At 53.4% G+C, this 60948-nt stretch overlaps 3 protein-coding genes across 3 annotated transcripts; all 3 read left to right on the top strand.

Annotated features, from left to right (window-relative positions):
• The first annotated feature begins 18267 nt into the window (after positions 1-18267).
• On the top strand, positions 18268-21226 carry C1QA (complement C1q A chain). Its single transcript, XM_077775652.1, has 3 exons — positions 18268-18348; positions 19206-19375; positions 20417-21226. The coding sequence occupies exons 2-3, from the start codon at positions 19213-19215 to the stop codon at positions 20989-20991; spliced, it is 738 nt and encodes a 245-aa protein (XP_077631778.1). The 5' UTR covers positions 18268-18348; positions 19206-19212; the 3' UTR covers positions 20992-21226.
• A 3280-nt stretch (positions 21227-24506) lies between these two features.
• C1QC (complement C1q C chain) lies at positions 24507-28978 on the top strand. The gene is made up of 3 exons (XM_077775664.1): positions 24507-24627; positions 24926-25107; positions 28136-28978. The coding sequence occupies exons 2-3, from the start codon at positions 24927-24929 to the stop codon at positions 28690-28692; spliced, it is 738 nt and encodes a 245-aa protein (XP_077631790.1). The 5' UTR covers positions 24507-24627; position 24926; the 3' UTR covers positions 28693-28978.
• A 4264-nt stretch (positions 28979-33242) lies between these two features.
• Positions 33243-38272, top strand: C1QB (complement C1q B chain). The gene is made up of 3 exons (XM_077775681.1): positions 33243-33345; positions 36186-36383; positions 37569-38272. The coding sequence occupies exons 2-3, from the start codon at positions 36209-36211 to the stop codon at positions 38141-38143; spliced, it is 750 nt and encodes a 249-aa protein (XP_077631807.1). The 5' UTR covers positions 33243-33345; positions 36186-36208; the 3' UTR covers positions 38144-38272.
• Positions 38273-60948: the final 22676 nt, after the last annotated feature.

Raw genomic sequence — 60948 nt, 5'->3', positions numbered from 1 at the left:
GTTAGCTATTCTTTTATAGGCTAGCCTGGCTGCCCATCTGTCTTTCAGTTTGTGTGTTTTCCTCTGTCTAGGCAGTTAGTGTGTCCCATCTTCCTGTCTGTCTGTCTGTAGCCACCTTGTTATCCCCACCCCCATTTATTTGTCTCCATGTGTGGAGCTGGGTTCAGTCATCACCAAAAGCCACCTCGCTTGGCCACAAACCAGGGCTGGCTGTCCCCAGCAAAGCAGAGCAGGCAGGTCGGCATGCCAGGACCCCCCTCCAGCCCTCCAGACCCCGTTTGACCCACCCCCAGCCCCCATGGCACAGCCTCTCCCTTCCCTCAGCCCCACCTTCTTCTCTCCAGCCCTGGAGTGTTAACAGGAAGATTTATTGAAAGGTATTTGGGGAAGACTAGGTTCATATTAATGGGGAAAATAAGGTTTTATGATTCCATTTCAGTTTTATTCCTCTACTGATTTTCTCCATTATCATTGAGCATCAATTGAGAATGGCTGTTCTCCGCAGTATTTATGGTAATGCAGGTTAATGTCTGAGTTCGAGGAGCTCAATTAGCAAATTCATGGACAAGGGGGTCCGTTTGCGTTTCTCTTGTGAGCCCGATGATTCATTAGCCACAGGAAGATGCTGGCTTTCATGTCCACATACAAAACACCAGCCGCTGTTTTCCCAGGCGTGTGGTGCCTGGCTCAGAGCTGGTGTTCAGGGAGCAAGTGGGCCTTTGTTCCCTGTACCCATCATAGTCCTTGGCACAGAGTAGGCCCTCAATATTTGTTTGGCACTCAGCCCAGACCACATGACAGTCATCTCTAAACATTAAATGAATCAATTAATCACACTGTCCCCAGCGCCAGGCATAGAGCGTAGAACAAAAGAGGTGCTTAATATTTGCTAAAGAAATTGATACATCCCTGATCTGTGCCTATCATGGCATTGCCACATGGTAAATGCTGGATGAATGTTTGTTGACTGACCAACTGATCGATAGTGAATGAATGAATGAATGTCACTGGTCTTTTCCAGCAGCATGGCTGCCTAGATTCCCAGAATCCCACCCCGAGAGTAACTAGAAGAAACAGGATTTCTGGGAGGGGGGTCCTAGAATGGAGGGTCTAGGGCTGGAGGAGACGTGTGAATGTCTTGTCCCTTCCCTAGGGCCAGACTTCAGAAAGTGGACCAGCCATGACCAGGTTCATAGCTTCAGGGTTCACAGGGCTGGGACGCTCAGGCTGAGCAGAAGTGTTGCAGGTGGCACTGCCCACCCTTGGCTAGTTGCCCAGCCCTGATTCGCAGGCTGGGGAAGGTACACAGGGAGAAACCTGGTTCCCCTAGTGCCTTCCCAAGACTGCTTTTGCTGGCGACTCATCTCTTGGTGATGCAGGGCTGGGTGATTAGTCTCATTTTTGCAAACATGGACACTAAAGCCCAGAGATGGCAAGTGCTTTTTCCAAAGTCACTCAGCAAGTTAGTGGCTGAGTCAGAATTTGAGCACAGGTCTTCTATGTTCTTTCCTCTGCTTCCTGCTGCTCCCAGGCCCCACCCCTTGTCCTCTCTGTGCCCCTGATTTTCCACACCCTCCCCTTCTAGAATGTCAACTCAGTGAGGGCAGGGATCCTTTCCGTGTTCACTGCTATCTCCCTCGTGCCTGGCACTGGGCAAGCGAAGTATACAGTAAGTGTGCAATAAAGCCTTACTGATAATGAGTGAGTGGTGAGCCCCACACCCACCTGTGAGGGCAAGAGCATAACAACATTCACAGTACCTCCCACTTACGGTGTTCCTACTACATGTGTGAGACGCTGGCATTGCTCCAGCCTTCCGATAGTCCTGTGGGGAGAGTGTGAATCCTGTCCTCGTTCTCAGAGAACCTGAGTTTAGAGCGGTGATTCAGCTCATGCCAAGTCGCACGGCTGGTGAGTGGTGGAGTCAGGGCCAGGATTCCAGCCTGGTGCATTCTGTATCTGAGCCCTGAGCCCACAGCCACTGGCCACCTGCCCTCTGCGCCCCTTGCCTGAAGCTGAGCCCACCCAGCTGCCCACTCACCAGCTCCAGTTGAGGCCGGCCCCTGGAATGACGGCTCCCCAGCCCCAGGCAACCTTTGGGGTGGCCTCCTGGGGCTGGAGCCAGAGCTGTGACAGGGAGACCAAGAAAGGGCAGGCCCAGGGGGAGCGAGGCGAGGCCCCGGGCTGCTCCCTGCCCACACCGCCCGCCTGGGGTCTCATCAGTGTCAGCAGACGCCTCTCCATGAGATGAGGTTGACATTTTCTGCACAGCCTGCCATGGGCTGCCTGTCTCTCTCAGGAAGGGGGACCTGGGGGGAGGGGGTGTGTCGTGAAAAAGGCAGGCACGACAGCCAGGCCCGGGAGACCGGCCCAGTGTGCCCTCCTTCTCCACGTGCTTAATGAAGAAAACAGATGCCGTTCCCACCCCACACTGAAGGCTCACAAGAGTCCCTGCCAGCATTTAGGGGCGTGCATGTGCCAGGCAGCGTGCTGAGCACTTCACGTACGTCCTATCCTTTGCCCCCACAGCTGTACTTAAAGGAGGCATGAAGAATAGCCCCATTTTACAGTCAGGGAAACTGAGACTCAGAGACGTGAAATCAATTGCCTAAGGTCACACAAACAGAGCAGCGGCTACAAGACCAAGTTCTGTTTGACTCCAAGCTCTCGCCCTTAAACTCCACTCTCAAGAGCCTCTGTTGAAAAATGTAAGTCACATAAACATGGCCTCTGGTCTCTGGAAACCTTCTCCTGCAGCTTAATGAGATTGGGGAGTTAGAAGACACAGATTCAATCCTGCTTCTACCACGGACTCCCTCGCTGTGTGACCTTGGGCAAGCCACTTAACCCCTCTGATCCCCAGCTGTGACATCCTTAAAATGGAGATCTGTACGCCCACATCTGAGGGATCACCCTGCTCGCCTGATCCCCAGAGGCCCCGCCACCTGTCCCTCTGACTTCCCGGGCTGAGGAAGACTTTTATACTGAGAAGGAGGAGGTGGCTTGTGGCCGTTTAGTTTCAGGGAAAGCAAACAGCACAGCCTGTGAGAAGGTTCCAAATCGTGGAGTGGGTCAGAACCAGTCAAACCCTCATTAGGGATCTGAGGACCAGAGAGAAGTGACTTGCCCAAGGTCACATCATGCATTAGCATCCAGGAAAGGATTCCCAGGCCAGCACTTTCCCCCCTAACCAACCCCCCCCAGCTGCCACTGCAGTAAAAATGTTCAAAGAAATTTAAAAGCTTTACCTTTGGCCCTTAATTTTTTCTTTTTCAAAATCTTTATTCCTTTATCTTTGAAGAGAATAAAACATTGGGGTTCTTGAAAACTCTTTTTTTTTTCATCCTTTTAAACAAAAAATAAGCAAACTCAGTCTAGAAGACCCTGAAGACAAACGGCATGTGGCTTCCTCTGTCCCCCCTTCCCCCCGAGACTGGGCGGCTGTCTCTCAGAGTCCCTGGCGGCTGGCACCGTCATGGAAAGGCCCGGCAGTGGGACTTTCTGGACCAGCTNGGCAGCCAAGGTAGGAGCACGGAGGTGGCCTCCCCTGACGACCAGCCATGAAGGGGAGGCACCGAGAAACAGCCAACGGAAGGACAGGCACCACCTCTCCCCACCAGCGAGGAAGCTTCTACAGTATTTGTCAAGCCCGGAGTTCAGGGGGTGGATGCGCCCGCTTGGGGGGCCGGGGGAGAAGAGAGCTCGGCCGGCGTCCGGGACAGGGGGGCTGACCCCTCCCAGGGCCAAGCTTCGCCTGCAGAGCTGTGGGTCTCAGGCAGAGGTGGGCAGCTGGGAGCCCCACGGGACCCGGGGACCCGGCCCCCATGGCACGCCTCCCCTCCCCCCACCCCGCGTGTGCCAGGCCCCGCCACAGGAAGCCTTGAGGCCCCACGGCTCCAATCGCACTTTGCAGAGGAGGGGAAGCTGGATTCACGGACACCATTGAGGCAGCAGGAAGCCCTGCTGGAAAGGCGGGGCGAGGGGGCACAGGTGCGCGCGCGCGCGCGCGCATGTATGTGAGTGTGCGTGCGTGTGCGCACACGCTTTCACACGCCCGTCTTTAGTGCCACCTCTTTTATATCACACCTTGCTAGTATTGTCCTATTGCTCATCACACCCCTGGTCCCCTTTCCCCCCTCACTTCCCTCCCATCCATCCCAGCCCATCAGTCCCAGACCACGCAACCTCAAACAAGGGACCCCGGCTCTCCAAGCCTCAGCTTCCCGTCTGTGAAATGGGACACCTCGCTCCGCCTTGGCGGGGCCGTGGAGAGTAGTGAAGCGCGGAGCTCGTGCTGGCACACACCAGCCCCTGGTGTCCGCGGGCCCTTCCCTTCCACCCTCCACCCTCTCCTCTCCTCCTCTCTCCTTGGTCCCCTCCTAAAGCCTCTCTGTGCCTCTGTTTCCCCATCTGTAAAACAAGGATAACGCTACCTATCTCTGGGGCTTGTGGGGAAGGTTAGGAAAGATGCAGCAGCAGGGCTGCATCCCTATCATCCTAATGTCTTGACACTGGCACATAAACGTGAGCTGTTGTTACTGAGCGGGAGGGGGCGTCGGGGTGTGTGTGTGTGTGTGTGTGTGTGTGTGTAAGGGTTTGCACTGATCTTCAGTGTACTGCAAAACAGCTTATTATATACACCCATGAAAACACCACTCAAAATAAAAATGTAGAGCATTCCCAGAATCCCAGAATGTTCCGTCTCCCAGTCAATACCTCCCCCTACCACCAGAGGTAAGCACTCTTCTGAATCAAGCCTGAGTTTTAGTCCAGAAAAGCTGCGGGGTTAGGCTGCACACAGGAGAATGGATTGGACAGGCACAGGTGAGGTGGGGGCGGGGCGGGGCGGGGGAGAAGGGACCAGGGAGCAGGTATCCTAGCAGGGATATAGCTGAGACTGCATTCGAGGTGGGGTGGTAGGAAAATGCTGGCTGTCAGAGAAGACCCCTAAACCAGGGGTCTCAGGGGACCCCTTCTCCAGGAGCCTCCTGCTGCCTGAGGGAGAGAGAGGAGCGTGCACAGAGGCTTGTAGACACGTGCATCTGGGGATTCTGGGCGGGGCTGGCCCAGCAGAGCTAGAAACGTGGGCAGCTGCTGCCCCTGGGCCTTTGATGTGACAGAGATGGAGACACACACACACCCGACAATTAATTAATTGTGACTTTCACCGTGCTGCGGCCGCTTCCTATTGATCTCCGCCCGTCTGGAGTGAGAGAGACAATTAGGAGGGAGCACAGTGGCGGCAGCTAATTACCCGCAGAATGAAAACCGTGCCTTTCAATTTATTAAACTTTTATCACAAAAATAACCGAGCCGCCCCCTCCTGCTGAGAAGCAAAGCAGGGGTGCTCTGGAGTGGCACCCCCAGTTAGCCTTTCACAGATATTGAAAATGCTAGGAAGTTGTGACCACCTCGTTGCCAAAGGAGACTCCGTGCACACATGGGCTCTGGGAAGCAGCTGGGAGAGACGGGCTGTCGTGTCCCCAAAACCAGCCCCAGGCCTGCGGCCTGGGTTCTGAGCAAAGTCAGACAGCAGGCCACACGAAATCCAGCAGAGGCCTCCAAGGAACCTCGAGGCTTAGCTGAGGCTTGGGAATGTCCCGATCAAGTTGCAAAGGCTTTGGGAGCCGCCCAGTCCCACCTCTCCGGAGACAGAGGCAGCCTGGTGTGTAAGTGCCAAGGTTCAAACCTTGCAGCCCCTGGCTCAAACCTCAGCCAGGCCTCCTGGGATTTTCACTGCCCTACACTATTCAGCGTCTGCGCAGGAGACACTGCCACTCCCATTTTACAGATACAGAAACCGAAGCTCCGAGAGGCAGAGAGCTTGCTCAAGGCCATACAGCTGTATGTGCTAAAGCTCAGCTCGAAGCTCTGCTTGCTTAGTCTTTTAGTACGTGGTCTGGGGCAAGTGACATCATCTCCCAGAGCCCCCGTTTTCTTGTCTGTAAATTGGGATTGATTACGTCTATTGTGCAGAAAAGTTGTGAATGTTTAGATATTAGAAAAACAAACAAAACAGGGCACCTAGATGGCTCAGTCAGTTAAGCGTCCAACTCTGAATATCAGCTCGTGGTTCATGAGTTTGAACCCTGAGTCTGAGCGTGGAGCCTGCCAGGAATCTCTGTCTCTTTCTCTCTCTGCTCCTCCCCAGCACACTCCCTCTCTCCCAAAATAAATAAATAAGCTTGAAAAAAAAAAAAAAAAAGAATAGGGGCGCCTGGGTGTCTCAGTCAGTTGAGTGTCCAACTTTGGCTCAGGTCATGATCTCACAGTCCGTGGGTTCAAGCCCCACGTTGAGCTCTGTGCTGACAGCTCAGAGCCTTGAGCCTGTCTTCGGGTTCCGTCTTTCCCTCCCTCTCTGTCCCTCCCCTGCTCTGGAGGGGACTGTCTCTCTCTCTCTTTCTCTCTCTCTCTCAAAATAAATAAAACATTTTAAAAAAGAATAAAGGAAAAACAGATGAACAAAAACCCCACCTGCCCTGCAGCATGGCCGGCTGCCACTGCCATCAACAGCAGGGACACTGAGGTCAAGTGTCCTGGGCTAACTCCAGGCCTGCACGTGGGCTGTAGAGAGAGCAGAGGATTGCCAGCCAGCCCTCTTCCTGCTCCACAAACATCTCTAAGTTCAGACTCGGCTCTGCCTTTGGCTGCCCTCTGTGGGGGGCCCTGAGCAAGTTCCACGCTGGCCAGACTCTGATGCCCTTAGATCTGCCTGGCTTTGGGACGCTCCTTGATGAGCGTCCTCCCATGGAGCCCCAGGAGGCAGGTGGGGTAGTGCATGTTAGAGACGAAGATGCCAATACCACGAGAAGGCGAGGAGGAGGCCGGGCAAGCATACACAGAGCCAGGTGGGAAGCTGGGCTCCCAGCTCCCAAGCCAGGGCCCTCTTTGGCCACAGTTGCTGCCCTGGCCTGGCCCTAACATCAGACCCCATGCCCAGGCTGACCCCAGAGGCCAACCCTCGAGCTTTGCTTCCTCTCCTCCCCACCAGGTCAGGCCAGCCTCTGGAGAGCCCCCTGCAGCCTCTAGGAGGCATGGGAAAGAAGCGAGGGGTACTTATCCCACCAGCCCCTTGCCTAGTATGTGCCAACTCCCCCCAGGGTGTCCCAGCAACAGCCTGTCTGCCCGGAGCCATGGGGCTGGAGAAACCAAGCAGGGGCCTCCAAGAGGGCTCCTCAGGAGCCCCTTTGCAGGAGAGGCAATGGCTGAGCCAGGGACTGCTTGCCCTGTCCCCCTCACTCATGCCTGCACCTCAAGTGCCCCACTAATACCCCTGACAGCCTTGCCATGCAGACAGCAGGAATCACACCCTCCATGTGGTAGAGGAGCCTGGGAGTCCCCCAGGGACGAAGCCGCTCTCTCAAGGCAACTGGGTACCTGCTGACTTTGAAAGCAAGCTCCTTCTGCAGGCTCGGCCTTCCCATTAATTTGGCCACGGTTCCCCGAGCAAGCACTACGTATTTCTTGAATAAATAATATCGGGTATTTTGTAAGCACTTGCTATGTGCTTGGCACCAGTCTGAAGACATTACCATATTGATTCCATTCCTCCTCACCACCATCACGCAAAGGGGCCTCTGTTATTGTCCCCATTTTATAGATGGAGTTACTGAGGTGCAGGAGAGTGAGGAATAAAGTAACTTACCTGGTATCACTCAGCTAGGGAGGTGAAGGGGATAGGATTTGAACCCTGGTGTCTAGGTGCTTCTCTGGCAAGTGAGTGGGGGTGAGGAAGTGAGAGGGAAGAAATGGTCGGGGAGGCACCATTTACATGCCACATATTGCGTGGGGAGGGAGGTGGGGGTACCTGACCGGCCCTACCCTCCAGGATTCACAATCTGCTGGGGTTTCTATGTGGCTCAAGGAATTCAATGTTCATTATGACCCTTCCTGAACTGTCATGGGGTCCAGTCACAAGGACCCTCCTCCCCAGGCATCTCAAACAAAATAAGAGATTTCTTACCTGGGGATCCTAGACTATGCCAGAGAAAAAGGGGAGTCTGTGTCCCCTGCCCCCCCACCCCTGCTCTCCCCCACTTCTTCTCTGGGGGAGGACATAGCTAACAGGCTCTCTTGATGGGAACCTGGTTATGCCTGGGCCCCATTTTCAATCATGCCTTGTGGACCAGCTCCTGAAGTGGAACGTGGGCTCAGATCCCCGTAAATAAAGCAAGATGAGGCCACTGGAGCTCTCGCCCACCGTTTCCCCCCTGCTCACCCCCTTTACTCTGGCCTTCTGCGCTGGGCCAGCTCCCAGGGGGCTCCCACCTGTACCTCTCCAGGGCGCGTTCAGTTCTAAGCCCCACTCAGGAAAGGAGTACTTAACTCTTGGCTCTTCCACCGTTTCTAGCTTGAAAAGGCGGGTGTGGCAAGACCCAGGAAGCCACCTTGCTCCTAATTTGTCACATTGGTGCAATATTCTTCGGTCACCTAAGCTGGACACAATGTGGGGGGACTCTCATTTTAGCTTTTCTTCAAGGGGAAATCATCTGAACAATATTTAAAGGAAACTACTAATTCTGGAAGGGAGGCTGTAGGTGAGATCCGCATAGATCAGCTGTAGATAACAACAATCTAAGTTTTCAAGTAATCAGAGACTCTAGCAAGGGATAGATGGGGGGTCAGGTACTATAGGCGCAGGAGAGGGCAACGGAGGGCAGAGAATGCTTCCTGGAGGGGTGGTTAATTCCAGATGAGCCTTGGGGAATGGGTGGATTTGGACCGTGGAGACGGTGTAGAAGGGCAGGCCAGGCAGAGAGGAGCTGTGACAGCAAAAGCGTGGAGCTGACCAGACAGCGAGAGTGTGGTGGGCTGGGTGGGGTCTGGTTCCTGGGTCACTGGGAACTGTGGACCCTGGCTAAGTCCCTGAGGTGGTGGATGTAGTGGAGTCTCCCTCTAATAGACACATCCACATTCGTGGCAGCATTATTCAACAGCCTAAAGGCAGAAGCAACCCAAGTGCCCATCAGTGAATGAAGGGATAGGTAAAATATGTAACATACACACAAAGGAATATTATTCACCTTTAAAAAGGAAGGAAATTCTGTCACCTGCTACAGCATGGAGGACACTTGAGGACATTCAGTGAGATAAGCCTGACAAAAAAGGACAAATATTGTATGGTTTCGCTTACATGAGGTCCCTAGAGTAGAATGATTCATAGAGACAGGAAGTAGAATAGTGGTTCCCAGGGATTGGTGGAGGGAGGAATGGGGTTAGTGTTTAATAAGGACAGAGTCTCAGTTCAGGAGGGAGGGAGTAGTGAGGCTCCAGGTCTGAGGATACAAATTCCAACCCCAGACGGGTTCTGGTTAAAGGCAGCCCCAGCATCCACTCCATGCTCAGGCGGTTCTTAGCTGTGGGTTTTAGACAAGTCACTGCCCTCTCCGAGCCTCCTTTTTCCCATCTGTAAAGCAGAGATAATCCTAGTTATTTCTATTCTTTTGCAGGATTGTTGCAAGGGCTAAATGAGGTCGTAATAACAGATGTTTATTGAGCAATTGCTATATGCCAGGCACTGAGTAAAGCACTCTAGGTGTATTAACTTGTTTGATTCTCATGACAACTGTATGTGATGTACTTCCATTGTCCCCATTTTACAGATGAGAAAAACAAGGCTTTAGGAGGGAAAATGCCTGCTTAGCATTTTACGATGGGAAATGGAAGAACGAAGACTCAGACTTCAGTCATGATGAGATCCTATAAATACCCAGGAGGGGAGTCACTGCCGCCACCTTCTTCCTCCAACCCCTCTTCCTCCTCCAAAGAGTTTCCCAAGATTCCTGCACTGGAGTGACTCTTTTCTTACCCATCAGGAGCTCCCCCCTCTGGTTTCTAGGTGCTCTGGCACCCCATGACCTGCTCACTTTGGGATTATTCATGTATCCCTCCCCCAACAGAACAGAAGCTCTCCAAAGGTGGGTCTGGGTATTTTTCATTGTACAATCCCGGGTGCCCAGCCTGGATGGCACAGAACTGATGAAAGTCTGGGCAGTGGTGTGGGCTCAGGCCACGGGCAGGACCCTGGACAGCTCAGCAGAGATCAGCCACCTGAAGCATTGTATGAGGGTGTTGTTATGACCATGACAGTACTGAAAACTAAGAGGAGGACAATGACTAAGACTATGAAGTCAGCAACAATTTCTTTTTCTTTTAAATGTTTTTATTTGTTTCTGAGAGAGAGAGAGAGAGCGAGAGAGAGAGAGCGCACGCGTGAGCAGCGGAGGGTCAGAGAGAAAGGGAGACACAGAATCCGAAGCAGGCTCCAGTTTCTGAGCTGGCTGTTAGCACAGAGCCAGATTCAGGGCTTGAACCCACGAACTGTGAGATCATGACCTGAGCCAAAGTCGACGCCCAACCGACTGAGCCACCCAGGTACCCCAGTCAACTTCAATGTCATGCTATTCTACGTTGGATCTATCAGTCAGGATAAGTAAGTTATGCTGTAGTGACAACACACACCTCAGTGGCTTGATACCACCAAAGCTTACTCATCACTCCTGCAAAGCCTGTGGTGGCTCAGATGACTCTCCAGGACAGGTGTCCTCCTTGAAGGCACTCAGCAAGCCAGGACACTTGGGTCCTGTGGCTCCACCTCCAACATGAGGCCTCTACAACAGCAGCAGGGCAGGAGTGGGTTGGAGGCTTTGTACCATGGATGTCCCTCTGCTCGATGCCATTGCACAGAACTAGCCCAGACCCTACTTAGCCACCAGGATGGGCTGGGGAAGTACGATTCACCTGTGTCTCCAGATGTGCAAGAGCTCCTAATATCTCTCCACGAGTGACAAACATTTCAGACATCACACCTATGACGATTCCTGAGCACACACAATCCTGGGAGAGTCAGTAGAGAAGAAGACACCAAGGCCTTGGGCCCTGGAGTCAGATCTGGGTTCAAATCCCAATCCCACTGCCAAATGAGTGACGTCCTGGCTCCATAAGTAGTGAGCTCCCCATCACAAAAGGTATACGAGCAGAAAATGGATGACCCCTTGGGTCATCAACATCATCATTGTACGTTAATGTGTGGATCTTCCAGAAGACACCTACATTTTATTTACTTCTAAATTATGTTTTATTGAGGTAAAATTTACATACATTGAAATGCATATAACTTAAATGTACCATTTGATGAATTTTGACGAAACTATACATCCATGTAACTGACACTTTGGTTAGGATATAAACTATTTCTATGGCCCAGAAATTGTCCTCACGCCCCCATCCCTGCAATGTTAAAGCGCAATGCTTAGTGCCAAGAGATGATGGACCTTCAGCAGGACCTAGACAAACAGGAAGTGAGCGAGGTGCCTGGGGCACAGCATTTTAAGCAGGTGCTCACTCTTGGGGTCGATTCTGCCCTTGCATGATCCTGAGAGAGAATGCCTCCAGAAATTTTGCTTTTGGGGAGCTTCACTCTCTTATCCTAGGCCAGTGCAGAATTTCAGGCAAGACAGGAGACATACGTGCCTGAGAGAAAGAGGGCCATTCCTGAAGCCTTTCAGATCATATATCATAAGGCCAACCATATCCCCAAAAGGCTGACCAGGTAAGGATGAGCCCCCAGGGGGACTGAGCCTTGGCTTGGCAGCACATGGCCACAGGGATGCTATGGGCATATCTTGATGCTTTCTGAAAACAGTTCCTATTCACTGAACACCTACTAAGCACCAATCATGTTAGGCACTTCATGCATTGTCCAGTTGTCAGTACAAGCCTAAAAAGTATGTATTTTTATCCCCATCTTTCAACAAGGAAACTGAGGCTCAGGAATGTGGGAGTTGACCAAGTCACATAGGTGAGGACCAGCGGGACCCAGACTGAAAGCCAGTCCCCTCTGAGCCTAGCCCCTCACCCCAGTGCTCCAGACACAGGGGATACAGGCATACTGGGGAAGCATGAAGGTGCACCCCCACTCCTACTCTGACCCCTTTAGCCCCCCTAAACCTGAGGGATGAGGTCCCCAGCAGCTGGGGCCACTGTTCCCAGAGCCTCTTGCCTCGGCAGCCAGGGCTTGAGGCTCTGGCAGCCTTTCCCAGGAGCCCAGCGAGGTTGGTTTGCATACTACGCGTGTCATTTGCATACTACTTAGGAAAAGCCTTCGCTTTTCCCACCTGCAGCAAACTCCAGGCTGATTAGTTCTCCCCACATTGGAGAGTTAATTACTCTCCCGCGTAGACTGGGTGTTTATTTGTAATCAGCAGAGGGCTGGAAGGGGGGGTGGGGAACAGGGCAGAAGCAGCTGTCATTAGCCTAAATTCCAGAGCAGCTCCGCAGGTGGATAAATGAGTGTGAGCTGGAGCACCCTAGACCTGAACCTGATCCTGGCTCTGTGCGGAGGCTTGCCATGTGACCCTGGGCATGCCCCAGCTCAGGGGAAGGAGAAGGGGTGATTGATGGTTGGACCTGATCTCAGGAGGGTATGGGACACAGTGAGTGAGCTGCTGGAGAGACAGAGTCGGGCCTCAGAACATCATAATGAAGAAAGCAGTGCCCAGAACCCAGGAGCCTGGGGAGGGAAGGGACTGAAACAGGACAGTGCCCATCCCAGACACCTTCCAGGACCATCCTCGGGTGGGGGTTGTGCGCAGAGTCCTGGCCCCAGGGACTGGAACAGTAGACACGTTCTGCTGTGTGACATGGGGAACCCACTGCCCTCTCTGAGCCTCGGTCTTCCCATGAGTGGGGCTAATGACCTGGTGGAGAATTCTATGAGCCAGGCAGGGGTTGTGAGAAACCTAAATCTCTACTCAAATGTCAGAAATGTTTCTGGATTCCCAGGTTGGAAATGTCTCATCTCCAGGGGAGATTTAGTGACCTTCCCTCCCTCCTACTCCAACCCAATATATCTGGACTTCAATATATCTCCCACTTCATTGAGGTCTTCTAGACCCTTCAGCCCCTGATCTCTACTTGTCAGATACAGGGAAGTCATGTCCAAAGGTGGACCCGGCCAATGTGTCAAGGTTGGAAAGATCGTCAGTTGCAGTCAGAGCTCCAGAAAGGTGCTGACCTGCCTGCCTGGGGTCACCCTGGCTACCTGTGATCATTGCAGAAGCCAGAGTTCTGGAGCAGAAGGGAGGGGTGCAGCCCAGGTGATGGTGTCCTCAACCTGGTCCCCCAGATGACTCTGACCCAAGGGAACCACTGCTTTGGTTCAACTCCTTCTTCGTTTTTACAGATGGAAAGACTGAGGCCCAGAAGGGTGATTTCTCCAATGACGCTCAGCAGAGCTGGAAATAGAACCCAAGTCCCCTGGCTCCAGCCCATAGTGGCCTCTCCTGATGAAAGTCTGGGGCAGAGACAGATAGCCCAGAGGACAGCCTGCCATGGCAACGACACAGGGGTCATGGTGAAGAAATGCAGCTGGGGTCCTTGGCTAGCCCACAACAGCAGTAACGGGGACCCTAGGTAGGGACAAAGGCTCATGTTCACCTCATGGGAGGCAGAGAGGAGCCATTCCCTTGGTCCACACTTGTTTCCCAAGATGGGCTTCCTAGTGCTCGCTTCGGCAGCACATATACCAAGATTGGCTTCCTAGTGATTCCGGGAGGTACAGGACCACGGCCACCAGGCTGTGGCCCTCGGTAGGCTGCCAGAGAAAGTATAGTTCAAATAGTTTTTAGTACAGTGTGTCCCATGCATACTGATGGTTATCTGAATTCAAATTTAACTGAACATCTGGTAGTTTTATTTGTTAAAATCTGACAACCTTAGACTCATGAGCAAGTCACCTCACCTCTCTGAGCCTCAGTTTCTTTACCTTTGAAATGAATTGAAATGCTACTCTGTTAGGATACTGTGTAAATTAAGTGGGGTGATATATGCAAACTGCCCAACCCAGGGGAGGTAAATTTGTGACACCAGCAAATCTTGCCTTCAGAGCGCCCCTACCCAATCCCCCTCCACACTCCTCTCCCTTTCAGAGTCTCTGCTGTAGAGCCCTGGTCCCTAGGGTGCCGGCAGAACGTCTTCAGAAAGGTTTCTGATGTGGTAGAAATAACTCTCCACCTGCTGGCTGTGTGACCTTATGAGAGAGAACACTTACCCTCTCTGAGCCATGGTCGCCTCATCTATAAAAGAGGCTGGTCCTAGTACTAGGTGTCTGGAGTTGGGACGATGAAATGAGGCAGCGTACTAAGTACTGGCAGCAAGCTTAGTGGTGGGGCTTACTAAGAAGTGAGTGACGGTTAACATCTTGCGGATGCACCAAGATACAGCTCCAATTTCAAAACACCCCAAGACGGCAATGCTTGCAACCCGTGGACAGAATGGGTAACGTTGGAATTTCAGGCCAGGTGATGGGCAGATGGGGGAGATCATTTCTGCATGGCTGGGGGCGGGGGCACTTCCCTGTTCCACCTGCAACCCTGGCATCATGTAAGCTCCTTGGAAGGGGGCACCCCTCTGGCCTTCTAGGTGCCACGCCCCCTGCTGTGGGTCCCACTAACCCTCAGAACCCAGGGCCGGGCCACCACAAGGCAGAGGCACTATGTCCTTGAGTCTTCCACAGCCTGCTCTGTCTGCGTCCCACACTCTCTTGATCCCCTTCATCTTTTTACCTCTCACCTGCCTGCGTGCTTGATGGCTTCGATTAGCACCTTTCCTGCCTGTCCCCACTGGGTCTCCCTGTTGTTGGGAGGTTCTCTCGGGCTCCACCTGGCCCCTTGGGGCATCCAGGATGCTGGGCTCTGGCTGGCACCAACGTTACAGGGAGCTTGTTTTCTCTCTGTTTTTCTTCACCCTCCCCCAACGAAATCACTTTTGCCTCGTTTTGTCTTCCTTTCCCATTTTCTTTCCCAAACTTCTCAACTGGCCACTGCGCCCAGGCCCCCTGACCGGCCAGTAGGGGAAGAAGGAGGAGACGGGACTTTTGTTAAGTGCCTGCCCCGCACCAGGGACAAGCTATGCTTGTCACAGTTTGAGGCCCTGATGGTCACTGCAGACACAGGATTCTCTCGTGCAAGAGCACACAGTGAAAGGAGGGCAGATGGTGAATTTGAACCCACACCGCCTCTCATCCCCCCAACAAATTATTTGTTGTTTACAACCCCCTCCGTTTTTCATAAGACAATCCCCCAAAGCTCTTTTATCTGCCGAGAGAGGCAAAGAAGAAAGAGTGTGCACTGAAGATGAGTGTCAGGCTCTGACAGCTCTCCCTCCCCAGTTCCCACGCCCCCAACCTTGCCAAGGAGAACCCTGATCCTATGGGGTGGCGAAGAAGGAGAATACAAGGAGAGACCCTGGAAGGCCCAGGAGGAGGGGAAGGATTTAGCTCCCAAAAAAAGACGGGACTAAGACAATCTCCATAATAGAAAGCAAGGGGGAGTAGAGGGGAGAGAAGGAGAAAAAGAAGTTCAGGCAGAGAGGGTCCAGGTTTGCGGTTTTTTTGAGGGAGGGGGTGTTGAAGAGAGAGGTGTGTGGCAGGGATGAAGAACAGGGTACAGCTATGCCTCCTTCGTGGTGCTCGAACAGCGCAGCAGAGAATGGACTGCGAGCACGCGCGGGGGCTGGGCAGGTAGAGGGACTTGTACCAGCAGCTCTAGTCACCGTGACCAAAAATACCCACCAACGGGGAAGGGCTAGATAAGGTGTGAGAAGTGCATACAATGGAACACTACTCAGCAATAAGAAACGAACAGACACACACAATCACACGGATGAATCTCACAAGCATGTGACGGACGGGAGAGGAGCCAGGCACAAAAGACCACATACTGAACGATTTCTATTTACGTGAAGTTCAAGAACAGGCAAACGTGACCAGTGGCGACAAAAGTCAGAATACTGTTCACTCTGGCAGTAGGGGGAGCCCTCGGCAATCTGCTGGGGTGAAGGAAATGTTCTATCTTGATCTGGGAGGTGGTGAACGGTGTGTATTCATGCGCATGAAAAGCCACTGAGCGGTGCACTTAAGATTTCTGCATTTTACTGTATGTAAATTACACCTCAATTTTTTTAATGAAAACAAAGAAATACAAGAACTTCAGAGCCACGTTATACAACAGTTGACTATCTGCATTTTGCCTAATAAGATTCAGAGAGAGAAAGAGTTACAAATACCAATTTAAATAAGATAGGAGGATGCCGCTGTCACTGTACACCCTCAAGGAGCCTATTTCTGGAGTGAGCATGGACAGGGACACCTGACTGTCCCCAAGTGTGTCTCAGATCCCATGAGCCCCCCATGGCTGAAACACCCCAGCACTGTATGATTCCAGTCTTCAAAGATTCAATTCCTGTTTTGGGGGAGGTGAGGGGGGGATATATATTAGCCAGCTGGAACCCAGCTGAAGAAAGAGAACTCTGTTCTAAGGTCAAAGCCCAAACTGACAGCATAGAGCTATAGAGAAGTGATCATATGGTCTCCTACGTAGTGCGTTCCTAAGATTTTTTCTACAGGGATAATAATATTGATCATTTACAATTTTTACCTAATATACTGATTTTTGGAACCCAACTGACCCTCGGGTGAGATGTGACTCCATCATAATGAATTTGAGTTTTTGATTCTTGCCCAGACTCCTAACTACACCTGGGCTTCGTGGATCATGACCCTTACAGGTATTACAGGGTGGGGGCTCTCACCCCTCAACCCCTGCCTCCCCTCCAGGAGTCCAAGCCCCAGAGAAGAGGAGGAATACCATCCAGCCTCTCTGATGGAAGGTGTCCCTGTTGTGACATTCATGGGGCTATCGCTGACCCATTTACTTTCACACTAATGGTATGCTCATTACTATCGATGGCTTTATTTCTTTGGCAGTGTTTATACTCTTGCAACCGCCTGATAAGTAAAATCATCCAACACTTGGAAATAAGGCAAATAGATAACCTGAGTCCTTTCAAAGTCAAACTAAAACATTGTCTAACAAGCCCTCCTAAGGGTCATCTGACACTCTAGGGGTATGTCACTTCGCTTGACTTATTATTTACTATTGATCAAGGCCCTAGTTTCGTAAAGATCGCCGTTGGCTGGTAGAAAACTGATAAGTTACAAATCATTTTTGGCCGGTGGAGAAATCACGCAAATGATTTCTTTCCAATAAAGAAGATAACCCCCAACGCTATGATTTTATTGTTCTACAAATATTAACCAGTTTTGCATCTAACTTCGCAAGCTTATGAATATTCAAGAATTCGAGTTTTGAGGTTACTGTTGTTTTTGTTTTTGCTGAAATTCTCACTTCTTTCTATCCACATATAGGTGCACATAAATATTTTCTTCTCACGTCCTTCATTGAACTAGCTCTGTCATCTTGCCGCTTCCTTCATTAATAAGCTGCAAAAAAAAACCATTCACATGAACTCACTATATGTTTCTCTAAGAATGATGTATTTAAAGTTTTCTCAAAGCAAAACTATGCTTTGAGAAGCCTTTCACAGTATTTGGTTTTTCTTCTTGTCAACTCTGGTACTTTCTATGTAACCTTGGGCAAGCGTTTCTGTCTCTGCTCTTTATGTAACATGTGCTATTTCTTCTTTTTTCCCTTTTTTATTTAAAAAATGTATTTTGTTTTATTTTATTTTTATTAAATTTTTTTTAATGTCCATTCATTTTTAAGAGAGAGACAGGGAGAGACAGAATGTGAGTGGGGGAGGGCAGAGAGAGAAGGAGACATGTAATCCAAAGCAGGCTCCAGGCTCTGAGCTGTCAGCACAGAGCCCAACGTGGGGCTCGAACCCACGAACCGTGAGATCATGACCTGAGCTGAAGTCTGATGCTTAATTGACTGAGCCACCCAGGTGTCTCTGTTGTTGTTTTTTGAATGTTGATAAAAGCTAATTATTAAATGTTCATCATGTGCCAAGTTTCATATGTATTTTATGCCATTAAAATGTTCTAATAATCTGATGAGGTAGAATCTGTTGTTCCCAGTTTACGAATAAGAAAACTGAGGCACCGGGAGGTTAAGTAACGTCCCAAGGGCAGCTAGGATGTGGCTAGTCTAGAAAGCTGATTACTCAGCTTCTCATCACTACCGCACCGTCCTTTGTATTTTTCTGTATTTTCCAAGCTTTTGACGATGAATATGTGTTGCTTTCATAATCATGAAAAACACATACAAGTTCCNGCCAACCCGTCTTGCTGTCCCTGCCCCCATGCCGGCTGGGGCTGGGGTAGGACATTCAGTGTCCCGGTCTTGCTGAGGTCTGCTTAAAATGTCCCTGGTAGGCTTCTGGCCCCTGGGCCGATGCTGGGGGCAGGTCCAGGGAAGGGGAAGGGGAAGTAGGAAGGGATGTGAAACTTGGCCACAGCCGGGCAGGCACCGCCCCTGCTGGGTGTCCCACGGGGTCCCTGGGTGGAGGACAGGAACATCCAGTTGAACGGACCGCCAGCTGAGGCAGGTGAGGCCAGCGCCTGATGGGGAGGGGGCCAGGGGAGCTGACCTGGGAGGCTGCACAACCGAGGCGGAGGGAGGGGGACGCTGGCTGCTGGTTCGGTGCCAGGACAGGGTTGCAGGCAGCACTGATCCAAGGCCCAGAACAAGTGAGTGAGGGGACCTTGATTCCTTGGGTTTGGGAGATGGTGGGAGGCGGTAACACAGACCCATCAGCTCTAGCCAGAGTCCCTAGGTTTCCGTCCCCCAGAACACAGGAAGCTGGAGAGAGGCTAGGGGCGTCAGAGCCAGCAGACGGGTCCCGTAGAGGGTACAGTGGGTGCTGAAAGGGGCCGACTGCTCAGGGGAGTGAGCACATGTGTTGTGTCAGGGGGTCGTGAATGCCCGTGTGTACGCACAGCTCTGCCATTTGGGTGACAGAGTGTTAATTAAATAAGGCGTAGGTGATCAATAAATATTTGTTCCATGGGATTGATCATCTGTAGGAGTACGCGAATGTGTGCGTCTGGGTGAGTGAGGGATGGAGTCTACTTGGGTGTCATTCGGTGCCTCCAGGAGGGTGTCGTGGATTCTGGGTTTGCTCGCTGTGTTGTGTAGGTGCAGGATGAGAGGCTGTGTTTGTGTGTCTGAGTATGTAACCAGAGGGGTGTGCTCAGCTGTGTGTGTGTATCTGGGCAAATTTCTGGTTCTTCGTATGTGTGTGGGGTCCCTGGAGCTGGGGGGCAGGCAGACTTGGGAGGCCCTTGAGGGAGTGTCTGTGCATCAGTGGGGGGTGTGTGTACATCACTGTGGGTGTGGAGTTCAGGTGCGTGAGTTGAGTGTGTGTGAGTGTGTGATGCCCAGCTCGGCCTCACGTCTCCACAGTGGCACCATGGAGGCCCCCTGGGGCTGGCTGGTGGTCTGTGTGCTGGCCACATCCCTGACCTTCACAGTGACCCAGGACGTGTGCCGAGCACCAGATGGGAATGCTGGGGCCCCAGGAAAGCCTGGCCGACCTGGACAGCCAGGCCTCAAGGGGGAGCCAGGGGAGCCAGGTGAGTACCTGCGTCTGGACCCCAGCCCCTCCTCCCTTGGTCTGGTCTGGCCTCCGCGCCAAGAAGCAGCAATCCGGCTGGGCTCCCATGTGATGTCCATGCACTCTGCACTTGGTCCCAGGGGCTAAGGGGGACTTAGCCTTCTCTCTGGACGTGTCCCCAGGCTGCCAGGCCCCTCCATATCCCCCTTAGTGCGTGAGTCCTCTTTCTTCAGCCTTGCCTTCCTTCTCTGGAGGAGCGACCACTACAAGCAAGGAAAAGAAAGGTCTTGGAGCAGTGCACAGTCCTGGGCCGTTGCTACGTTACCCGCGTGAATAAGGTGCTAGCCTTTAGACTCAGGAAACTTTTCCTGCTATGTGACCTCAAGCAAGTTACTGACCCTCTCTGAGCCTCAGTTTCTTCATCTGTAAACCGAAGAAATGACCCTGCCTGGCACATAGAGGATCAATGAACGGCAACTGTCTTTCTGGCTCCCTTCCAGCCGTCCCCACACCCAACTCTGTCCTGCTTCCCCATCCCAAGCCCCTTCAGGCTTCAGAAACTCACATTCTAGAGAACAGGTTGAGAGTGAAGGAAAAGGGAGAGGAGAACATGCCCGGAGTGAGAGAAGGAAGTCTCAGATGATCCCCTTGAGTCTCCCCGTCCACAACAGCCCAGAAAGATCTACAGAGACATTTGCAGTCATTTGCATCCGGGCATCCTGTATGTAGTCCCGACCTCAAGAGGCTGGGGCCCGTGGCCTGGCAGGGTGTGGGGTACAGGGTTGCCGGGCAGAACAGGGAAGGAGCCAGTGTCTGCTTTTGCTGGAACCTGACGGCTTCCCAAGTGCCTGTTCGCACTCCTCTCCACTGGATAGATAAAGGAGTTGCAGCTCAGAGGGTGAGACATTTGCCCAAGGTCACACAGCCAGCCAGGATCAAGGTCGTGAAGGCCCAGGCACTCCCCCGTCCTCCACTGCACAGCAGCCAGGGTCCCAGTCAGCTCCCTGAGGACCAGTGAGGGCTGGACTCTCACCCCAGATCCGGCCTTTCTCCCCCACAGGGGCACCTGGCATCCGGACGGGCATCCGGGGTCAGAAAGGAGACCAGGGGGACCCCGGCCCCCCCGGCCACCCTGGCAACATGGGCTTCCCTGGGCCCAGTGGCTCCCCGGGTGCCCCTGGCATCCCGGGAGTGAAAGGCATCAAGGGCAACCCAGGAAACATCAAGGACCAGCCACGTCCAGCCTTCTCGGCCATAAGGCGGAACCCGCCCATGAGTGGCAACATCGTCATCTTCGACACGGTCATCACCAACCAGGAAGGCCCGTACCAGAACAACACAGGCCAGTTCGTCTGCGCCGTGGCCGGCTACTACTACTTCACTTTCCAGGTGGTGTCCAAGTCGGACATCTGCCTGTCCATCGTGTCCTCTGCAAGGGACCATGCCCAGCGCTCCTTGGGCTTCTGTGATGCCAACAGCAAGGGAGTCTTCCAGGTGGTGTCCGGGGGCACAGTTCTCAAGCTACAGCGTGGGGATCGGGTCTGGATTGAGAGAGACCCCGCCAAGGGCCGCATTTACCAGGGTTCTGACGTAGACAGCGTCTTCAGCGGCTTCCTCATCTTCCCGTCCACCTGAACCAGGGGAGGACCCTCCTGCCCCTGGCCTCACATGCTTCCTTGCTGTGGGACTCTGGCCCACTCACTCTACCTCTCTGGTTTCTCTGGTCTGCTCTGCATGGGGGTGCGGTTGCTTGAGCTGCCTAAAGGGAGAGGGCTGGCTACCAGAGCCCCTAGAACTTGCCGCTCACTGCACACTGTAAGAAGATTGATTTCTTAGAACTCTTCCTAGAATAAATACCTGAGTCCCTGTCTGTCGAGCATATCTGTTGAGTTGCCACACTGGGCACTGGGAGGGAGCGTAAGAATGACAATTACAGAGTGCTTACGAGGCAGGCCCGTATTCTGTATTTTACAGCAGATCCTGGGAGTCCTAGGACCTCGGGCCACCACTTACCAGTTGTCCAACCCTGTGCATATTAAATAACTTCAGTGAACTCAGTTTCCTTATCTGATAAATGGGAATAAAAATGGCACCCACTTCAAAGGGTCGTTGGGAAGACTGAATGACTTAATATATGAAAGCTGCAGAGCAGCTCCTGATTCAGAGTAAGGGCTGTGTATGTAAGTCTTGGGCATTATTATATTTTGTTTAATGTGTACCGCTGAGGGGTGAAGTGGGTATCACGACCCTATTTTATAGGTAACGAAACAGGTTGGAGCCTGGGGGTGGATAGAAAGCCCAAGATCAGTGTGTAAGGAGAGGAGCTGAGATTTGAACCCGAATCTTACTAGTACCCAAGCCTGCGTGTTTTACTGTGACCCTTGCCAGCCTCCAAGCCACAGCCTGACACATGCTTTCCAACCTTGAACCAGAAAGACATGGGCAGGACTCAGAGAGAGGGGGCAATTGGCTCAAGGGGGGCCAGCAGTCTTCCCCGGAGGCAGGTTTCCTGAGTCCAGCGCTGGGCTTCCACTGAGGCAGGAATGGAGGCTGGGGCTGCTGCGTGCAGGGCATCCCTCCCGGGGACTGCGACTGACAAGGTCTGGAATTCTCATGGTGTGTTCCCAGCATCCCACTTAGCCTGTCCTGGAACTGCTCAGAAGCAGGAGCCTCGCTCTGTCCTCTGTATGTGAAGACCACAAGGAGACCAGGAGTTCAGTCCTAAGGCCGTCCAGTGCCCTGCACATTTTCTCAAAGGAAGCCGTCCGTACTTTGTGCTGTGTGCACGCCACACACCTGCACACCACGCACGCACACCCATCTTCCTCAAGATGCATGTGGACCCACATTCCTGGACAGAAGCCTGTCCACTGCCTACTGAAGCACGGGCATGGGGATCCCCTTCCTCAGCGCACATCCCACCCAGTCCCCTGGACGCACCGTGCTCACCCCTGGACGTGCACACTAGTCACACCGTCAGACCCACAGATGTACTTGGGATACAGGTGAATGCGGGTGTACACGCCCTCCTCACCCTCCAACATGCACATGCCTCAGAAATGCCCCGTTCTCCCACATGCTGACCCTCTCACACCCTCCCAACTCACACCGGGCCGTCCTCTGAGCCACTGAGACTGTCTCTCCCACCCACTAACTGAAACACAAGCAGCCTGGGAGTCCTCACATACCACCGCCTCCCCGGTACCCTGGCCTCTGACGTACTCCTGGGGCTGCCCTGTCCCCACCAGCAGCCTCTGGGGGTGGGAAGAAGACAGTGAACCCTCTGCAGCCCCAGCATAGTGCTGGACTCCTCACGGCCTCTCTGCCTCCTTCAGGCCTCCACTCTGCCCCAGCTCTCTGCCTCCCTCCCACAGACTGGGAAAAGAAACCCTCTCTGAGTACCTGCGATGTGCTGGACATTTCCTAGCCATCGATGCATTTGATCTCAGCAATCCCTCTTAACTGAGGTTCAGAGAAAAGAGATCCCTGTCCAAGGTCACACTGTCAGAAAGTGGCAGGCCCTAGATTTGAACCAGCTCTGCCTGACCCCAAAGTGGAGAGCTCCTTTCGTTGCAATGGGACTCAAATGTCAGGATTGAGAGCCCCGTAAGTGGTGGGAGAGACCAGGCTACAGGAGTGTGAGTACAGGGAGTGTCTGGGTGCTCCTTATTCTAAATTCCACCCACTCGCACACCACCCCCTCCCCTCCCCGGCGTTCCGTCCCCTCCCCCCATCTGCCTGGGAGGAGGGACTGGCAGAGCCAGGCTGGGGCTGGCCGCTGGGGCAAGGGCGGGCTGAGCATGGGCCGAGGCTGCCACCTGCTGGACAAGACAGACCCAGGCGCAAACGAGATGAGAAGACATGAGAACGGAAGATGGGGTCCCCTGGTGCCATCTGGATCCCCCGCCCAGACCAATGCTGTGTCTATATCATTTCTGCTCTTCCCAGCCCTCCACCTGCTGGAGCTTCCAGGGTCAAGGACATTCACCTCCGTGCATTCATCCCACACCCTGCAGCCCTGTGGAGGGGCAGATTGGGAGACTGAGGCCCTAAGGGCCAGTGAGTGGGGCAGGGACAGAGCCTGAAGGTCTGCTCCTGCCCAGCACTAGGCCAAGCACTGTGATGCATCATACACTGGGTCCTCAGCCCTGCCCTGCACGGGAGCTACTGGGACCCCTCATTCACAGAAGAGGACCTGATGCTCAGGGTCAAAGCCCTCACCCTGAGTGACACAGGTGGCAAGTGTGGGGTCAGGGCAGGAACCCTCTACTGCCTCCTCTTCAGAATCTCATAGGAGGTGATGAGGAAGAGAGAGGAGGAGCCTCTGGCAGCCTGGCCCCAAACAGCCACCCCTCACCAGCCACCTCAGGCTCCAAGAGGTGCCAGAGCTGGTGCTGGCAGGGAGGCCGGGATCATCAAGGGCCCCAGCAAAGGAAGGGACACTGACGTGCAAAGCTTGGACCTCCACCACCCACTCACCCAGTATACAGATGGGAAGACTAAGGCCTAGAGGAGCCAGTGGTTTGCTGAGGACCTCAGAGCATGGGAGTGGCAGGGCTGGAAGATCTGAGGCCCCTGGCCCTGTGGCCAGAGTCTGCCCACCACCGCAGTCTGCTTGCCATCAAAGCTTGCCCATCCTGTGTGCCTGCTCCCAAGTATAACCAATGGGAGGGGCAAATGGAAGTTTCTAGAATAAGGCCTGCCACTTGATAAGTGCATGTGAGGCTAAGCAGAGGCTAAGCAAGGCAAAATTCTGGACCCCAAGAATGCATTCACTGTGTAACTTTGGGTAAGGGCTTTCACCTCCCTGGGCCTCAGTTTCCTCATCTGTAAAGGGGGAGTTATAATTTCCTCCTAGGAATGTTGTAAAATAGCTGAGTCTCAGGCACAGTAAACGCCAGCATATAGAGATGGGCTGAACTGGACACACACACACACACACACACACACACACACACACACACATCCTTCACCAGATCCGGGGCAGGGGACATTTCCTCATTTCAGACTCTCATGATCCGAGGAGCGGGGTTGTGGGGGACGACACAGGGTCAGCCTGGCTTAGTGCCCAAAAGAAAGTATTGAGTCAGGAAAAATGATGGGAAAGGGGATGTGGGCCTGGGGGCAGGGGGAGCAGAGGGGAACGGGCCGCCCAGCCTGCTCTGGGCCCTCCCTGCTGTGTCCGCTCTGACACCGTGTCCTCTGGCTGGGGAGAGGGGAAGCAGATTTGCGGATATCGCTGTGACCAGACCAGAATCCTGCTACCTCCAGGTGAGACCAGGACCCCGGCCCGGGAGAGGGCAAATGGCAGTTTCCCCTACTGCCGCCCTGAGACATGGGAACAGCTTGATTTGTGAGAGGACGGAGGGTCCCCATCACTGCTGAGCTGAGGGCCCCGGGCTCAAAGAGGCCCATCCTCCATCCATCCTGTGGCCCCAGGTCCCAGGGGGCAAGGGGCCTGGGGAAGGGACCTATAGGCTCCTGAGGGCTGTCGAAGGACCAGTGAGGAGGGTGAGTGACGGGCCGGGACGGCCAACTCAGCTCTCTCCCTGCCCAAATCCTTCCCCAGGATGGACACGGGGTCCAGCTCCCGGCCCCGCCTTGGACTAAACCTGCTGCTGCTCTTGCTGGCGCTGCCGCTCGGGGGCCAGGCCAGCACGAGCTGCTACGGGATCCCCGGGATGCCCGGCCTGCCGGGGGCCCCAGGGAAGGACGGACACGATGGCCTGCCGGGGCCCAAGGGTGAGCCAGGTGAGTCTGCTGGGCTGCTGGGGGAGGGGGGGGTCACCTAAGGCCTGGGGGCGGCAGGCGGTGTCCATCTGGGGCTAACCTGGGGGAGGAGGACAGCGACTTAGTGGCAAGAAGTACAGTCCCTCGAGTCACACCTGCTCCCAGCCTTCCCAGCAGGCATAGCCCCTCTTTCCTCAGAGCCCAGGCCTCAGTCCTCCACGTTCCCCTCTTTGTGCCTCAGTTTCTCATCTGCCAACAGGTAGAGAACAAAACACCTGCCCCAGCAGGTGGCAGGGAGGATCTCAGGAGATGGTCCACCTGAAGACCTTTGGCAAACTCTAAAGTGCTGTGCTATCTTATTATAGATCCTCCACCACCTGCCTCGCAACACAGACCCCGGGGTAGTGGGGGAGGGGAGGGGCCATGTAGGGAACGCCCACAGTGCACAGATGGCCCAGCTTCAGTTCCCATACCTGTCACTTCCCTGTGCAGAGTGCCTCAGTCTCCTCATCTGTAAAATGGGGAGACAGTAGTACCTTCTGCACAGGGTGCTGGGATGATTAAGTTGAAACTAAAACAGCATCCAGCACAGGGTAGGTCTCAGCTATGTGTGTTACTGCTGTTGTCAGCACTGTTTCTATGGGAGGTCTGTGCTCACCTGCCTCCCTGGGATCCTGGGTAGCTGGGGGCATGGGGAGTGAGAAGTCAGGATTGCGGATTGATGGGGAAGCCCTAGCATGAGCAAAGGGGGCTGAGAACATGAAGGGGCACTGGGGCTGAGCAAGTGCTAGAGGCTGGGGCACCTTCCGTGTCAGAAGGTGCGTGTCTGGGGTGCAGGTGTCTCCAGCCAGCATGGGTGAGACTGGGGTGAGTCTGGGCAGAAGTGATGCGGGGGTGGCAGAGGCAGAGGGGGTGGGGGAGGCCAGCGGCAAGGAATGTCCTTGGGAATTTCCCCACTGTCATCTTCTCTCCTGGCAAGAGACTGGAATTTTGCCAACATTTCAGAAGGAATTCTCTAATTCAAGGTGAGCCAAAGGAGGCTCTCGGTTCTGCCATTTTTTGAGATCCTATGCCGCACGCTCCCTCTGGCCATCTCCCAGCGCAGTGGCTGATGGCCACCAATTATTGAGCTCCTACTATATATCAGCCATGGTTCCAAGTGCTCAGCGTATGTTTACCTTACGGGGTAGATAAAATTGTTCACTCTCTTTTACAAGTGAGAAAACTGAGGCCCTTTTTAAAGCACCTGACTGCCATTTTACAAATGTCAAAGCTGAGGTTCAGAGAGATGGAGAAACTTGTCCAAAGTCACACAGTGGAATCCTGTCCAGCTCCCACGTGCCTTTGGTTACCACCTTCCCCTGCCTCTCAGGCCCCTCCCCGCTGCATGACTTCCCCCTCCCAATCAATTGCTGGAAGACTTGTGGAAGAATGAGACATGGCCCTGCGCCACTGATGGCCATCACCAGGAGCTGACCTTACCTCCTATGAGGCCCCCAGCACATGCATTCTCCCACTCCAAGCTTCTAGAAGCTCTCTGGGATCTGTCCTAGTACACCCTTTCCTCGATTAGGCAAGCAGCAGCTTGGGGAGGGAGGTCACCTGTGCAGGGTCGCACAGTTTTAGCTTAGGTCTGTTGGATCCTAATCCCCCTCTCCTAACCCTGGGGCCTAAAATGCTCATGAGCCACAGAGGATCTGTCACAAATGGGTCTGCACAGACACCCAACCCTAAGGAGGTAGCAAGCGTCTGTGAGGGCTGCAAGAGCTGGCCAGAGAGGGCTTCCTGGAAGAGGAGACTAGAATCAGGCCCTAAACGATGAGTACAGTTTGGACTAGAGGAGAAAAATCTCACAGAGGCTCAAATAATCAGGGCTGTCACAGAATCATACACTCTAACTGGGACTTGATTTTTGATCCTGACTCCGCCTCCTACCGGCTGCATGGCCTTGAGCAAGTCTCTGGCCTCAGTTTCCTCATCTGTAACATGAGAGAATCTGAACCAGCCCAGGTGTCATCGGGGCTCCAGTGGGCCACATAGGGCCAGGGGCGCTGGAGAAGTCAACCCCCTTGGTGGGGGCAGTTTCTGTTTGGCTCCATCCTGTGATTCCCACATGCTAAGCCGGTCAGGGGTAGTTCCATCTCAGGAAGGGATACAAGCATTGTGAGGCTCTGAGCCTTGTAAAATATTGAGGGCCCTCTTTAAAAAATAATACAAAATTACAGGTGCATTTGATTGAGGGGAAGGGGGTGGTTACACAAATCTACATATGCTACAAGATTGTATTAGAACTATACACACACACACCAATGAACGCATGTGCAACATGGAACTCTGTGGATTATCTGAAGGTCAGTTTTCCAGTTTTGATACTGTGCTTTAGTTATGCAAGATGTGCCACTCGGGAAAACTCAGCGAAGAATACACGGGCTCTTCTTGTCCTTTTTTTTTTTTTGGCAACCTCCTGTGAATCTATAATTATTTCAGCATAAAAAGATGAAAAAAGTTTAAGCATAATGTTAGGCAAAGGGCCTTGAAGAGGCCAATGCAAGTTAATGGGACCTAAAGAGTAAGTTTTATGAGCCTTCCAGGAAATGGACCTCTGACCGATCTTCCGATTTTTTTCAAGAAACGCTAAGAAGCAACACTTTCAGCTGAGGTTTGGATCTGTCAATGTTGGGCTCTAAATAAAAAGCTTAATAAAAACACTGTGCAGGCCAAACAGAAGCCATGTGAGGTCACACGCTGTCTGTGGGTTGACAGGACCCTGCCCGGCTCGGACACCTCCTGAGGCTGGCCAGTCCTGCCCTCCTCACTGTAAATGTGGAAACTGAGGCCAAAAGACAGGGGAGCGCCTTGGTGCTCGGAGAGCAAGTCGACGGGGAGGCTCCCTCTCCTCTAACTCCCTGCCCGCTGCCCCCAGGTGATAGGCCATCTGGAGAAGATTCCAGAGACTAAACTCTGGTGGAATGCCCCCTGGAGGACACCCCCAGGGTCCCTGTTCCTGTCCCCTGCCCCATCACTTCCCTCCCACCTGCTCTCTCCTCAGGAATCCCGGCTGTCCCTGGAACCCGAGGCCCCAAGGGTCAGAAGGGAGAACCCGGCACACCTGGTCATCCCGGGAAAAACGGGCCCATGGGAACCCCCGGCAGCCCGGGGATTCCTGGCCTCATGGGGCCCCCGGGGGAGCCGGGCGAGGAGGGCAGATACAAGCAGAAGCACCAGTCTGTGTTCACGGTCACGCGGCAGACATCTCAGTACCCCGCGTCCAACAGCGTGGTCAAGTTCAACGTAGCCATCACCAACCCGCAGGGGGATTATGACACAAGCACTGGCAAGTTCACTTGCAAAGTCCCAGGTCTTTACTACTTTGTGTACCACACGTCGCAGACGGCCAACCTGTGCTTGCAGCTGTACCGAAGTGATGTCAAGGTGACCACCTTCTGTGACCACCTGTCCAACAGCAAGCAGGTCACCTCGGGCGGTGTGCTGTTGAAGCTGCAGGTGGGTGAGAAGGTGTGGCTGGCGGTCAATGACTACAACGGCATGGTGGGCACTGAAGGCTCCGACAGCGTCTTCTCTGGCTTCCTGCTCTTTCCTGACTAGGGCAGTCAGGCCTCTTCCAGGCCCAGGGCCGCCCCACTTCCCTCAGCTTCTCTGCAAGAACCGCTGTGCCCAGGCCATTCTCCCCACCTGATGGACTCTTCCTCCAGGTAGCCCACCCTGACCTCCCTGCCCCAACCTCTCCCCCTCCTCTGAGCTCCTTCAGGAGTCACTGCTTTGAGACTTGACCAACACCCTCTAATACTGTCGATGGTTGTTTTCCGAGTCTCGGGAAAGGCAAGGTGATGTAATAAGTGAATAAATAAATAAATAAGTAAATTGACAAATATTGCACGGTGCAGGCTTCTCACTGCCAAGTCCTCAAAGAAGTAGGTCTCTTCATCCTCAGCTTTGCACCTGTCACAGCCATCCGTGGGCTTTAGACTCAGATGGAGCATCTACTTGGTATTCAGTTAAAGGTTTCTGCCACTGTTAAGACACTCAGTGTCCTGTGGCCATTTCAGCGAGAGGTGCTCAAGTGTGATTAATGGCCGCAAGAGGTCCCCAATGGGCCATCTGCTGTCCCTTGTTTGGGTGAGAGGTGCTACTGTCATTAAAGGTATCCATGCTTCCAGGTAAAAAAGGAGTGTTTGAATTCCCAGGCCTATGTTGACCTGTGTTGAATTTTGGTAGCACCTGTGGGCTCAGGTAAGCTCAATACAAAGAACAGATCTGTAATGAATATGTTCCCAATTAATCTGTGCCCAATTAATGAGTTCATTGGGGTGAATGAATGAATAATGGGTAAACGAGTGACTAAAAGCACAGTAAATGAATGAATGAATTTAAAAATCTTAAAAGCTTGTGTTTATTGAGCACTTACTATGCCCCAGGCATTATGCTAACCCATCTATTAAGTCATTAATATTCATCACCGTGCTCTGAGATGGGCATGAACCAGTGAGAAAGTGAGACTCTGTTTCCCCAGTTATCTAATCATCCCAAATACTGGCAAACTCTGGGAGCCTCCAGATCAACTAGAGCCATTGGGTGTCCAACGCCACCAGGCTTCCCCTGAAGACTCCTGACCAGCTGGCATGATCCTTGCTGGAGGATCAGGAGGCTGGACACGGGCCACAGCACCTTGACTGTGGTGACACTGAGAAGGGTTGACCATTCAAGTTCAAAAATTATAAAAGCATAATGTTCCTGTGGAGATGGCCAGTCCAGCCTCGGAGACCAGGGAGACCCAAGGTTTGCTCAGGCCTCAGAGAACCTGCTCCAGCCTGGCTGGGAGCTCAGCTTGGTTCTGCAAGGCCCCATGGAGCTCACAGAGCCACCAGCCCACCGAGGTGAGCTGTCAGAGCGGGGGCTGCAGCCCCATTCCACGACTACCGCCACCTGCTTCGGCTCCTTTGTTCGTGAAAAGAGACATTTCACACCCTCCATGCCTTTGTAGTGGTCCTACACAGCCCCCCATCCCACTCACACTAATCCTCACCCGTCTGGATAATACACACTCAACTGTCAGGCTTTGGCACAAAGATCACCCCTCCTCCACGGAGCCTTCCCTGATTCTCCCATTTGTGTCCCCACAGTGCCCTCCAGAGCCTTGGACCACAAACTCCTATCTTTTTAGAGCCTAGGCTCCCCAACCTGGTGGTACAACAAAACCATCTGCAGATTCGTTTCCAGAAAGAAAAAAAAAGATTTCTGGAATCAAGGCTTTTTTCGTAAAAGTTTGGGGAAGACGGGGCTGTGGGTGAGTAGGTGGTTGGCCAGGTGAAGTCAAAGCACATGGTCCTCGGGGCTCCTGGGTGGCTCAGTCAGTTAAGCATCCAACTTCAGCTCAGGTCATGATCTCTGGGTCCATGAGTTCGAGCCTCACATCAGCTCCCTGCTCTCAGCGCAGAGCATGCCATGGATCCTCTGTCCCACCCCCCTCTGCCGCTCCCCCACTCGCCCATACGTGCTCTCTCTCAGAAATAAATAAACATTTAAAAACTACAGCACATAGTCCTCTAACTGGCTTTCATGCATTTACTCACTGACACGTCTGCCTTCCCCACTGGGCGGTGAGCATCGCACTTTGATGCACGCCTGGCACATCGTAGGGGCATGATGCCAGATGGGAAGGAAGGAGGGCTACACACACACACACACACACACACACGAGTGGGAAGAAGGGCCTAGGGACCCAGCCTGGTTCACAGGGTGTCTCTGGCCAGGTCATAGGGCCACTTTCTTCATGACTCTTCTCCATCAACCACTTAGCAGTCCGCCCAGCAGCGTCCCGAGTGATACAGCTTTCTTCTCATTTCTCTTTTGTTTAAAAAATCAATACACTGTTTATGTAGGCCACAGTGTCAGATCAGAAACCTGTACTTTGGAAGCGACAATTTTTGTGCCATTTTTATTTTCCGTAATTGTTTCCTTGCTGTTCTCTCTTTGTCGGGGGAGACAGGCCTTTGAAAATGCCAGCTTGTCTGCTGGACTGAGGGAAACCTGGTGAGGTTTCCCCGGGGGTGGAGGTGGGGGGAGGGCAGGCCAGGGAGGGTGGGACCGGAAGAATTATAAGACATGCCAAGCCGCCAGGAATGCCTTTCGGACCACAACACGTGGAGGGCTTATAGGTTTCTTCTCCCACCCTGGGTAGGGATCATCCCCTCTGTACCAGGGATGCGAGGCAATGATTTTACAGACACAGAGACCAGCTGGCTCCTGTTGAGAGGTCAAGGTCCAGAGACCCCTCCGCTCCTGGTGTCTGATCCGGGCATCACTCCCCGGGCACCTGGGCTCCAAGAACTCACCCTTCTCTTCCTATATATAGCACTGTTCCCAGGTTTGCACTGGGGGCCTACCAAAAGCTGGGCCCTGCACATGCCAGGTTACCTCACTGGCCCCCCACAACCCATGCTCCCCATCCACATATGGGGAAACAGAGGCCAATAAATACTCCTGAGGCCACATAGCTGGAAAAAGGCAAAGGTGGGATTTAAACTCAGGAGAGGCTGATTCCAAAAGCCCATGCCCATAGTCCCCTCCCTGCTTCTTTTGGTTCTTAGTCCCAAACCGTCTACCCCAAGCTCAAGTTCACCTATTCCCATTGCCATCAGCCATCAACGAATTAGAAGCCCAGGCCTAAGTGGCCCTCGGGAACCCACAGAAGGAGCCTGGACCCGCAACCTAGGATTCTACAATTTTGTCACTTCAGAGACCAGCTGGTATAGAGCTCCACCCTTCTCCCCACTCAGAACACACTGCCTTTCCCTCCTCATCTAGCCCGAGTCCCTTCGCATCTATAGTTGGCTGAGTCTGGAGACCTTTTTGTTTTATCAAACAAGTCTCTTTCCCTAACACCCACTGCTGGTAACACTTAATTTCCATCAATCAGCATCCACAAGCCCAAAGATATTCTATCTCCAAGCACAGATGTCAAGTAGGGCCCTCCTGCCCTGGTACTGGCTGGACAACCGTCCCTGGGAGGGACCTCACAGTGCCTTACGTGCAGCCTCAACAAACAGGCTGATGCTGCGATATTTGCTCTGAGTTCTGCACCTGCCGCTCATATGAGGTGTGGGCTCCAGCCATCCCCGCTTTTTTCTGACTTGTATCACACATGAAACCACGTATCATTCAATGTTGAGCACCAGTCTCCCCGGTAGAAGGAATTCCCCACGGGGACAAGAACCGTGGCTGGTTTGCTCGTGGCTGTGTCTCCAGCACCTGGCACGGAGAGGGTGTGATAAGTGTTTATTCTTTCTCCCCTCTGGGCCTCAGTTTCCCATACCTAAGGGGAGGGGAAGGAGCTGGGTGACCTCCAAGCCTTTCTCCAGCCCTGACTTGGTGTGATTCCAGGATCAACAAGCGATAAGCCCCTGCCTGTGCCCATTATCGTCGTCAGCTTCGAGCTCTGCTGGAAGCAGAGGAAGGGCTATAAATAAATAATGACCACATTTAAAATTCATTATTAGATAATTTTCTGAGAACAGGGCGAGAGCAGAAGTGCAGAATGGGAAGGAGGCAGAAAAGATGAACCCAGAAAAGGGAAGCCTGAGACATGGCGTGACATTAACAATTGACATGTGCAGTGCACTCTATGGCTTGCCCTCTGAGATCCCAAATGAACTTCCCGGTGCCCCATGCCATCTCTAGAGCAAGTATAGTCCCATCATAGAGCAGAGGAAATTGGGGCTCCCTTGGGTTCTCTTGGCTGAGAACATTTAGATGCCCGTTTGAGACTCAGGAACCAAACTCTCTGATGAGTGGCAGTGCCAGGACACGAATCCAGATTTCTGACTCCAAATCCAGTGCTCGGGCACCAGGACAGCCATGTTCTTGTTTCAGTGAGGAACTGCTATGTCTGCTATAGGGGATCACAAGGTCAGGGGCCTTGGCACACAAGCCACCAGTTGCGGACATTCTCCCCGGACAGCCTGTTCCCCCAACAGCTGCTGAGCTGGCGAAACCCAACTGGCCACCGACCCACCCCACTTACAGTAAACCCCTCCAGATTGCAGAAATGGGGCCTGAAACCACCAGATGGGCTGAGAGTGGAGGGGGCCGTCCTGCTGGGCCCAGGGGAGGGGGCCCTGGGGGGAGGCCCTTCCTGTCTCTGGAGAATGGAACTTCCGCTTTGGACTGAGGGCAGCAGGCTCCTGGCTCCCGGTCCTGCTGCTGCCCAGCCGAGCGGCCCCACAGGACACCAGGTTACAGGTGAGGATGGGGCTCAGTACCTGGGGGGGACTGGCCAGCAGGACAATATGGCGGAAGGTGATGATTCCCAAAATGTAGCCTTTGCATCCCTGCCTCGGAGTCACCTGGGGTGATCAACAGTGTGGACCCCCAGGCCCAATCCCAGACCTGGATTGGGAACCAAACTTCCTGCGGGTGCATCTGGGAGTCTATTACTACCCAGGGTCCCAGGTGGTGATAGCAGCTTAAAATGGGAGCCACCAGCATAAGGGCTTTGGAATCACCAAGAGTCAAGCTGAGTCCTGCTTCTGCCTCTTAGATCCTGGGGCAACTCATGTAACCTCTCTCAGCCTGTACCCTGTCTGGGAATGATGGAAACTTCTAGGGGCCCTCAGAGCCCTGAAAGAGATTAAGCTCACCCAGTGCTTAGCGAACTACCTGGTTCAAGATATGTCAGAGGCAGAGGGGGGATTAGAACCCAGGTCCCCCTTCACCCAGCCCAGCATTTTTCCAACACCTGCCTTCTCCTATTTCCTCTCGGTTGCTGACAAAGCTCAGCTTGGCTCTTTCAAGGAACTAATTTGCCTCGTAGGTGGAGTTGCAGCTGGTGATTAGTCGGTACTAAACTAATTGCATGTTTGTAAAGGAGGGCGTGGGATCAGACGCCACACGGGAGACCTCATTCCTCTTAGGCTCCATCTCTTTCCACCCTCTGGCAGCCCTATCAGGTGGCAGTTAGCTTTGCCAAAGAGGCCCAGAGAGGTTAGGGCACTTGTCTGAGGCCATACAGAGAGGTGGCAGTTTGAAGTCACATTGGTCTGACTCCAAGTCGGGGAAAAGGAACTGTCGGGGCTGGAAGGAGATGGGAGGGCTTGGCGACATGGGAAAGATGTGACGGGCAAGGCCGGCTGCCGGTGGTGATGGATGGCGAGGGCATGGCTCACACCAGATGCCCAAGTCTGAGACTCATTGGCCCCTGAGATGGATCTTGCCACTCCCCCTGCCACCTTCTGCTTCCCCAGGAAGCTGAGTCTCGCTGTGGGTGTGGACCCACTGTCCCCATCACCCCGACCCCCTGTTGGCTGCTCTCTACCACTGGGCTGTATCCACCCGAGTCCTCTCCCGGGGCCCTATCTCCCAAAGGGGCTGTGGCTCCTGCTTCACTTTTCCAACCATCCTCCGTCATATCCCAACACTTGGGGATTCTTGGGTGTCAGGATAATACAGAAATAGCGAATATTCCTTGAGCATTTGCAGCATGCCAGGCGCATCCATCCTCCCACCAACCCTGAGCAGCAGGGATTATTATCCCCATTTCATGGACGGGGAAACTCGCCAGAGAGGAGAAGCGAGTTAGTTGCCCAAGGGCCTCCCCCGGGAGCGGCAGAGGTCTGATTTGGTTCCTGGCAGCATGGCTATGCTTCTGACACCAGAGGTCTCTCACCACTGCCTCTGGCACATCCTGCTCAGTGGGCAGCAATGGCAGCATGAACAGTAACGATAAAAGCCTCCTTCACCGAGCGCCCGCCCTGTACCCTGTGCTGCTCAAAACACAGCCACTCATTAACCCTGTCAGACTGTCTGGCTCCAGAGCCCACGTTTTAAACCACCAGGCTTCACAGCCTCCTAACAGAACACCCTGTGAGTTTTAAGGTCCAGTGGAATCCCAGCCGTGAGGCAGCTGTGTGACCTTGATGGAGGTTCCTGCCCTCTTCAGTTTCCCATTCTGTAAGGAGAGAGCCGGGTGCTTTATTGGGTGTTGGGGGGGAGAGGGAGGCTGTTGTAAGGACCACATTAAATGAGATAGTGGCACATAAAGTATTTGGCCCAGAGCCTGGCTAAGTGCCCAGTGCATGGATTACTGAAGTTGTCAGATCTGTCATTTTGTAAAACCTCCAGGAGCTGGTACTTATGCAAAGATAACCGTTTTAGGTTAAATTTATATTATGTGAATGTCACCTCAATTTTTCAAAAATCTTTGGACTGGATGAATCTTAAGGGCCCTTCTGTCTTGAGAATCAACGCTAAGGGGCGCTGGCTGTACCGACCAGCTCGGCTCTTCCTATTCTCCGCTATTCAGGAGGGGCCGGCGCTTCCCTCTGGCCAGGGCCTGTGGAGGGACCTGAGAACATCCCATCAGCAGAGATGGCCTGAGGTGCTGGCAGGGACACTGGCTTCAGAGCCAGACAGGCTTGGGTTGGAATCCTGGCTACAGTCCTTCCTATGTGACCATGAGCCTGTGTCTTGGTCTCCTTGAACCTCAGGGTCCTCTTTGGTATAAAAATAATAGCTTCTTCCAGACAGGCTGCTCAAGCAGCCCAAAGCCCGCAAATCACAGCCTTGACCTCCCATCCCTCTGACCCCTCACTCCCCTCCGGCCACACTGGCCTCCCAGCTGGTCCTGACACTCCAAGCTCTCTGTCTGCCCTATAGCCTTGCCCCCAATTCCTTTCCTTCCTGAACATTCTTGCCCCATTCCTTTCTGAACCTCTGGGTCTTGGCCAGAGACGCTGCCTCCATCTAGAAAACTTTCCTAATGGGAGGACTTCTCTCAGAAAACCATCCACCTGCCCCTCAAACCCGGTTACTCTCCCTCCAGCACCCCTGCATTTCTTACAGAGCACTCCACACAGTCTCTATTTCCACTGACTTGTATGTTGGCCTGTTTACTGTCTGCCTTCCCCTGGACGGCCAGCTCCGTGAAGGCAGGGGCCATGTCTGTCTTACCCCAGCACCCAGCGCGGGGCCCGGTCTGATAGCTGAGACACACTCGGAGAACACGTGAACGAGTGATTGAACGAGTGAGGAAACACAAGGAGTCCCCATGGCGGTAATCTCCTCCACCTTCTCGTCCCCTGTAGGAGGCAGCTGAGCCAGGGCAGCGATGAAGACCCTGAGGGATGGCGTTCTAGCATTCCTGCTGCTGCTTGCTCTACTTGGGGTCTCCCTGGCCCAAAGCGGCTGCACCGGACACCCGGCCATCCCCGGCATCCCCGGCATCCCCGGAGCGCCAGGCTCTGATGGCAGACCTGGGACCCCAGGCATAAAAGGAGAGAAAGGTACCGCAGGCTTTGGGGTTACGCTCGTGTCATTGAGCAAGACCCCATCTCCTGCCTCCCCCATCACAGCCGCCTACCTGAGAGATGGCAAAAGTACCCGCAAATCCATCAGCTTGCCCAGGCCCACTCCCACCCTGACCCGTGCAATGACTCGGCAAGGAGGGGATTCTGATTGCCACTTTACAGCCGGAAAAACTGATGCCCAGTAAGGCTACTGGCTTGCCCAAGGGGGCCCACTCAACGTTGAGGCTGAGACCAGGCCATGACTCTTACCCCTAACACGGGGGGGAGAGAGAGAGAAAAACACTGCAGTCAGTTACATAGCCCTAGGTCGCCTCCCGGGGAAGTGGCTTCCTCACCCCTACGACACAGGCAGATATTCTGTGGGGTTGTCACAGGGTTCAAAGGAGACTTCCCGCCATGAACCCCTGCCCCCGCCCCCAGAAAATGCAGTTCATTTGCTCACTTAGCCAAAACCAACCAACGTCCTCACATAACTGCATGTAACCCTCGCAATCTCACAAACGATCATCAGCCCCATTGTACAGAGGAGGACACTGAGTCCCAGAGAATGTGCCTCCATCGAGGTGACACAACTAGTAAGGGCAGGTGTGGCAGGAGAAGGACATCCGTCTGTCCCCTGGGCCTGTGCTCTCAGCCACCGTACTCCACCACTTTACCGGAAAAGGGGTTTTATCTCGCGCTGTGCCCAACAGAGGGGCAGCGGCTGCTTAGAGTGGCCGTGAGAAGCCTTCCAAGGCCCACTTCCAGCCCACTGCACCGGAAAGAATGCCGGGATTGATTAAAGATGTCTGCCCTGGGGGAGCGAGTGGAGAGGGATCACACTTGTGCCAAGAATTCATTATCCCTGCTCGAGGCATTAAGCCCGAACAAGGGAGCCTGGATGAGCTGGTGAGGAGGGCAGTCCCAGCACCTGCTCTAAGGAGACACCACTCTCCACACCTTGGGCATCAGTTCCCACTGCTGTCAGGGACATCGCAGACTCGGAAAGCTGGGCTGGACGGAGAACCTCCTCCTTTCTACCCCAGGGAAGCTGAGGCCCAGAGAGAAGCAGGGACATGTCAGAGGTTACACGGCCAGGCTCCCTGCTTCCCAGCCCAGGGCTCCTTCCGGTGGTTCTCAGCCATCTCTGGCCCATCATTTCTCTTGCCTCTCCTTTTCCAGGGCTGCCAGGGCTGGCTGGAGACCATGGCGAGTTCGGGGAGAAGGGAGACCCAGGGATTCCTGGGAAACCAGGAAAAGTAGGTCCCAAGGGCCCCACTGGCCCCAAAGGTTCCCCAGGACCCCCCGGAGCCCGTGGCCTCAAGGGGGAATCAGGAGACTACAAGGCTACACAGAAAATCGCCTTCTCTGCCAAGAGGACCATCAACAGTGCCCTGCGGCGGGACCAGGCCATCCGCTTCGACCAGGTGATCACCAACATGAACAACAACTATGAACCTCGAAGCGGCAAGTTCACCTGCAGGGTGCCCGGCATTTACTACTTCACCTACCACGCCAGCTCGCGAGGAAACCTCTGCGTGAACCTCATGCGGGGCCGGGAGCAAATGCAGAAGGTGGCTACCTTCTGTGATTACGTCCAGAACACCTTCCAGGTCACCACGGGCAGCATGGTCCTCAAGCTGAAGCAGGGGGAGAATGTCTTCCTGCAGGCCACAGACAAGAACTCCCTGGTGGGCATGGAAGGCGCCAATAGCATCTTCTCTGGGTTCCTGCTCTTCCCAGATGCAGAGGCATGAGCTGTGGCGCTGGCTGCCTCCCTCCCCAACCCCGCCNTACCCCCGACACTCCCCCACCCAGCCAAAACACACAGAAGGGCTCCATGGATGTTGCTGAATGAATGAGTCAATAAAACTTTCAAAGGCCAAGGAAGAGTGGTCTAATTCAACTCTGCGTCCCAGCAGCTGGCACATAGTAGGTGCTCAGAAATGCTGCTTAAATGCTGGTTGGATGACTGAACAATAAATGAATGAATGAATGAATGACCTCTGAAAACAGAAACTGTTATCTGATTGGAGGTGGCTGGAGAGCGAGATTCTGAGCCCAGCTCTGTGACAGCCACATAGTGGGAGATGGGGAGGGAACACCAGCTAGTGAGCAACTCCGATGCTCCATGCACTGGGCTAGACCTTTTCATTCTCTCATGAGTTCTCACACTCATCCTGGGAGATAGGTTGCATTGTGCCCCATTTACAGAGGAGAAAACTGAGCACCAGAGGGATGAAGGGACCATCCTCAAGCCCATAAGCAGAACTGGCTCTGCCCACTGCTGATCCGAGACCTCTTTTGAGAGAACACAGATCGAGGCCAGCCACTACAGAGGTTTCCTGCTTATAAAGGTCACATACCCCCTCCCCACCCCCCACCAAGGGATCTAGGGGTCTTTCCCCAACGTCTTAACTCACCGTGAAATCAAGACCCTTCCCCTCTTGATTCTCCTCACATGCACCCCACCCCCCAAAATCTTCCCAGCCTGGCACAGGCTCAGTCATGCAGTTAGAACAAATGCTCTAACTTCCAATAACCTGCTCAGTAACCTTCAGTGGTTCTACACTGCCAACTGGATCTAGCCCCAGACCTTGAGCCTGGCCTTCAAGGCCCTCAATGGGCTGGCCTTCCAGTCTCACTCCTTCCTCTCCTGGACAATCTCTACTCCAGATCACCGGACCCTCTGTCTTCCAGGCGAGCCCCATGCCATCCCACCTCGGTTCCGTTCTCCGCCTATCTCACCGTCCTCCACGGTTTCCACATCCTCAGTCTCATCCCCCTGTAGCCAGGGATCCCTGCCCTCACTCTTGTCTCTCCTCCGACCTCACCCAAGCCCATTCGTCACGTGTGCAGGTCTGAGCACATATGGTCTGCATGTGGCTTTTCATGCATGCCCACCCCATCTGCCCAGCTAGGCGGTAGGCTCCTCAGCCCACCCGTCTCTCAGCTTCACAGAGCCCAACACGCACAGAGCCACTCCAAAAAGAAGTGGTGCCTGATGGGCCAAGTACACAGGCATAGACCCTCCAGAGTCCCAGCCCCACACCTGCTCGCGGCAGCCCCTCCTACCAGCCCTGTTCCACCGAGACCAATCCTGACCTGGGCTGGGAGGGATTTAAGGCACCCTGGCCTATCACACAGGGTCATAGCCCCCAGTCTATTTGGAGGCTGACCTGTTTCTCGGGTCTCCAATCACTGGGTGCAGCTTCTGCCCATCTCCTGGGCCTCAGGCCTGGCCTTGATGAATTGCTCCAACCCCAGACTCTCCAACAGGGACTGGGAGCCTTTACCCTGGGGGCTGGGCCTTCTTTTTGCTGTTCAGTCCTTTCAGTACAAAGCATCTTCTTGGCCTCCAACTCCAGTATATAATAACTAAGCCGCAGCCGAGTAACTGTGCCCTGCTGCTTTGCATACATCCGTTCATTCCATTCCCACCGCAAACCCTAGGAGGTACCAAGTATTAGCCCCATTTCACAGATGGGGACCTGAGGCTCAGAGAGAGCAAATGGTTAGCTCAGGGTCAGTAGTGGCGGGTACACAGCCAGGATGGGAGCCTGCTTCTGTCTGTCCCAGAGCTCTTGCTCCACCTGCAGACACGCCACCCCCCTGACACCCACATCTGTTGGAACCCCCTTCACAGAGTGAGGCCTCCTCCGCAGCTCCCAGCCTCTCACCCAGACGCATCGGACCTTAGGATTCTCGAGCCTTGGCAGTTGGGTCTGTCCGTGGGGGCTGCACGTCACCCCGCGGGCAGACCTGCCTGCTGGTGTCCAGCACATGCGGGACAGCCCATCTCGCTGCAGGGACCCAGGCAAAGCCGCCCGTGGCCAAGGAATGAGCGCCTGTCTCTAGCAGTGCCTCAAGCCGGCGGGCCCTCCTCCTCTGACTCCCGGCCCTGCAGCCTCTCTCCCACCAGAACCACCCCTACCCAGGCAGGATCCTGTTAACAGGGGCCCCTTATGTGTCCTTCTCAGACAACCCCCAGCTCTGCAGAGATCCAGGGCTCCCTGCACATCCAGCCATGGACGTATCAGCCAAACATACCTTACTTTACACAAACGTGAATACATCGAAACCCTTTGCCTTTACTATTGCTCTCTTCCAGCCAGCGGGGAGGGCCCACCTCTACGGCTCTCTGGGGAGATGGCTGGGCTTTCAGCATGAGAACCCGAACTAGGATAACAGGGGAGCCCTAGGTGACCCCGACAGCTCTCAGGACCTTGCCTATCTCATCGTTGCTCAGATGCCGCCTTCCCCTCTTTGCCCCCTTCTCATAGGGAATGGGCATGGGATTGAAACTCAGCTCTCCTGACCGGGCTAGGAGCTGGGCAGGGGAAGGAAGGGAAGTGGTTGCCCTCAGGCCCGTGACCCTTGACCTTCGTGCGCCCCCCTTGACCCCGACTCCCAGCCCTCGGCATGCCAGAGCCCTTTTAGATGCGAGTGACAGAAACCTCTCGAACCAACGTAGGAGCAAAGGAGGAACTTAATCAGGAAAGCCCAGAAGTGTCCTACAGGGCCCAGGGGAAATGGGACAGCCAGTCCCCACGGCCATGGGGTCCGCACATACACGGATGACCCCAGCCCAGGACCGTCTGCAGACTGGCCCTCTCAACTGTTAAGGCAAGCGGAGAGAAATGGAGGTCCCCAAACGACAGCCTTGCCTACCAAGTAAGTCCCTGCCCCTCATGAGAGTGACACGGAGACTGACATCTCCAATTCCCAGGTCCTAGGAGAGGGTCCAACTGGTCCACGTTGGAACAGGGACACTCCCCGTCCAACCAGCTGAGGCCAGGCAGGAGCAAGCCTGTAGCAATAATAACAGCAGCTCATTATGCCTGAGTTAAACTATTTCTCCTGTAATAGTCACAGCAAGACTGAGGAGTAGTGATTCTGATCCAGTGGTTCCAGACTCCTCAAGCGTCACGGTCCCCAGAAGGGCTTGCTGGAATTAGCATCTTCTCAGAGCTCCCGTGTCACGTTGCTGCTGCCGTTGCTCAGGACCACACTTGAGGAACCACTGCTCTAACTTCCTGCTCCCATTCTGTAGATACGAATACCGAGGCTCACGGAGGGCATGTTACCTGCCCATGTCACATGGAAGACCTAGGATTTAAATCCAGGCCGATGTAACCCAGCGGTCCGTGTGTTCAGCTCGCCCGAACTTCAGGGCCCCAGGCCTGAGCAGGTGGGGGCAGATCTCAGGGCAGGATGGGCAGGCCCTGCAGAATGCCTGCATCCTCCTGGTGCTGGTGACACCTCCGCTCCAGCCGATCCTGACCAGTGTGCTCCTCCCAGTGACCCACAATGCTCCGAGCCAGCTAAGAAGAGGAAAGGGGGAGGGGAGTAAGGAGCAAAGATGAAGGAAGGTGTGGGCTTCGTGAGTGACGATGATAACAGCCCACACAACACACAGCTCCAAGCTCTCATGTTAACTCTTGTGACCTTTGCAATTACGTTCCGCTTTCACCAATAAGAACACTGACACACAGAGCAGCTAAGTGACTTGCCCCACATTGTGCAGCTGGTAAGTAACAGAACCAGGATTCAACACAGGGCAATTCAGCACCAGAGGCTATGTCTCCGTCACTGCCATGCAGCAGCAGGTGGGAAAGCGCCCTGATGGGTTGTGTAGTACAGCAGTTAAGAGCACCAGCTCTTGAAGCAGACAGATGCAAGTTCAAGTCCTGCCTGGGCTTTACCAGCAAGGTGATCCTGTCAATCGACTGCCCCAGTTTCCTATTTTACGCTCTTACAAACAAACAATGTAGCCAAAAGCATCCTCACACGCATCCTTGATTCTTTTCTCAGATTAAATTCCTAGAAGTGGACTCCCTAAGGGCAAGGATGTGCACACTTTGAAAGCTTTGAAATATGTTTCCTAAAGAAGGGATGGGCAGGCAGTTAAGGCTGAACATGCCAGGCCGCCACCAGAGGGGAGCAGACATCGGGAGAGGGGCAGCCTGGAAGAGGGGCTGGCGGGTGAGACGGGACCCAGATGGTGGGGCTCCCTCCACTCGCAGCCTGGGCTGTGGGTTTCCAAGGTGGGGCAGAAGGTCAGTTTTGAAGACTCGGTGTCCTCGAGTGGTTCCAGCATCAGTATCAGCTGGGAACTTGTAAGAAATGCAGATTCCCGAGCCCCAAGCTGGCTGACTCAGAAACTCTGGGGACGAGGCTTGCAGTCTGTGTTTCCACAGCCCTCCAGGTGACCTTGGTGGAGCTAAAGCATGAGAATTACTGCCATAGACCAGGGGTAGCCAAACTTCTTCTGTAAAGAGTCACAGAGGCACTATTCCAAGCTTTGTGGGCCATACAGTCTCTGTTGCAACTACTCAGCCCTGCTTCTCATGCCCAGAAACAGCCAGAGATACTATATAAACAAATGAGGACAGCTGTGTTCCAATAAATCGTTACATACGCTGGCATTTGAGTGTTATATTGTTTTCACATGTCACAAAATATTTTTCTTTTGATTTCTCTTCATCCATTTAGAGATGTGAAAGCCATTCTTAGGTAGCAAATTGCACACAATCTGCGGGCTAGGTTCACCAACCTGCTCTAGACCCAGGTATGGTTCTAGGCTTAGAAGAAGAGGACTAGGAACTCGAACCCACAACTCCCTGACTCCCAAGCCGGCGCACCTTCCATGAGGCTGGTTTGCAGAATTCCAGCCTTGGGACACTGACAGAAAAACTCTCTGGGTCTCCTTGCCCTTGACTGTGAAGTACACATTGCAAACCCCTGTTCTCTAGCTGATTACTTAACCTCTCTGGGATACGGTTTCCTCATCTGTAACATGAGGATGATCATCATATCCACTCCAAGGAGCTGATAAGGCTTGAAATGAGATTCTATGCGCAAAGCCCATGGCACACAGGAAGTCCTGCGCAAGTATTAGCTACTGGTGGGTTGTGATGGCAACTGAAGTGCTAGAAGTGCGCAAACTTTAATGCACACCTGGAGTTGGTAAAATGCATATTCTCATTCAGGAGGCCTGGGAGCTCTCTGGAAGAGGCCGGGGCTCGGAGCACTGGTTCAGCTTGCTGATAGCTACGAACTGGAATTCTTTCATACGTGGGCAAGCTCTCGGTGGTTAGCCTCTTGCTGTTACTGCTGCCCCTGTGGTCGTTGTTATGTTCTGACGGTGACAGTGAGCGGGTTCACAGGGAGACAAAGGAAAGGACAAAGGGCAGGCAGTGGGTTTCCTGCCACTGAGCACTGCGGGCCTCAGCCTGTTTCTCCTCCATATCCTCGCCTCTCTGGTCTCCTTCTGGCAACAGGGCACCAGGTGCCCTGCCTTAAACCACCCCTCACCCAACGCACATACAGACACATGCCCTGCTTATAGAGCAAGCTGCGAGCTGCGTTTATTTTTGCACGTAGCCGGGAGGCATTCTCAGAGACAACCCTGTTGGCCAGATGCAAGAGAAAAGGGGGGTGTTTATTCAAGAAATCCAGCAGGGCCCACCCAGGGAGGGACACCCACAGCGAGGGGACCTGGTAGAGCAGGAAGCATCCCGGACGGCAAGCCCAAGAGCTCCCAGTTCCGGGCTGGCCTCGGAACCTGACTTACTGTGTGACCTCAGATGAGTTGCTACACCTCTCTGAGGCTCAGGCATCCCCACAGAAAGAAGAGGTTGAACTAGATCTGTGGCATTAGGCTCACTTGGGACAAACACAGCTTCTCAGGCTCACCCAAGACTATTGATCAGAAACCAAGGGGAGCTTGTGATACCCTGGGGAAAAGGAGGAAGAGTTCTGACAGGGTCACGCCCAGAGAGGAAGCTGGGGCCATGTCCCCTATCACACCTCACTTATCCGGCAGCCCCACCTACACAGAATACAGAGAGGACACAGGAGGGAACAAAGGAGGCCAGACAGGGAGATGTCACAGCCCAGAGAGCCCAGAAGATTCATGCTTATTGGAGGGATGAATGAAAAGCATGAGTGTATAGACTTGTTAATTGATTGATGAATCTTTCTTACTCCAGAGCGTACAGGGCTTGGAGACAGATATACATAGTATATGCTCACTAAATCGTTCAGTGGAAGGAAGAAAGGCAAAATGGAAAGGAAAGCCAAAATTATGTCCTGCCTGGAAGGAGAGGCTAGGTAATAATATTTCGTGGGGCCTTGGCACAATTTGGACGGGAAGGCTTGGCATCTCCAGGGGAAACAAAGGCAGGCAGAGAGAAAAGTAATCAAGGTCATGAACGGGCCCATTAAATTCTCACAACAACCCCTCACCCCAACATGGGTGCCATCGCCCCCATTCAGAGACAAGGAGACTGTGGCTCATTCCCCAACCCCACGGCAGAAAACCGAGGCTTGAGAAACCTCCAGGGGGTCGCACCAGCTGCAAGCATGCAGGTCTGTGCAGGGCAGTTTCCGGAGAGCCTCCTTTCTCGCTTCCATTCTGGACCTTCCTGCCTCCCCCACCTTGTTTGCCCCTTTTCTGTCCCAGAGTCTTCTTCTCCGTGCCGTCCTGTGATGTGTTTGTCCCTGTGAGCTCTCACAGCAGCTGGGGAGCAGGAGGGACATAAACAAGCTGGCGACAGAATGAGGGGAAAAGAAGCGAAGCACGGAGCACAGAGCAGCCGCCGTGGGCCGGGCCCCGCGCCCTGTGCCCTGTGCCCTGTGCTCCTTCCCTCGCTGGCTTCTCACAAGGGCTCCACCAGTTTCAAACCCAGCTTTGCTGAGGGACCTTGGGCACACAAGTCACCCCAGCTCTGAGTTGCTGTTTCCTCGGCTGGAAAATGGAGCTGTATTAGCTAATGTAGGTGTGAGCCCTAAGTGAGCCAATGTTTGTAAAGTGCCTACCTGGCACATAGTAGGCACACGGTGAAGAGTGGCTGTGACAAAGAACCACGTGCCACACCTAACACATAGTAGGTCCTCAATAAATGTTAACACTGTCGTCCCTAAAGTGAGACTAGTGGTTTTGGTGAGGTTCCCTTGGATGAGCTGCAGGAGACAAAACAGCTTTGCAAACAGAAAGGCCCTGCATCGGCTGGTGGCTGGGGAGCATGGGCCGTGTCGTGGTGCAGGCCTGTTTGTGGGCTCTGCCACAGAAGTCAGCATCTCTGGGGCAACTCTCCCTACCCGCCAAGGCACCCACGAGAGAGACAGCAGAGCCCTGGTTAAAAAGGAGTCGGCATAACTTGTTCCGAACACGTCAGCTAATGTGATTAAAGACAGTACATGACTGTCAGCTTTGCCGGGACCCATCCCAGCTGGTTTCTTGGGAAGGAGACCTGACAAATATGTCTTCGTTCCTTCTGTGTCATGGGTTAGGCCATGGACAGCTCGTCCAGAGGGGTTCATAGGGCCGGGAGCCTGGTCCAGAGCCTGCGAGGAGAAGCGAGCGGGGGAGTCTGCATCCAACCAGGGGGATACTAGTATGACTTGGAATCGCCCCTCCCCTTACAGCCTATGTCCTCATCTCTAAAATGGGGACAATTAAAAAGATAAAGAAATTAAGAAGATAAAAATCACACTTGTAAGGTACCCTGGGTGGTGCCTGGCACAGAGAGGTGCTCACTGCAATCAAGGAAACAAAAACACTGGGAAATCAAGCTGCATGCTTTGTATGCAAAGGTGCTCAGTGAATATCCTTCTAACTGGATCCAAACTAGTACGGACTTTGAGACCCTCACGAGATGACGTTATAAACAAGTAATGGGAGGGAGGGGCACCTGGCGGGCTCAGATGGTTGAACGTCCTACTCTTGATTTAGGCTCAGGTCATCATCTCATGGTTCGTGAGATTGGGCCCAGTGTTGGGCTCTGTGCTGACAGCATGGAGCCTGTATGGGATTCTTTCTCCCTTTCTCTGCCCCTCCCCTGCTCTCTCTCTCGCTCTCTCTCAAAATAAATTAAAAAAAAAAAAAAAAGCAGGTAATGAGAGCAGAGTAAGGTTCAGGAACACTGACCCCAGAGTCACTGACTTGCTGTGTGACCTCTGGTAAGTGACTCTACCCTCTGGGACTCAGCTTCCTCATCTGTAAAATGGGGGAGACTTATCTCTGGCCTGCCAGACTCTCCCTTTTGGAGCCCTGTGATTAAGCCCAAGGCTGGCCTGCCCGGTCCTTGCTGGCCCTGATGAACAGGGCATAGAGCATGCTCGGATTTCAGGGCTCCCCAGGTCCGGGTTTGAATCCTGCCATGGGCCTTGGGGCTGTGAGCCAGTCCCCTCAAATGTCTGGGCCTCTATGTGCGCATCAGCAGGATTGGGCATTAGATATTTCCAGGCCCCCAGAGGCAGCCTGGTGTGGAAAAAGAGCACTGGACTGGCAGCCAGAGACCTGGGTTCAAGTTCTGGCCTGAGCATCTGTTTGCCATGTGGCTTTGTGAACCACCCTTACCCTCTTAAGCCCCAGTTTCCCTCCTAGCAACACAAGGAGGCTAGACCAGATGATCTCTAGGTCACTTCCACTCAGGCACATCGAATTTCTTCCACAAGAAACTATGGTTGGGATTGGGCTATGGGGAAGAGGCAGTTTAACGATTAACAAAAGGGCAGAATTGTGCAGTGGGAGAAGCTCCCAGATGCGTTTGGAGCTCCCCAGCAGGGCTGGAAGATACATGCCGAGCAAGGAGTGAGCTCACTGTGCTACAAGCCCAAGCCCCAGGTAGAGGAGGGAAAAGCCCCAGATAAAGAGGAAACCTGCACCCCAGATCCAGGAATGGTGGGATGAGGGCGGGGGAGGGGAATGAAGATTCCAGTCACAAACTGCTTCTTAATTTCAGAAGAAGAGACTAATAACAGCTAACATTGACTGGGCTCCTCCTTTGTTCCAGGCATTTCCTACAGCTTTGTTTATTTGATTCCCATGAGGCACCTACTGATACCATGTCCATTTCGCAGCTATGGAAACTGAGGTAGAGGGAGGCCATGTCACTTAGCCAAGACCTCACATGGCAGAGCTGGGACATGGACTAAAACAGTGTGGCCTCTAAGCTGCTCTCTTGAAGTATTGATGATGAATCATTTAATGAGCACCTACTGTGTAATAGGCTCTAAATATTCATCTTTATAGAATCATCTCTAATCAGGGGCGCCTGGGTGGCTTANAAAAAAAAAAAAAGAATCATCACTAGTCATTGTAATTGCAAGAGCATCCTTATGAAGAAGGCATCCCATTAATCATATTTTGCAGACAAGGAAATGAAGGGCCAGAGAGATGGAGTGTCGACCCCTCGTCAACAAGCTGGAATGTGGCTGAACTGGGATTCTGACCCAGGTCTGTTTGTGTTCGGGGCCTGTGCCCCTTCTATGCCACCAGGCTGGACAGGACTCCTCCCCAGAAACCCCGAGGGGGTGCTAAGGCAGGTATCAGGAAGGACACAGCCATGGCTGTGTAGAATGTGATGAAAGCCCTTCAGGCCTTACCCCAGGGCCAGAGAGGAGGGGCCCAGGACACAGCTAGGTGATGGGGAGACCCCCACAATGGGAGTTTGGGACTTTGAAGAGCAGCTGTGAGGTTCACACAGCATCAAAGTCACAAGGGCAGGTATCTTTATTGAGTGCCTGCTGTGTCCTGGGGTCAGACTAAATTCTTTGTATTTCTTGTCACTGAGTTCTTATCTGTGATGTAGGCGCCATCATTATCATCCCCATTTTATGGATAAGGAAAGTGAGGCTTAGGTGGAGTTCTCAGTCCAGGGTCACACACTTAGCAGGAGCAAACTCAGGTCCCTGTGTCACAAAGGCAGTGAGTTTCAACAGGGCCAAACTTCCCTCCCAAGTTCACGTGTTCAGCCCATCAAAAGCTCATGGTATCTCATGCATGGCCGGTACACCATTATGTGGGAGCGCATCCTGCCCCCTTCTGGCTCCCTCCCAGGGCCCTCAAAGGGTTAACTTCCCTACAGCCCCTCATCATCCCTGTCGGACTGTCCTCTCCCCCTACATTATGAGGACCAGACCAGCTCCTTGCTCCTGGCAGCTGATGGGTTCTCTGCTCAGTGGTTTGTGTTCCAGATATTAAATTACTCATAAAATACTTGGCCTGTCCTCAAAGTGGCTGCTGCCTGCTCCCTGCGCCTGCCACTCACCCCCCACTACCAGGTCAAGTTCTTCTGTGTGGGAAGGAGGCTCAGAATATGAACTGAACTTCGTGTGGGATTAGCCTATGTTGGGAAATCGGGGGGCCCAGGAGAGAGGAGGCTCTGGTAGGGCTGGGAATTTTCAGGGGCCGAATCCTGTCTATGATCCTCATTCTGGGTTCCCCGGGCCTAACCTGAACTGAGGCTTCTCTCCCAAACCCTGATACTGCAGGGCATGATGAACCCAGAACTCCTGACCACCCCAGGTCCCTCAAGGCAAGGCGAAGAGTGACCTGGAACAGGTTCCCATTATCTGAGGGGCAAGTGGTCTCTCCTCTCCTCCTCCCTCCCCCACTCGGTTGCCATGGCAACCACAGTGGGGGGTGGGAGGCTGGACCGCTCAGCTCCTGGCCAGGCTACCCAGCATGCTCTGCTTTCACCCAGTTTTCTCCCTCGCTGCCCTTCGGCGGGCAGGGGGGGTGGGGTCAATCCTGCCCTGTCACCAGCCTACGGAGGGTTCACATCCAAGGGTCACCACCTCCAGTCCTCTGCCTTTAGGCGGGAGGTTTTCCTGCACAGCCCTCAGGAATGGGACTTTTATGAATGTGGTTTGATAGAGAATGATTTGGGGGGTCTCTTTTGAGCCCCCTGGAGTTAATGAAGTCAGTTAAGCCCTGGGATTAGAAGGTCGGGGTCATGGGTATAGCCCGTGTTTGCAGAGCAACACCCCACCCCAGCCCCAGCTCCCACCAGCTGTTTCAGAAATGCCTGATGCTGGTTGTCTAGGGAACTGGTGAAGGGGTGTGGATGGGGCCTGGCAACCCCATCCCACGTTCCACAACCACAGTCCCTTAGAGCACACACCCTGGGCTTGGGCGGTGGGAGCCTCACCTCTTTCTCCCTACCCAGAAGAAGGCATGTTTTCATAATAGTAGTGCCTGTGTTCCCGAATTCTCGTCACCCTGGCTCAGGGTTTCATAAATTCAACACCCGAATAAATTGGGCTTTGGCTTTTGTCACGGCTCCTTGATTTGGGGTACACTGCCACCAGGTGGCAGTAGTCACTGCCAAGGTGTAAGGTTTATCCCTGGGATTCCAGAAGGTGATTTTCCAGTTTATATTCCTCCACCGCAACCTATAAAATATAATGTCATTGCTTTTTTTTACTTTTAGACTAAAGTTACAGGACTTTATAAATAGCCAAAGCCAAGCAGACTTTAAACAAACTACATTTTGACATTTTACAGCAGATAGCACGGACTCAAGAACCAGAGTGTGCGGCTTCAAATCCTGGCTCAGCCCCTTGCTAGCTGTGTGCTTGGGCAAGTTGCTCACTCTCTGCGCCTCAGTGTCTTTCTCTGCAGATGATAAAAAGTATGATAAAAAGTATCTCCCTCATAGGTTATTGTGAGGACTTCACAAGTTAATGCATGAAGTGCTTAGAATGGTGCCTGGCACAGCATTAAGCTCTTTAAAAATGTTGGCTATTAATATTTAAAGATAATGCACGAGAGCAAAGTTTCAAAAATAATTTGTATTCTGAGATTCATGGGCATGTCTTTTTCTATTCGGTCTTTTATCTGGTGATTCGTTGCAGGGCTGCCCTCCCAGCTGCCCACAGTCGGCCCAGATGCTGCCTCCAGCTCGCTCAGCCCCACATTCAAGCCATCGCCTAATGCTTTCACTTTCTAAGTGTCTGTGGGGCCTGCCTCCTCCTCTCCAGACTCACTGACACCCTAATCTCACTCCTGAACCTCTGCCACCACCCCCTGCCTCTCACCCTGCTCTGTGCAAAACCTACCTCCTCACTGTAGCCACAGTGATTTTTCTAAAATAAAAGTACTCCCCTACTCAAATACCCTGCAAGGCTCCCTAGCACCTCAAGGATAGAAGTCCAGGCTCTGTAGCTGAGTCCCCCTTCCCATTCCGGCCTCATCTGCCTCCCTGTGCTGTCAGAAGGCTGTGTTCCTGCTCCAGCAGCTTCCTTGCAGTCTCCACAAAGCCTCAGGCTCTCTCTGGCCCTGCAGCCTATCTAGGGATGGTTCCCTCTTCCCCTGCTGGCTCAGCTTCAAGACTTGGCTCCTCTCTCCCCTTCTCTGTGAAGTCTTTCCTGGTCCCTCTGCAGCCTCCAGACGGGGTGAAGACCCTTCTTTGCATGCCCTGACCTGCCTGCATGCCAGAAAGGGCCTGTCTTAGTCCATCTGTACCCTTGGAGATGCCTACACGCAGCAGGCCCTCCATGAGCCTCTGGGGAACACGTCCAGGATGGTCCTCTCCCCCCTTTTGTCTGTCCTAGTACCTTCTGGTCATCCTTCTAGGCCTGGCTGAACGTTACCTTCTGGAGCCTTTTGGTAACCCTGGTCCCCAATTTTATCCCTGTACGGAATATCTTACCTCCTCCAGTAGCCAAAGGCACCAGGCCTGAACTCAACACCTCTAAGTTCACACCTGAACCCCAGGCTCTAGAAGGGTGCCTGACACATACTTAGGGCTCAGGAAACTTATGCCAAATAAACAAACAGACAAATGACAGAATTGTAGTCTAGGCCAGTGGTTTTCAACTGAGATGAAAGTGCCCAAGGGACACTGGGGAATGTCTGGAGACACTTTCGTCACAGCAATTGGGGGTGGGGGTCGCTGCCGACATCTAGTGGGGGAGAGGCCAAGGCCTACATGCACAGGCCCCCACAGCAAGGCATTATCTGCTCCAAAGCGTCAGCAGGGCAAGGCTGAGAAACCCTAGCCTAGAGCCTGTTACATTCAAATCTGCTCCCTTGCACATGGAGGGCCCTTAAGGGCGGAATCTGAACTTATTTCTCTGTTTCCTCAGCATCACCAGAAAGTAGGCGCTCAACAATTTTTCTAATAAAAACTTTAAATACATTCTCTCATCGGTGAGATACTTCGTGTCCCTCTCCTCTCCCCAGCTGCCGCCTCTCATGCAGAGCCTAGTCTCAAACGCAGTTGTCAGATGCCCCTTCTGGGACGACTCCCTGATCTCGAGGCTTCCGCTTGCTGAGTGCCTCCAGCATCTGCTCGCCCCAACCTTTCTTTTCTCGGGTTCCCCCGAGCCCCACACCCACGAGGAATGGACCTGAGAGATGGGAGAGCACATTTCCAAGACAGAAGGGAGCTTTGCTGCGTGTTGGGGACCCTGGAGGCAAGCGTTGTAGGGCACTGACTTGCAGTGTGACTTGGCTAAGTCAAGCTCTTGGCGAGGCCACGAGAGGGGACACAGACCCTCTCTGGACCTGCCCTAGGCATCCCCGTACTCCCTGAGTGGGAGAGTGCTTTCCTCGAACTCCGCGGTGAAGCCCAGGGCTTCTGGTCCTTCCCAGAGCTGGGTGCTCCAGCGCACATGGGGTGCCGCCGTCTCCAAGGGCGCCGCTGTCAGCTGTGACCCCTGCGCCCCGAGAGGCAGTCAAACAAGCGGCCTTTGTGGTCCGGGCGCGGGCGGTCGCAGGGAGCGGCACAAAGGGTGGGAAGAAAGACGCCAATCCTCTTAAGGCCAGCGCTGCACTTTCCCACTGTGGCCCATCTGCTCCCGGGGAGCCGGGCATAGCCCGCCGGCCCCACGGCAGAAAGCAAGCAAAAGCTGCCCAGGAATGAAAGCCGGGCCTGGCCGGCCCAGATCCCCACGGCAAACACAGGCCTGGCCCAGGGCCTGGGAGGGGGCAGGGCTGAGCTGAGAGGAGAACATGCTTAAAAGCACCGCCCCAGGAGGGGGACCTCGGGCTAATCCCCACATGCCCTGTGCCTTCCCTTCCCACACCCGCGCACCAGGCTGGGACAAGGGACGGGGTCGGGGGAGGGGCTGGGATCCAAGGTCCTCCCTCAAGTGCCAGGCTCCCAGTGGGGCCCTTAAAATGCATCCCTCGTGTTTTCCTTGCAGCGCCCTGCTTTACAAATGGCCTCAGCAAGGCTGCACTTGCCTAAAGTCCCCCGGCTGCTACATGGCAGAGCTGGGATCTCGTTCGGGGCTGAATCTGAATTCGCTCATCCGTGTAACTGCAGCTTTATGGGCTCCCCATCCGGGGCTCCGCAGGGCCTCTCCAGCCACCTCTGGTTCTCACAGCAACACTTGGACAGATGGGGAAACTGAGGCCCAAGGGAGGAAGGTGACTTGTCCAGGTCACAGGCCTGATAAAGCCCTGGCTCTACCCTGCTCTCTGGTCTCAGCCCCCATAACTCCACGTGCCACGTTGGGCAAGTTAGCATCTATGAGCCTCACTGGTGAAATGGGGATAAGATTAACCACCTCACAGGGCAGTTTCGAGCATTAAATTAATTAAGTCGTTAGTTATGGTCACTTAGAATGGTGCCTAGTTCACATTTAAGTGTCCCACAGTGTTAGCTATTATTAGTTGTAGAACCGTTCACAGCAGTTTTGATGAGGGGACAGGTAATATTATTTGTCCTGTTTTGTTGGTGAAGAAGTTGAGGTTCAGAGGGGTAGGGTGACGAAGCTGAAGGTCGGAACAGAACCCGGACCCGAGGTCACCTCTCTGCCTGCTTGTCCAGCACCCCTGTAGGCCCCAAGTTGGGGTGGTGCTGGGGGAAGCGGTGGCTCCAAACTCCACCTGCTGCGGGCCCCAGGCGCCGCTCTGCTGTGTCTGGCTTACATCCTCAGGCTGGTCACTGAGCTTCCCCCCAGCCCCGGTCTCCTCAAACGTGAAGTGGGTGCCTGCGGAGAGGGTCATTCTGAGGGTTTGATGATGGTGTATTCAAGACTTTAGTTCTGGGCCTGGCATACAGTAGGTGCTCAATATTGGCAGCTGCTGTGGGTATTAATGGCCCAGAGAAGGATAGACCCCAGAACAGGAAAAAAAGAAAACAAGGCTTCTGCCTGTTGATGGCTGGTCCCATCAAACTCATTTTTCCCATGGTTGCGATTTGTCTGGTGGAGTGAGGGAGGAGTCAGGAGGGGGTAGGGAGGCAGCCGCTGAGGCCCAGATGGAATCCCTTCCAGGGAGGGCCTGTGGACCAGATGCCCCCACGTCCCACTTCCCGCCCATGTGAGGCCCTGAGCCCAGGGGTGGTGGACTCCAGGATATCAGAGGCCAGATGCTGTCCTCTACACAAACACGCCCCCCACCCCAGCCCCACTCTGACCATTTTACAGATGCCCAAACTGAGGCTCAGGAAAGGCGCCGTGCCTCTCAGAAGAGGACCTGGCTCCTGAGCACAGTCCAGGCCTCCAGCCAGCCTCTCCCCTCCCCTCCCCGAGGGGATCTGGCTCTGGGTCCACAAGCTTTGCCCCACCGGGGAGCCACACAGGGGCTTCATGCTCTGGTGAAACTGGCTGAGTCCGCTGTCCCAGCCTGGCCCCTCCCCAGCCCTGGAAGTAGGCTCTGCCCAGAGAATGGAAGTGAGTCCATGGCGCTGTCCTCTCTCTCTCCTCTCCGCCTCCCCTCCTGTCTTCTTTTCCATCGTCGTGTGGCTTGCTTTCCACTTCTCTGTCTCTCCTCTCTCACACCGTCTCCCTTCTCTCTTGCTCGCCCTGCCCCACGCTCACCCATGGCACACATTCCCCAGGGAACCTGGCTGCGCGGAACTTTCCCTGCACCTGGGGCTCTCCTGGGAGCTCCCCAGACTGGGCGTGTCCCTCTGGCTCGGGGTGGTTTGGGGCCAGTTCCAGNCTCTTTGCTCTTCTCTGAGGCCCTCTTCCTCCACGCACCCAGCTGGGGGGCGGGGCCTCACCAACACGGACCGATGTGAGGAGCTAGGTAAGAACACTACCCACCTTTGGCAACGGCTCCTCCTCCAAATGCTGGTCCTCTCCCAGCCCTCTCTGCACAAACCTCCCATGCCCTGTGCCCCCAGGGACATCTTACTCACCCAACCTGACCTCCTGCCCAAAGCTCTCAGACTTCCCTTTCCCAGAGTACGGTGAACCTGTGGGTCCTCACTGATTCACCCCAAGATGTCACCAGCTGTGACCACAGCATTCTCCGTTAAGCTTGGCCTTGGGAGCCCCTGGAATAAGGGAGACTAGGAATTAGGCAACCAAGTTTCAAATCCGGACTCATACCTGGTTGAGGGGATTAGACAAGATACTTTACGTCTCCTGGCCTCATTGTTCCTCATCAGTAAGCTGGGCATAATTGCTGATTTGTAGTTGAAATCTAAGAAGCAGATATGACGAAAGAAGCTGGGGCTGGGGCGCCCGGGTGGTTTAGTCGGTTAAGCGTCCGACTTTCGCTTGGGTCATGATCTCGTGGTTCGTGGGTTCGAGCCCCGCGTCGGGCTCTGTGCTGACTGCCAGCTCAGAGCCTGGAGCCTGTTTCAGTCTGTGACTCCCTCTCTCTCTCACCCTCCCCTGCTCACGCTGTCTCTCTCTCTCTCTCTCTCTCTCTCTCCTAGAAATAAATAAAACATTAAAAAAAAATTTTTTAAAAAAAGAAGCTGGGGCTAAGATGGGATTTCGCCAAATGCATGGATTAGCTAATTTACATACAACAGTGTCTGCTCAGCATGAATCCTTTATACTTATGGAGAAACTGAGGCTCAGAGAAGGAAGGCCACCTGCCAAGGGGCCAGCGGCGAGCGGCAGCAGCGCCCAGACTTGAATTCTGGCCTGGCTCTCAGCAGTTACTCAGCGCAGACTATCAAAGACAGCCAATTCCAGAAGGGAGATCAAAGGCCTGCTTCTTTATTCACAAAGAGAAATCCTCATTAAAACATGGCCAACGGCTGAGGCAGCCAGGGAGATGGGCCACGTATGCACAAAAAGAGAATTAATGATCCCAGACAGCCGGCGCTGAGCGGCAAGGGAGCCTTTCAGAGAGTCTGAGCTGTGGAGAGCCAGGGTCAGGGCAGGAGTGGTCTGGGAGGGCTTCCTGCAGGAGGAAAAGACTCAGGCCAACCTCCTGGGGAAAATAGGGTGTCTAAGAAGAGGTGACTAGAGCCACCATTTATTGAGCACCTACTGTGTTCTAGGCACGGAAAGGATGTGGATCCTACCCCCATTTCCAGAGGAAAACATGAGAGCTGAGGGCTTAGTCTGAGTGACGTCATTGGACAAGCCACGGCCAGAATTTAAGTTTTTTTATGTTTTACTTATTTATTTAATGTTTATTTATTTTTAAGAGGGAAATAGGGCATGAGTGGGGGAGGGGTAAAGAGACAGAGGGAGACAGAATCCGAAGTAGACTCCAGGCTCTGAGCTGTCAGCACAGAGCCTGATGCAGGGCTTGGACTCACAAACCATGAGCTCACGACCTGAGCTGAAGTTGGACACTTAACCGACTGAGCCACCCAGGTGCCCGTGTTTTATTTATTTTTGAGAGAGAGAGAGAGAGAGAACAAGCAGGAGAGGGGCAGAGAGAGAGGGAGACACGGAATTCAAAGACAGACTCCAGGCTCCGAGCTAACTGTCAGCACAGAGCCTGACATGGGGCTTGAACTCATGAACCGTGAGATCATGACCTGAGCTGAAGTCAGACGCTTAACCGATTAAGCCACCCAGGTGTCCCACCCCAGGCCAGAATTTAAACCAGGTCTGGAGTCTCCCACACTTCTGAGCTTGTCACCACTAGACTGTGCTGCCCTTGTAGGGATAGTGGGTGCATCTAGGCATGAGAAGGGGGTGGGAACATGGCCTGTCACCACAGCAATCTGTCAAAGCAAAATGCCTGGGAAGGGCCTAGCTGGGATGGCCGGTTGGGGCCGGGCTGAGAAAATGTTCTCCAGAATGCCAGCGGGCCGTTCGTGCATTCAGACATTCTTTGATTGGACCAAATGTTTCATGAGCATCTACGATGTGGATACTAGGGACACAGCAGTGACAAAACTAGATCACGCGTGGCCTCGCGGGGCTAAACCCCTGGGGAGAAGCATGGGGAATGAACACACAAATAAATACAATCATTTCTGACGCCGTATTGGTCTCCTAGGGCTGCCGCAACAGACTGCCGCCTACTGGGTGACTTCAAGCAGCCAAAGCGCATCAGCTCACAGTGCCCAAGGCCCCCAAGTCTGGAACCAAAATGGGGTGGGGCAGCGCTCCCTCTGAAGACCCGGGAGGAAGGCGTCCTTGTCCCTTCCAGCTTCTGGAAGGCTCCTGGCATTTCTTGGCTTGTGACAGCCAATCCCTCCATCCCTCTCCAAGCCATCACTCCAATGTCCGCCTCTGTCTTCACACGGCTTCTTCTCATAAAGACTCACTCCTTTCACAAAGGAGGAAACTGAGGCTCAGAGAGAAGAAATGACTCACTGCAGGTCACACTGCCAGGAGATTGGGGCCAAGGTGGAAAGCCAAGTCCAGTCGATCCCCCAGTGCTATGCGGGCACCCTGGCTCTACCCTACATGTAAGGGAGGCTGGACACGTGTTACTTCAGGGCAAGGAAGGCCTTGGGCTCCATGGGCTTCAGCCAGAGAAATGGCTGTCACCCATGTAGGGTCTAGCCCCTCCTCCTGGCAGCAGCCTCCTGGTTTTCCTTGGGGGAGTGCCTGTCCTTCCTGGTGGTCCACGTGGTTTGGGAGGGGCTGGCACTGCTGCCCCCACCCGTCCCCCCTCCTACTCCGAGAGTGAGTGCACGCCCCAGGCCTGGCCAGGCAGCAGAGTCCATTATTCCCGGGCCTTGCCAGCCCGTTCAAAAATGGGCATGTGACTCGCGCCAAGGCAACAACAGTCTGTCCAGGAGTTTGGGGCACAAGTATCGAGAAAAGGGAGTCCTCTTTCCATCTGGCTTACTCTGAGGAAGCCATCTTGCCCACACACGGGAAGACGATGTGTGAGCACAAAGCCCTTGGGGAGGAAAATTGTGGCAAGATGACCGCTGATGTTGTGTGACGGCCTGGCCCCAGCTGTGTTGGCGTGGGGCCTGCACACAGCTAGGCTCGCCCAGATGTGTCGGTGTGGGGGACTGCACACGGGCCAGGCTCGCCCAGCTGTGTCGGCGTGGGGGGCTGCACACGGGCCGAGCTCGCCCAGCTGCCTGAGGAAGGGCCAGGGCAGCCTGGGGCTGGCATTCTTATGACCCAGCTCAACAGTAAGAGACCCCACAAGACAGCACCAGAGCAGAGAGCCAAGGTCAAGGCCAGGTGCACAGCTTCACCCTGGAAGGGCCCACGCCAGGGTTATCTGCCCAGCTTCGGCCTCCACCTGGCAAGGTGTCCAAGTTCTCAAAAAACAGCAGAGATTCAAAGATGAGAACCCTCTCTAGTCTCTTCATCACTGAAGGCCTGAACATGCCCCGCTCTTTAATCTCCCCCACCTCCGGACACATCGTGTACCCCCTCGGAATCCCCACCAGCTTCAGGACCCCCAGCTCACCCCTCACTGTGTCCCCATTTCCCCTCTAGGCTGAGCGCTCACTAAGCTTCACTTTGGCTGTCCCTTCATGGAGTTGGCTTGGATTATGCAGTGTTTGCTCAGGAACGCTGGGAGGAGACAGCCCCCCACGGGCACCCCCCATGGGGGTGCTGGCTGCCCAGTGAACAGAACCCAGGCCAGGTGCCCCTTAGCACCCTCTCCCCTGGGTCCCACAACAGTGGTGGGTGCATCCCGGCTTGGGGACCATATCCCTGGTCCTCAGTGACACTTCTGCTCCCACACAAATCCATCCCCTCCAAGGTCCAGGTGCTGGTCTCTGGGTACTGTACGTGCGGGAACAGCAGACACTTTGGGTCCCCAAAGTTCCAAACACAATTTATCATCTTTATCATCTCCTCCCCCCAGACTTGCTCATCCACCAGAGCCTGGGTCAGCAGCCAGCACCCCAGCACCTGAGCAGGCGCCAAGACTCTGCAGGAGCCCTGCCTCCTCCTCCCCAGGCCCTCAGTCACTGCTCTGCCTCGGCTCCCGGGGCAGAGGGATAGAAAAGCCGCCTCCTCGTTGGCCCCTCTCCCTCCAGGATGCCCTCATCCATTCATCTGCCTCAGAGTGTGGATCCCCAAGACCCCTTTGGGGAATTTGTGAGATCAAAAGCTTTTCATGATAATCACCCAGACATAAAAGAGATCTGCAAGAATGTAGAACAGTGCCGCTCTGCCCACTAAATATTTTTATATTGGAAAGGACAGTTACCTTTAGTAAAAAATATATTACTGGGACCCCTGGGTGGCTCGGTCAGTTAAGCGAATTGGTTTCAGCTCAGGTCATGATTTCGTGGTGCATGGGTTCAAGTCCCACATCAAGGCTCTGCACTCTCAGCACAGAGCCTGCTTGGGATTCTCTCTCTCCCTTTCTCTCTGCACCCCCCAAATAAATAAACTTTAAACATATATATTATTTATTTTAATGTGCAATGGGTTTGTTATTGTTACTTTGAAGTGGATTCATAAATAAATATTTCTAAGTTTTCTCAGTTCCTGGGTTGATCCAAGTCCCCTGACCTTTTGAAAATTCCTCAAAGGTACCATTCCCTCTTTTGTCTTTAGATCTGTGCCCACGCTATTCTCTCTGCCCACAGTGCCCTCTTTGTCTTTCATCTGTCTGTCAAGATTAGAGTCCAGCATCACTTCCTCCAGGAAGGCTGCCCTGATGTCTCTCATCTCCACTCGTGGGCTTCCACTACCCTCACGCTGCTCTCTTTCAAAGCACCTATCACCCTTTATTGAAAGGGTCTGTTTTGGAGACACACGAGTGGCTCAGTCTGTTGAGTATCAACTCTTGATTTTGGCTGAGGTCGTGATCTCATGGTGGTGGGATCAAGCCCCATGTCGGGCTCTGTGCGGAGTGTAGAGCCTGCTTGGGATTCTCTCTCTTCCTCTCTCTCTGCCCCTCCCCCACTCATATGTGTGTTCTCTCTCTCTCTCCCTCTCAAAAAATAAATAAGTAAACATTAAGAAAAAGAAGAAAGGGGGGCGCCTGGGTGGCTAAGTTAGTTAAGCATCTGACTTTGGCTCAGGTCATGATCTCATGGTTTGTGGGTTCAAGCCCCATGACGGGCTCTATGCTGACAGCTAGCTCAGAGCCTGGAGCCTGCTTCAGATTCTATATCTCCCTCTCTCTCTGACCCTCCCCTGCTCACACTGTCTTTCTCTCTCTCTCAGGAATAAATAAAACATTAAAAATTTTTTTTAAAAATTAAAAAAGAAGAAAGGGTCTGTTTTGGTGCAGTCTCGCTCCCCAGATTACAAGCCCCTTGCTCATCCCTGAACCCCCACCCCTGGAACAGAGCCTGGTACTCGTGGGTGCTCAGTGAGTTCTCCAGCTGAATGCATAGCGGTGCCTGGTGGATAGATATTGGTGGATGCAGGTTTTCTAAACCTGTAAAATCATTATAACTATTAGCAATGAGAAGGAACGTGGAGATGGTAGGATAGCCTTAATCTCAGAGCTGATAAAAAGCTGCATAACTGACTCATCCAGCCTCCCCATTTTACAGGAGAGAAACTGAGGCTCAGACAGGAGGAGTTACTTACTTGATGTCACATAGTGACATGAAACATGAGGAGCTTTTTTGATTCTTGACTCATAATGCTGCATCTCCCTCTGCTGACTCAAGGGACCCCAGGATCATGGGAAGACCTCCTTACTCGAACTTCAGAAAACTTGGTCTCCATTCTGGGCTGTACCTAGCTTGCTCCTCATCTCTGTGCCTATTTTCACAGCTGTCACAATAAAGGGCTGGATAGATAAACTCCAAAATATTTTTCAGTAAAACTGACCAATAAGCATAATAACACATCAAACATCCTACAAGGAAGTACAAACCAAAACAACAATGAAACAAAAAGCAGTAACACCCAGTGTTGGCAGGCATGAGCTAAAACTGGCAGTCTTGATATTTTGAAGGTGATGCTTGTCAATACTGTTGAATCCTGTAGCCATAGTCTTTTAAATACGGTATGCATAGCCTTTGGCCTCCTGTATCCATGTCTAGAAGGTTATTCTGAGGAAATAATGAAAAAATTGACTTCAAGAATGTTATTGGTTATAACAGTGAGGGGCAAATAAGAGAGAGAGAATAAGTGTCCAGTCAAAGGACATTGGTCCTGTCAATTGCCAAATATATACACCATTGAATACTGTGCAGCCACTTGCACTGATGAAATAGCAATGCATATATGGATGTAGAAAAAAAAGTCAAATGGAAAAATCAGATTGTAAACAACATAGGTAACACATTCCTGTTAATGCTGTTGTTTTAAAATGTATATTTGAAAAAAACAGGCAAAATATTCACTAAAATGTTAAAGGTGGTGATCATTGGATTCTGAGAGTACAGGTGGTTTTTAAAAATATACATATACTAAATATATATTTTTATATATGGGGGGCACCTGGATGGCTCAGGCAGCTAAGTGTCTGCTCTTGATTTTGTTTTTCTTTTTTTTTTTTATGTTTTATTTATTTCTGAGAGAGAGACAGCATGAGCAGGAGAGGGCCAGAGAGAGAGGGAAACACAGAATCTGAAGCAGGCTCCAGGCTCTGAGCTGGCTGTCAGCACAGAGCCCGACACGGGGCTCGAACCCACGAACTGTGAGATCATGACCTGAGCTGAAGTCGGACGATTAACCAACTGAGCCACCCAGGTGCCCCATGTCTGCTCTTGATTTTGGC

Source organism: Crocuta crocuta, unplaced genomic scaffold, assembly GCF_008692635.1.
Source record: "Crocuta crocuta isolate KB4526 unplaced genomic scaffold, BGI_CrCroc_1.0 scaffold127, whole genome shotgun sequence".
Taxonomy (NCBI): domain Eukaryota; kingdom Metazoa; phylum Chordata; class Mammalia; order Carnivora; family Hyaenidae; genus Crocuta; species Crocuta crocuta.
This window is presented reverse-complemented; position numbering and strand designations above follow the sequence as displayed.

What these genes read in the sequence shown, in the direction of transcription:
- C1QA (XM_077775652.1), top strand. Translation starts at nt 19,213, where the DNA reads ATGGAGGCCCCCTGGGGCTGGCTGGTGGTCTGTGTGCTGGCCACATCC. An exon ending in GGGGGAGCCAGGGGAGCCAG is followed by an intron (nt 19,376 to 20,416) that starts GTGAGTACCTGC and finishes TCTCCCCCACAG; the next exon opens with GGGCACCTGGCATCCGGACG.
- C1QC (XM_077775664.1), top strand. Translation starts at nt 24,927, where the DNA reads ATGGACACGGGGTCCAGCTCCCGGCCCCGCCTTGGACTAAACCTGCTG. An exon ending in GGGGCCCAAGGGTGAGCCAG is followed by an intron (nt 25,108 to 28,135) that starts GTGAGTCTGCTG and finishes CTCTCTCCTCAG; the next exon opens with GAATCCCGGCTGTCCCTGGA.
- C1QB (XM_077775681.1), top strand. Translation starts at nt 36,209, where the DNA reads ATGAAGACCCTGAGGGATGGCGTTCTAGCATTCCTGCTGCTGCTTGCT. An exon ending in AGGCATAAAAGGAGAGAAAG is followed by an intron (nt 36,384 to 37,568) that starts GTACCGCAGGCT and finishes CTCCTTTTCCAG; the next exon opens with GGCTGCCAGGGCTGGCTGGA.